The sequence below is a fragment of the Thalia democratica genome, chromosome 5 (assembly GCF_965202585.1).
Source record: "Thalia democratica chromosome 5, ktThaDemo2.hap1.1, whole genome shotgun sequence".
Classification (NCBI taxonomy): domain Eukaryota; kingdom Metazoa; phylum Chordata; class Thaliacea; order Salpida; family Salpidae; genus Thalia; species Thalia democratica.
Window position 1 is genome coordinate 34,193,032 of NC_139169.1, and position 72,089 is coordinate 34,265,120.

The 72,089-nt window shown below is 24.8% G+C and overlaps 3 protein-coding genes across 3 annotated transcripts in view; 1 reads left to right on the forward strand and 2 right to left on the reverse strand.

Moving 5' to 3' along the window:
• LOC145835349 (dual specificity mitogen-activated protein kinase kinase 4-like) overlaps nucleotides 1–324 on the forward strand; it is a 9,361-nt gene extending 9,037 nt beyond the window's left edge. The window contains exon 7 of the mRNA XM_082942905.1: nucleotides 1–324. This exon is cut by the window's left edge and continues 642 nt beyond it. The gene's annotated coding sequence lies outside the window, so the exon portion shown is untranslated.
• Nucleotides 325–8,784: 8,460 nt separating this feature from the next.
• LOC145837145 (glyoxalase domain-containing protein 4-like) lies at nucleotides 8,785–16,561 on the reverse strand. Its single transcript, XM_082944914.1, has 8 exons — nucleotides 16,436–16,561; nucleotides 15,658–15,707; nucleotides 15,284–15,404; nucleotides 14,795–14,930; nucleotides 13,573–13,623; nucleotides 12,349–12,515; nucleotides 11,945–12,112; nucleotides 8,785–9,266 (listed from the first exon to the last, which is right to left on the reverse strand). The coding sequence occupies exons 1-8, from the start codon at nucleotides 16,517–16,519 to the stop codon at nucleotides 9,165–9,167; spliced, it is 879 nt and encodes a 292-aa protein (XP_082801040.1). The 5' UTR covers nucleotides 16,520–16,561; the 3' UTR covers nucleotides 8,785–9,164.
• A 628-nt stretch (nucleotides 16,562–17,189) lies between these two features.
• On the reverse strand, nucleotides 17,190–18,358 carry LOC145835880 (2-oxoglutarate and iron-dependent oxygenase domain-containing protein 3-like). The gene has a single exon (XM_082943630.1). It carries the CDS (start codon nucleotides 18,343–18,345, stop codon nucleotides 17,443–17,445), a length of 903 nt encoding a protein of 300 aa, XP_082799756.1. The 5' UTR covers nucleotides 18,346–18,358; the 3' UTR covers nucleotides 17,190–17,442.
• Nucleotides 18,359–72,089: the final 53,731 nt, after the last annotated feature.

The window sequence follows — 72,089 nt, forward strand, 5'->3', positions numbered from 1 at the left end:
TTTTTTCATATCATCAAAGTCGGTTTTTCATTCAACAATTTTCTAAGGTGCTGTTTTGACTAAGAGGTGTATATTTAATTTTCTGTGATGCTATTAAGTGTCTGTTTCGTGTTTTACACCGAACGCTTTTACTAGTTCCTGTCCGTTTGTGAGTGTTCATATCAGACCAAAGTAAAGTACGACTGATTTGTGTGCCGTTCATAGGTGTTCGCTATACTAAGTGTATTTTCCTGTTTGCTTTTTAAAGAATATTTTATTGTTTAGTGTATTCGCTGTATTGTTGTCGTTGTACTTTTTCTTACATGACCAAAGAAATCGTGTTGCTTTAAAGTGGTTTATTTATAATTGTGTTTTTAATTACAGCAATAGCATATTACTTTAAAACAGTTATTATATTTTGATTATAAATTAAAAATTAAAATACATGTATAATACAAATAAATAAACTGAAGTTTGCCGATTGTTTAAATTGAAATAACGGACTCACCAGAATAAAAAAAAACTTAACTTTGCATAACAAGTATGAATATCACCACTGTCGTATACATGGTTGTCATACGCTTGGGCTAGTTATAAGTTTAAAAAAGTTTTAAACGCTAAGTTAGAGACATAAAGAAAAAATTAGGCAGGATTTCGATTTGAGTCTAATTAAGCTTAGTTAATACTGTTTTGTTTTAAGTTTAAACTTTCGTACTTTTATAGTATTGACTTCAACTATTAGATTACATTTTAAAAGCGGAGATTATCAACTGCGGTCCGCGAGCATGTTTTTTTAATGGGATGCGGCCCGCAAAATGTAGTTCTTCAACCCGTGAGCATGTTGATGCATAATTTGAAAACTTATACTAGATATCTGGAGATCAAATAAAAAGGTCTTGAATAATTTCGAATCTGTGATTAAAACTGCGGCCCCCCCATTATGTTTCAAATTCGAACCCGCAAGCGCCTTCAGCCGTCCGAGCCCTGTTTCAGACCTAAGTAGCTTTTTTTAACACAAAAATTAAATGAAGCTGTGCAAATTAAATACTTTGTTTGCTACCTGGTTTCGGTGAAAATACGATTTTTTGAAGTAAAATGTAATAGTAAACTGCACATAACAATGTTGCTTATCAATAATAATATTTAAAAATTTCAATTTGATTGAGCAATTTTTTTAGTTAAGACTAATAACTATAATACAAAGAGTATAGTTGAAACATTTTAATTTAAAAGATTATTTTTACAACGTCAATTTTGTTACTTTTTTCTGAAGACGGTCCGAAACTCAAACTTGAATAAATTGATTAAACTTGTTAAAAGAGATTTAAGTCATCCCGAGTTACACTTTAAGTACTTTTTTATATTTAAACATGACCATTTTAAAACTAACTAGCGTAGCTGGGTAAAACAAAATTGTTGCTGTTAAAGCTTCTGTTTAATAAACGGTGTCAGAAACTGAACTAAGTTTTTAATAAAGTTGAATGAGATATATATTTCAAGTTATCATGTTTACCTGATCTTTTTTGACTGAAAACTAATATGCTTGTTTAATTAGTCATCGTTTACTATAATTGTAAAAAATAGAGATATATTACCATAAGTTTTTGATAATACAAACTGTTTTTATAGATAATGTCTGCTGAAAATTATTCGATTAGTATAAGTGAAAATAAAAAAAAAATCCAACTTCACAATTGTTAAATTATTTATCAAACAATTCAAGTTAAGTTTTTTTAAATACTATTGTTTTGTTGTTGTTGTTATAAGGCGTAATAACTAAATAAGACTGTAGTGTTAAATGATTTGTAATTTTGACGCTATTAACCTAAAAACCTAATATTTATAATTTTTTGGTCCATAAATCACAAAAATCTAATTTAAATAAATTATTAAGCTAGTTTTCACTCGATGATACTTAAAAAAGTAATAAACGTTAATTATGTCATGTACAATACTTCAAAAGTTATCCGTGGTGTGCAATTCGACAACCGAAAGATTTTTTGTTTACCAGTTCATAGGACCAAAACACTTCAAGCGTCTTTTTTTTTATTTTGTTCAATAAAGTATTCATTGCTTTAAATTAAAAAGTGAAACTTTAGTTCAAAACTAAATTAATGTTAACAAATAATGTTTAAATACACTTAGTTGCTTATAGAAAAAAAGTTTACGTGAAGGAAACTTTAATTAATTTTAATAATATTCCAACTGCAAGTAGGCCTATATTAGTGCAGATTCTGCAAGTTTTTTATTATTACATTTTCATAATAATGTTAAATATTGTTATTCAATTTTCAAGATGTGATTCTTACAGCTCACTATATTTTGACAATGCTATTTAAACTACTACCGCTTAAATTAAGTGACATTCCAACATTTTATTTAACTAAACATCGTTTTTGCTTATTTATCTTTTAATATTAAACAAAATTTGGCCCGCCGCAACCAAATTCACGCCGACCTTAGAACTAGTTATTTTATTTTAATCAGAAATGAATTTCATAAAAAAAAATAGGACTGTAGTAAGTAAAACATGTGTAAGTTTAAGAAAATTTGCACTAAAATGTACTAAAAAATTAAACAAAATTTTATAATATCTAAATTTAAAAAAAAGTTCATAAAACAAACTGTTTATGACGTAAACCTAAGGCAGTTAGAGTCAGCTACTTTTTGTTATAATAAGATGTTTTGTTCAAAAATAAATAATTTGAACCAAAAAAAATTCAAAACAGTAAGAGGTTAATGATTTTTTTTACAAAGCTCAAGATAGATACATGGAAAAACTAAACAAAGTAAGTATTTTACTCTAATTTTAATAGTTTTATTGTTTATTATCATATTTTTTTTACATTTAATTAAAAACTAATGAATAAAGTTAAACAAATGGAATTTTAGCTATTACAAAGCAAGTTTTAATCCAGCTTTGTAAATTTAACCAAATCAAACAGATCCAAATAAATTTCTTATACAGTCTCACCCATACTATAGATAATTGAAAGTAAAATAGAAAACTGTAGGGAAGTTATTTACGACAGTTACTTTCGTTGAGCAGAAAACTGGAGTGAAAATTTTTGATCACATGCTTGTAATTGGTTTAAATTATAAAATTCTTTGTATAATTCAATTAAAATACTTATGTTAAAGATCACAACTAAACATTAATAGTTTTAAAAAATGAGTTAATTTATTGAAATTTATTTTTTGTGCTTAAGTTTTTAAGTTTACAAAAGCTACAAAAAAATTATTAAGTTTTTAAAGGAAACAACAACTAGTGTGTAAAATTTTAACAAAGAAAGTTTTAAGGAAATATCGTAGATTTAATGATTTAAATCGCTTAATTTGAATATTTGTCTTAATCGTACAAGTTTTTAATTGGTCTGCTTCAAAATCGAAGTAAAAAATTAGAACCTGGTTTTGGTATTGTTTTTTGTTATTTATCATACTAACTACTAGTAAACGTTAACAAAAGAGTCTAATTATCACTTAATGTACGGGAAGATATTAGATAAAAGTTGTTAAATGTTCAACTTCTCACAAAGTTGCACTGCTAAAATGATATATTGTGCTTGAAGTGTTTATCAAAAGCTCCTGTATACCAAAATGTTGTGTAACAAAGAAGGATTTACAAAAAAAATATCAAAATGATCATAAACAAAGAAAAAGTTTGCTAAAGTGAAATTAGACTTAGTGAGTACTTTGTGAATTAAGAATTTTTTTAAAAGATAAACTAAAATTTTGTTGTTCTTGCCAAAAAGGGATTGCCAAACAATAAAACTCGTGAAGATTCTGTATAGGTGTAAAACTTATTAGAAGTTGAAGTTCATACAAAGTGTTGGACTTAGCTCTACAATTTTGAGCAAATTTTGTACTTATGAAGCTTTTGTAAGATTTAAAGAGGTTAAAAGCTTTAAAACTGAAAAGATAGTTAAGAGAAAACATCAATGTTTAATACCCTGAAATATTAGATCGAAGAAATTATTTTGAAGCTTATTAAGGGAAACCAATAGAAAATAAATAAAGTTTAAAGAAATATCTAACCATGGTAAGTCGTTGTATTATCTAACTATTACGGTTTTTGTGTATTTATTTGTAGATAAAAATGTAAGTCTAATCAATTTATTTCTATCCACTTTGTAAATTTATAAGATCTTAAGTTTATAAATGATTAGTTTTTTTTAATTAATCTAATTCAGTATAAATACAAAATGTTGGCAAAGACAATATAGTTTTCTAGTTTTGTGCCATATTCAAAAATTAAGTTTAGGAAGACAAAGTAAAGTTTATGTTAAAAAATGTTAAAAATAAAATTATAATGTATAAGATGAAACTTCAATTCTTAAAAACTCAAAAGTTTGTTGGTTATTTTAATATTTGCTTTTTTATTATTATCCCATACAAGCTATGTTTGCAATCGTTGAAAAATGTTTTGCTAAAAATCGTTATTTTGTTACTTTGTATTACAATCGTTAAATTTTCGTATATATATATAAACCAACACTTTTGATTAAACCTGTTATAAAGAAAAGTATTCAAGACTTTTGAGTCTAAAATTATCTGTTTTAAGTTAGAAATAATATATAATTTTCATATTATTGATAATATAGCATTTTTTTAAACTACATTTTTTTTCAGTCCGTATTTCGGAAATTTTTACCTTTTTTCACTTCTTACAGAGTAAAAATGTTTAAAAGAAAAGTAATGTGTTACAGAATATTTTAATCTCCTTTTTTCTAAAATATTCAAAACTAAGAAGTTGCGAGTACAAAAAATAACAAAATCTTCAGAAAAAGAAGAAAACGAAATAATAAAACTTACTAACATTGAAATTATACTTTGTTCAGTTTACACTTATTTAGCTCTAGAACTACTGCAAAATATAAATAATTAAAATCAAAAGTGTCAGAAAATTCAAAAAAAAAAGATTGTTATTCTTGCTGAATATAAAAGAATGATAATTAATAATAAATGAAGATTCTTAGTTGATCTGCCTAGGTTTGGAAATTTTGAATCAGAAAATATATTTTGACTATTTGGAATATACAGTTAAAGAAAAAGTTCAAGTTTTTAAAAGTTTGAAGACTTTACATTTGAATGGATATTAGTTAAGAAGAAAATGGAAACGTTATGTACTGTGAAAAAGTTGGAAAAACAGAACTATTTAAAGTATGGTAATGCTAAATAAATACATATACTATATATGCATATATGAAATTATAAAAAAGACCATGAACAAAGAAAAAGCTTGCTAAAATTAATTTATACTTTGATGAGTATTTTGTGAGTTCTGGATTTATTTCCATAATGGAATTCTGTACATTAAAAATAAAGATAAAGTACAATATAAACAAAAGTTTGTTGTTCGTGCCAATTATAAAAAGAGAACTACAAAAACGGATTATCAAATGAGAAAACTTGTGAAGACTTTTTATAAATGTAAAACTGTTCAATAACTTTAATTTATACGAAGTTTTAGATTTAGTTCTACAAAAGCAACTTTGAGAAAAATTTTGTACTCACAAAGCTTTTAAAAGGTTTTAAAAAGCTGAAAGTTTCAAAACTGAAAAAAAAATTAAAAGAAAACAGAAACTTTCAATATTCTGAAATAATAAGACCAACGAATTCTTATTAAATTTTTTTGAATCTTATTAAAAGAAACCATGAAAAAAAGAATAATAAAGTATCTAACCATAGTAAGTTGTTGTATTATCTAGCTATTACGTTTTTTAAAGAATAATTTAAGTTATAGAACTGAAGACATAAAAAAAAAGAAATATTAAAAACTCTGAAAAAAAGGGAAAGCGACATAATCTTTAAGCTTTCTTAAACAACTGATGAACAAAACTGATGTTCAAAAAAAATATTTAAAACAGATAGCTTCTGTATTTTCGATTTAAAACTTTTCTTGTTGAAAAACTTTAGATAAAAGAGGTAGACGTAGGAGCAACAAATTAATTTTTAGTTACAATGTTAATCTAAATACTTTAAATTTTTGAAGCTTTAGTTTTTTAACTTATTAAATCATGATACAGAAAAATTATTTTTTATTTGGTGAAGTATTCTAAAATTAAATTGAAGATGACAAAAGCTGTGTTTGAAAATTATCAAAATTATTATATATTTCCTTAAGAAGCCATATTTCCAACCAACCATTGTAATCATTATTTTGCTAAAAGTTGATTTTTTTACTTTCTCATGCTTAGCAAGACTAGTACCTTAAAATATCATAAAGCGAAAAATATCCGAGAGATTTAGGTCTAAAACAATGTTAAAATTTAAAGTTAGAAATACTATTTAACTATGTCATTTTTCATAAAACCGTCATTTCATAATAAACGAAGATAAAACTTTATAAAGTTAAAATGAGACTCTGTTGAATACTTTTAATTCTAAATTTATTACCTAAATTAACTATTTGAAATAAAAATGTTAGAAAGCTAAAGAGTCGCAAAATTTGATGTTCTTCCAAATGTTAGCAAAAATTCAGAAATAGGTTGTTTAAAGAATTTAAATTACAAAAAAAATATTCTGTGTTGATTGGATACAACTTAAAGATTTTTTAAAAGTGTTTGAAATATCTTAAAAGTATATTAAAACATTTTTTTAAATATAAATACTGTGAAAAAAAAGAAACTAATTTAAAGCCTGTTAATGTAAAATAAAAACAACGTTACGGAATAATAAAAACTTTAGAGAAAATGTTAAACAAAGCTAGCTGTTATGTTCCATATCGTAAAGTTCTTTGTTAAAATACTTTTAGATTATTAGTTTTAATAAATAAATTAATAAATACTTAAATTTATACAAACTCCATTCATTTTTATTATTTTGGAATAATAAAGTTCACAAATTTGTTTTCCAATTGCAGTATTTCAAGAAAAAAATAATTAATACATAAGTTGTACTCATATAAATATGATAAATGAAAAACGATACCAAAGTTATTTACAAAGGAGTGATGAAACAGCAAATTTAGAGAATTCTAAAAAAAGTTAGTTGTTTTATTTAAACTTTTTTGTTTGTTTATTATATCTTATCAACAAGCAATACTTTGATGGCCACGTTCATATTTTCGCTAAAAGTAATTTTATGAATGCTTTGTTACCACAACTTGAAAGTTTTTCCTACATATTAAACCAAGCTGTAGATTTTATGCATCAAAGGCTGCAAAACGTTTTTTTAATTTCGAGGTTTCAATTACTTATCGATGTAAAAGCTTACTCGTGCTAAAATTAAGAAAACTTCTCAATTTTTGTACACTAGTTATTTAACTTCTGCTAATTGTAAAAACGTTCTAATTTTATATTTCAATTATTTCATACAAAAATATGTATTTAAAGCTTACCGAATTGTTTCCAGTGGTATCTTAATCAATAAAGAGTATATATATATATATATAATTTATTGAAATGAAGATTTTAAAAATACTTGAACATATGTTTCATAAAGACAAAAAAGATTGTCTTTAAATATATATATATACTTTTCAATATTAATACTAATCGTTGATGGACTGCCTATAAGCAAACTTTTTACTTATAATCCTAATAACTTTACTATGAAATATTTTTTTTACTACGTTACAAAATTTACAAAAAACGTTTAACTTCGAGGTTCTCTGTTCTTTTGAACGTTTTATATTTCAAAGTTCGAAAAACTTCATTTTAAAACTTTATATTCTAGCCAAAATTCGTGCATCCTAAAAATTTCGTGATCCCAAAAATGTTTTTCTTAAAATAAATTTGTTGCTTAAGTAACTATTACACAATTACTTTTTAAATATCGCTCCCAAATGTTATGATACTATATCTTAATAACTACATTGCCCATAACATTAGAATTATCAAAACTACATATAAGCTCACTTAAAGCCATAGGGAGGGTCCATATTTTTTTTACAAAAATACATTTAATTAAATTTTCACAGTGTATACTGTGACAAAAGGTTTATATAACAAAAAAATCAAATTAACTTTGGAGATATAACTAGTTGTGTAGAACAATCTGATACAACCGTATGCAAAAATAAATTTATGGTCGATTTTTTTCGAATTTTGAAACATTCATTTAAAGTCTATATCATTTCAATTTTAAAGCAACCCACTTCAAATTTTGGGAATTATTATTTTTTTTTAATATTACAAACTTATTTGTTAAAAGCAAATTTATCAAGTAAAATTGTGACCTAAATAATATTGATTATAAATATATAGTGAACTTTTAAGAAAAAAATATTTAATTGATAGTCTGAGAAAGTTTTAAAAGGTTGCTCAAGAAATCAAGAAGATTAATATTAAGAAAAAAAATTATTTCATTTTCAAAAAACTTTTATCTCTTTAGTTGCTTATCTATCTCAACTTTTTTATATGTAAAAAAACAACTAGCAGATTAGTAGTTTATGTAAAAAAAATAAGACTTAGTTTTAAAAAGTGGTTATTTAACTACCTTCCCCTATGGCCTTAAGTACTACTAGATCTTTAAGAGCACTCTTTAACAAATATACCCTACCCAAAGTTTTATGGCAGCCCTAAAAATTTTAATCCTTTTTTAAAACAAAGCGATGTTTAAATTCTCCAAAAACTTACCAGTTCTAAATCTTATAAAATTGAAAACTCATACAAAGAACAAAAGAACTTTTTTTTTTCTCAATCTTTTTAGCTTACCTATTAGCCGATTATGTGTTTATTTTTGGAGTGAAGTAGGTTTTTAATATTAATTTTTTTTTTCTTTAATAAGTATGAACTTCATAAATATGTCAAGTGTTAAAAAACCGGTAATTATAAGTTTGGAAAATTTTAGTTTTTTCTCGGATGAACCAAAAAAATTAAAATATTATGTTCATTTTGATTGTCTTTTCAAGAAAACTGGCAATTGTAAAGCTACTAAAAAAACTGAAAACTAGAAATTTATTAGTTAACAAATTTATTATTAAAAATTAGAATTATACTAGTCATTGAATTGAATAACGAGAAATAATGAAATACAAGAAGGATGATTAAAATTTTTAACTAACTTTTATTGCTTTAATAATTAAGTTTTGATTTTACAGAAGTACGTAAAAAGTTTTAAGAAAGTTACAAAATAAATGTTAAACGAGCTTATCATAATGTTTTAAGCAAAAAGTCCTGGAAACAAATTAACTTTAAAATCAGAACATTTATGACATCACCAAACTTATTGTGACGTCATAATCAGTTTTCTTCCGCCTTGCTGATGTTCTTTTTAGCGAACCACTCGGCGCTCTTGTCCTTCTTCATCGCCTCGTTCAAAAGCTCGTCTCCTCTCGGGTCCACCTGGCGGATGAAAATTATTTTAACGTGTTGTGAATTTTTCGGTGAAAAGTTTGTATCAAAATAGCTAAAGTCATACACTTTTTATATCAAGATTTCCCACACTTTTTATCAGATGGCCTCCTTCGAAGAAATTAAAAATTATATGGCCCCCTCTACGAGATTACTCAAAAACTACCATTGAAAACACCTAGGACTTTTTTTTGGTCTTCATCTGCAACTCAAGAATATTTAGTGTAAGTTGACTTCATGGCCCATCTGTGGCTCTTTTACTGCTCATGGCCCCCCCTTGTTACCCCTTTGCTGCTCGTGGCACCCTAAGTATCTGTCATGACCCTCAAGGGAGCTACTTGGTCCACTTTGGGAAACCCTGATTTATATATTTTAAACGATATATATATTAGCGATAAAAATTATACAAACATTATAATGTCAGGGTTGTGACTTTTTCGGTAATAAGGTTTTGATCAAAATATAGCCGGAGTCACATCGGGCTAGCCTGAGTTTGTGAGCAAACTGGTAATTAAAACAACACAAGCCTAAAAACAAAACTTTTATTATAAAGCTAGAACACATAAAAACACAAAAAATTACAATAATTTTTTTTTTTTTTTGAATATGAGATTTTAAGTCACATCAAGCTAGTCTAAGTTTATATGCAAGTTGAAAATAAAGATTATGGAAACAAATACAGATTATAGAAGCTAGAAAAACTATTAATAATTATTAAGTTTTTTAAACAGTTTATACATTTTTTAACCTACCAAACAAGGAAATTTACAACAATAATAGTAGGTATGAAAATTTAATTTATTAGACTAACTTGTGGTTACTTAGCAGTTACTTTAAAAAACATAACATTTAGCATAACTAAAATTGATAATTTTTCATATTTTTCGTAGATGAACTGATAAAATAGGGAGTAGTGATGTACCAGACTCACTATCCGGGTCCGTCCGGATATTGCCATTCAGTTTTTAAAAACTCATTCTGACTCAGGCTCGTTTATACTCACTCTAGCTAGTTTTATTGACTTAAACAGTGGCAACCCTGCTAGTTTAAAAATTTTTGGGAATTTTAGAAAACCTTGGACTGCCTCAGGCTAGTTTAGTTTTTTATAAAAACTAAGGCTAGTTTTCTTTTAGATTTTGAATGAGTTAGAGCTGATCCAGTTTTCAATATTTTGTAATTTTCTAGTGTATTTTGTTCAAGAACTTGATTTCAGATTTTTAATTGTAAATAACACCTAAATTTGTAAACCTTGTGGCTAGCTGTTCTACTTATTATTAGATAAAAGTTCTTTTTTTTTCAGTTTTTAAAAACCTCGTTCTGACTCAGGCTAGTTTATTCTAGTGCTGTACCGGACTCACTATCCGGGTCCGGCCGGATATTGCCATTTTTGTCTGTTATCCGGATCCGGCCGGATTCTAATTTGAAACAAAAGTCCGGATCCGGTTCTGGCCGGATTCTTATTTGAAAAAAAAGTCCGGATCCGGTTCCGGCCGGATTCTAATTTGAAAAAAAAGTCCGGATCCGGGTCCGGTACATCACTAATAGGGAGTTTAAACTACTTAAACGACACTTTGATAAGTGCAATAATCATTAATAAAAAAAAAATGTTTTGTTTGTAATATTAAACCGAGTTTAATACAATTCTAATTTTTGCTACTAAATTTTATTTTTGAGCTTAAGAAACTTTTAAATGTATCTAAAAACTAGAAAAAGTAGTTAAATTTAAATTATTTATTTAATTGCATTAACAAAATTAACAAAAACCAGAATAATGCTTTTATCAGGAAATTATTTATATTCTTATTCTTTTACAAACTTAAAAAACAAAGTACGAACCAAAACCATCAGAGTCAAACGTTGGAGTTTAAAACTTTAAGACATTTAAAAACAGACTCTACTAAAAAGCTAACTATATTATATATAATTTATATTTTTTACTTTTAAATAATTATGGTATAAAGTTATTAAAAATATATTTTTAACATTAATGTGTCGTAATATATATTTATTCACTGTAAAAACTGCTACTTACAATAGTGTCTGCTATATTGGTTAGTAAAAATAAAATATTTACAGCATTATAACTCTAATTGAAACAATACAGTTTTTTTAATAGTTTTAATTAAAGCAACACATATTATTTTTGGTTGAAAAACTATAAAAAACTGAGAAGTTATTTTGTAAATCTTAGAAACATTTAAACTAAAATAAGTCTACTTTAACATGGATATTTGTTTAAAAAATTTAAATATTTATAGAATTAAAAAATGAAAATTCTTAATATTTTTTTCAAAAATGGTCAAAAAGAACACTGGTTCTTTCCAAAATAAAAGTTTAAATGCTTTACAATATAACTTTCTCGTTTTAATTCTTAAAGCCACCCTAAGATTTCACCAAAAATTGAAAAAAAGCTTAAGTCTAGCATTACTTGTAAAGGAATTTTGTAACAGACTCAAAATTTATACTTTTAGTGGAAATCATAGTTGCCACAAGATAATTTTTTGTGTACCTAACAGTCGTAAACACACTTATAATTCAATACACTTAGACCTTCACGCCTATAGGCTTTGTCAAACTAAACGAAAGAAAAATTTTTCAACCGCTAGGTTTAACCATTTCCGGCTCACACCGGCTCTGCTTAAAACGAAGTTGTGACGTAACAATCAAACCTGCGAAAGTTCTCTGAAAGCCTCGTCGCCGACGAAGCAAATCTCGTGCTTGTCCGGATCAGCCACGATGACCACCTCGACCGTGGCCTTGCCAGGGGTGTCCAGTGAGACCAGCGGGGTGAGAATCTCGTTGCCCGACCCCTTCACTCCCTCCTCGATGCCCGGCAACTGTTGCCATGTGAATATTGCGGTTGTTAGGTGATTACATCAATTAATTAAACTTTAGACAACTAAATAACTCTTTTTCATAACTATTTTGAATAAATAAACTAATTTATCAGTTGAGTTGCTTTTAGATATTCAGCAGTTATGAAAGGTTATTAAATAATAAAAACTTAGTGATATACCATGGAAAAAGAAATTATACATCATAATCAAACTTGAACAAATCAAACAATAAGCACCTCTGATCTGGGGCAGGCGATGGCGATTCTGCCGAAAGCTTTGGCGTGTTCAACATTCGCACCGATGTGCTTCAGCCTCAACTTGGCCTGACTGTCCTCGTAGCACAAAACTGCTGAGTCAGCGCTTTTTGTCACCACCTTCATGCCTGCCGTCTTCTGCCAGAAGTCTGCGAAAGTTATTTTGTAAAGAAAATAATAGTCATAACACTCACAAGCAGTCTGACAGCTATAAATAAAAAGTTATAAAAAAAAAACGTTGTACGTTTTCACGTCACTATTGATTATTTTTACTCCCTTTAACTTTTACTCAAAACTCGAGAAGATTGCATGACAATCGAAATTTCACACGATAGCATGCTCAAATAAGACTAAACAACAAAATGGTGTTCGCAAGCAACTTAATAGCTATGCCATAAAACTGTTATGACTTTTGAAAACTGAAAAAAAAGGCATTTACTGGTAAGCTTTTTTCTTATTATTTTGAAACGATTAATAAATCATGTGGTTCTGGGTTAAAAAGTAAAATAAATAAATATGTTTGATTAATAAAATGATATGTTAGATTAATAAAACCTATTAAGTTTTTATTAATCTAAAATGTCCAATTATAATAGTTTCTGTAATATAACCGAACAATCAGATAACAAAATTTAGATTTTTTTTAGTTTTACAAATTTTAATTTCCTAAAAACGACAAAGTTATATTTATACTAAACTTATGTAATCAAGAAATATTGAAAAGTTTTAAATTTAATTTTAAAACTAAATAAATTTTGAACAACGGAAAAAAATATTAATACTTTTATTGAGTTAATCTGGAAATAAACAATGTGTAACATTTTAAAGTTCTAAAAAATCACCCTCAAAAGTTTGCAAATATTATTTTTATTACAACTACTGACTTTCCAAAATAGTTTTCAGAAGTCAAACAAAAAACTTTAAATAAATATTTAATCAATCTTGTTTAACTTGTATAAAGCATTAGTTTAAAAGTAAACAAAATTGTTGTATACTTTAGCAAGAAACAAAATTAAGTCACATACACAAAGAACAATTCTTTTAATAATTTATATAAGACAATACACTGTTAAATTAAGTTTTAGCCATAGGTTTTAAAAATCACAAAGCAAAACACCAATATATAATTGAACAGTATATTTCTGGTGTTGAAACTAATTATACTTAATGTAAGATATTCTTTAGTAAAAGAAACGTTTAACAAACCTACAGATTTTTCCAGATTTGAAGAGGATAGAGTGACCATGTTAGCAACAGCTGAAAAAAAAGAATTATATAATTTTTTTTTTTTTTCTTATCATATAACTTATATACTTTTTGAAAATTATAAACTTTAAAAATGGCAAGCTTTTTTTTATTTTCACTAATACTTTAACACGCTTAAATTGTGTTCAAATCAATTAATATTTAAATATTTACACTAAGTTTATTTTAGCTGTAAAACAAACCAGCACTGAAGCTTAATTTGATTAGTTTCAGTTATAATTTGTTTAGTACAGATCCTAGTTGCTCAAAGTCATATATATGTAGAGAATGACTGTGTGATACAATTAAAAAAACTTTAATACTACTTCAAACAGTTTTCTAAAAACTAATATATATATACATACTGCATTAAACAAAGTGCAACTCATAAATCTCACATTTTGGCTTTTTACCAAAAACACAGCATCCAACTTTATTGTCTTCTTCTGAATTTTTCAATGCACAAGATTAAATGTTTCGACAGTGCATCAAATTAATTGTAGTCAAAACGGAACGTAAGTGGAATTTAGAGAACCGTAAATCAGTTTTCACATCAAGACGTTGATATTGACGTAATTTTTTTTTGGTTGGTAAAAGGCAATTTGATGTTATTTTACGGAATCCACATTGTTTTCGTGTTTTGTTGATATCCACAGGGGTGTACATATATAATAAAAACTATAGTGATAAACAAGTCTTGCACATAACCTTTGCACTAAAATAAAAATTTGGATAAATAAATCTAAATTAACTTTTATCTGAAGGCATTTTACTACTTGGTAAAACAAAATTTGTGTTAAATAAATCAAAATGATATTTCATAAGAAGAAAAATTTTTTTTGTTAATCAAATGATTTACTGACTAAATATTGTACAAAGTTTAAATGATTAGTTACTATACATTCTGATTTATAATCTTGTGCTACTTATTTAAAGTCAATAAACAATTAATAACACATAAGTACAGAAACAAAATAAGAAAAAATGTACAGTTTAAAATTCAACACTGCTGGCTGACACTACTAACTTTAAATTTCTTAAAAAACAGCAAAAAACTAACTCAACAACATAACCTTTCAAAAAAAAAACCTTGAACTTATACACAATATTTAAACAAACGAATTCAACCATACTTTTTGAAATAATTTAATATACTTGTATGAATAACAATTGTACAAATCACCTTCATCAGAAGGGTTGAGTACAAACTTGTAGCCGTTTGGATCACAAACTTCGAAGCTGCCATCGTCATTGCTGTTATATTCGTATTGGGACTTCTTCAAATTTCCTATGGCTCTGCTTGAGTTGATGTGAAAGCCCTTTGAAAAAATGAAAACAAGTGTTTCAATAAAAAAATTAAGTTAAACAAAAAAAAATCAAATTTTTCATAAAATTAAAAAAAGTTTTTTGTTTACTTATTTGTATCACAATATTTTATAAGGAAAACTCACACCAATTATTTATATTTTGTAAATCCAAGTTATTAAAAGCATATATATTAAAAGAAAAAAAAAGAAGCATTAAGTAAGTTACATTGATTTGTTTTTTTGAAGGTTTTTACTTTAAAATTTTAATACAGCAGAAAAAACTACCAGTCAAAAATAAAAACATCAAATTATTTCCACACTTAACATAAACTAAAATCAATTATTTTCCTTCAAACAAAACAAACTTGGAAGTCGTTGCCCATAGCGTACTTGCCAACTTCGTAGTTGTAGGTGAGCTCGCAAACAAAACTTGAATCTTCAGCACCGTAGCCAATCATTGTTTTGCTCCAGTGGCCGTTGTATGGCCTGGTTACAAGTTAATTGTAAATAGCACCAACTTTGCACAAAATATATTATCAAACGTTAAAACAAACAATCTATATGAAGAAGACGTTTCAAACTTGAGTTAAATAAAGAGAAAATATTTTGTTTTATACTTTTATCCAAATTGTTAGAAAGGGAAGGTTAAATTTTTAAAACGTCAGAAAAAAGTTAACATATTTCTTCAGATTTACTATCAACAGACAAAGTTTAAAACAAAGTATTTTGTTTTTCTCACCCATTGCAAGTAGCTTTGCATCCTTCAGTAAACTCTTCATGACGCAAAACCTATTTAAAAAAATCACAGATTTTTAATCAAGGATCATAACTATTTGGAATGATTGCAAATTGTTTGAAATTGTTTATTAATTTAACTGTTACTAAACTATTCCAAAATTTATTTTTTAGTTTTAAAACTTTATTTATTAATAATATTTTTTTATACTTTAACACTATTTTGATGTTGAAATTGGGTAAAAAAACCTATTAAGTAGAATCAATGTAAAAACTAGCTGACAGCTTTCAAGAATTATTGAAAAAAATTAATAAAAATTCATATGCAGAATTAAGCACAGGTTTTTTTAAGAATTAGTTATTTAACTAACATTTTAAACACAATTGTATGTTAAAAATAAAGTTTATAAAAAAGTTCTTATTAACTTTAACACTTCTTTTAATGAATTAAGATTTAATTTAAAGTACATTTTTAATCTAGAACAAATATACTTAAGAAGAAGAGTATAATGGTCATATCTAGTTACTTAGCAGCTACATAGAAAAACCAATTATTGAATATATTAAGTATAAAAATACTTAAAAAATCCATTTTATTTTAATTTCAAACACGTAATTATTAGTCTGAGTAAATTCAATATCGCATTATCAAAGTAAATAGTGAGTTTTTATTTGAACACTTATTTAAGATCTATAATACACTCACTTGATAAATAGATGAGTTAAAAAAGCAATTAACTTTCTGTTCAATTTAGTATTTCCTGTAACAACAAATGACTTACTTTCATTCCAAGCACTTTTCTGTAAAAGTCCATCGTCTTTTGGCGATCACCAATTTTGAACACAAAATGCAGGGTCCTTCTCATTTTATATGCTACTTTTTACAAGCTAAAAACAATAAGTTAATTTGAAAATTAAAATTAAATATTTGTCCAACCAAAAACAAAACACCTATATTTATGTTACTCAGTGGAAGTAAAACAAAAATAATAAATATTACAAAGTTTTTAAAGTAAAAGTAGTACACCCTTCATACCAATGTGTTTTTTGTTGGTGTTCATTTTTGAGTAACTTAACTTCTAAACGACTAGATACAAAAAATCAAAGTAGAACAAAAAATGTTGTTTAATTTAATGTAACTTAAAATAATTCTACATCATAAACATTGAAATAAAATTTGAGTAATAAAAATTAGTTTTACATAACTAACAGAAAACAAAAGTATATTAATTTTGAAATATATTATGGCTTTGAAATGTATAGAAGTTGGTCGTAGAATGATTTTACAACAAATATTGCTTGGAAAAAACACACAAATAAAAACATATAAACCTAAACATTAATATCCTATACAAATTATACACTAAAAAACTAATATACAACTAATACAACTTATTACAATAACCAAAAGTAAATACTTTCAAAATATTTCATATAAAATAATTATTTATGTAACCTTCATCATTAATAATTAAATATACATATCAAAAAGTTTTGAATATTTTATTAACTTAATTTAAAATTTCACTTGTTTATGTACAAAAGCTCACCAAATATACAAAAAAAATCAACATAAAAACTTTAAGCTACTAATAAATTTATGTATGCGTTTTTCAAACGCCTAAAACCAGAGGATAACACTTAAACTAAATAAGCTAAAAGTTTATGCTTGAGGTGAATTTTAAATAACCTTAAAATTTGTTACAAAATAATCTTCAACCTGTCAAACCCTTTTTTTAATAATCAAAGATTAAAAGTCTACATAAAAACACCACACAACACTAAAGAATCACACCACAACTGAAGGATCTTTTATTGCTTTTGTGACGTCACAGGTGAATGCCACTGTCAGCGCCAGCCTCCTCCCGCTCACCACCTTCTCCACGTGATGCGGATTCTCACTGCCTGAAGTGAAGAAGCTCACCCTGCCCGCCCTCGGCTCAACAGTGGAAGCCACTTTCTCCTCATTGGTCTCGTCAAACACGAACCTGCCTCCTTCAAACTCCTCCTTGTAGTCTGACAAGTACAGCAGTGATGTGTAGTCGAAAGATCCGTACTGGATCTTGTCAATGTGCTGGTGCCAGTACTCGTCATGGCCGGTAACCGCTTTCTTGTCCGTCATCTTTGAAAAGAAGGTTGGAGAAGTGAGATGGAGAGATGAGGATTCAATGCCAAAAGTTTCACCAATCAGCCGCTTGATTCTCAGCTTGACATCGGAGTAGACCCTCATGTCACTTTCTGTGAATATTTCCCTCAGCTGCTCTTCTTTCAGGTACTTTTTTATGTCAACAAAACTGCTCTTCATCGACATGGCTCCCGAGTGGAGGTCCAGGATGGAGGCGCCTCCCGAGGATCCTCCGTGCTTCATGGCTTTCAGCAGGAGTTTTCTCAACACCTCAACTTCCTCCTCACTCGCTAGCCCGTCCACCACTCCCCTGCCACATTTGGTTGTCGGAGTGCACCCTGGAAAAACCGGGTGGTTCTGGTAGTCCTGGGAGCAGGTGACGTTGACCGTCCTTACTTTTGGTATGAAGTCTGCCTGCCTGGCCAGCACTTGGCTGTTGTCTTTGAAGGCAAAGAAGTAGAAATATGCAAGCAGGACGGGAACAAGTGACGCAATGGCTGTTTTCAAGTTGCTGCTTCTGGTCTTTTTTGCCAATTTCTTTGCAGGTTTTCTTTCTTTTTTGCCCATTTTGTAAGTTTAAATTTTCTGATATTAAAAGTATGTATGTTTAAGTAGAAAAATCATTATTTGATACTTTCATGAAGTTAGGCAGAGTTTATGTTATGCATAATGGCTTTTAAATATTTTTCTTAGTTTAAACAAAAATTTTACATAAGTTTTTAGTTGAGTTGTAAAATTAACAACACCCTAATAGACTAAGTATTTAAGGTTCTGATCAACTTTACAATATAACTAATTAAAATAAAATATAAGTTGTTTGGTATTGTTTATCATTTTCCTTTTAATATTTAAAACTGAGATTTAAAACAATTTAAGAACGAATAAAAATCTAAAATATAAAATGAAAGAATCTAAAAAAAAAATTTTTAATTATAAAGATATTAAGTTAAAATGTATTGGTTGATTGTTGTAATGTGACTGTCAAAATCACAAAATATTTTTCATATTTTTAGCAGGTTTGGCTAATAACTAAATATTAATAAAAAAGTGTTTACTTACAAAATTTTCAATTTATATTGTTGATCAAATGTAATTTTATACTTTAATTTATGCTTTATGTCATTTGAGTTTCTCAGAGTTTAACATTAAAGATCAATTAGTTAAATAAAAAATAGGAATATTGATACAAACTTCACTAAATAGTACTTTTTGATTAAAATTTAACTTTTTTTATTGTCTATTTTGTATTTTTAAACATAAAAAACTATTAGTAGCCTTTTTTTGCTATCAAAAAAATTACATAAGTGCAAGTCAGAGTTACCACTATTTGATGCAAAAAAGTTAGCCTGTGTAATAAAAAACTAGCTAAATTACATCAATCTAGCTGAAGTTTACTTAATAATTGAATTGAAAAAAGTAGTAAAAGCCATAAAAAAATGTAACAAACTTAAACTACTCATAAAAATTCACAATAAGATATTTACAAAAAAACTTAATAAATACAAAGTTGTAAAAACATACAAAGCAAGCCTGAGTTTTTCAAAAGACTAAAACTAGCTGAGTTATTCGAAAGAATCTGATGTGTAGCAATGCTGTTACAAAAAGTCTCTCCTTTTTATGAGAAATTTTTAATTTTAAATAGGTTTAATAATCTAAAACTTAAAAGCTTTCAAGCTATAAAAGGATTAATTCCAAAAAACTTAACTTCATTGACACAAAAAATTAAGGGCATAGGGGGGGGGGGGTATCTTTATGGTTTTTGATCTTATTTTATATAGTTTTTTCTAATCTACAAAATGCTTTTTACAGATTTAAAAAATTCAAAATAAACTTTTAGATATAGCCAGTCAAAGTCTGAGGCAACAATAGGTTCCTTATGGGAGGCGCAAACTAAAACGGCAAAAATAGACTATTTCACTAAAAATCTATCTCCTCCTACGTTTTTTGAGATAACTACCTCAAATTTTCAGGAAATGTTCCTTAATATATTTAGAAAATTCTGTTGGAAGGAATTTTTAAAAAATAAAAAAAAATTATATAAAAAATAAACAAAAAAAAACAGTTTTTTTTTAGTTTTTTTGTTATAAAATTTTTATTTTTATTTTTTTTTTAATTCCTTTCAACAGAATTTTATAAATATTGCAAGAAACATTTCCTGAAAATTTAAGGTAGTTATCTCAAAAAACGTAGGAGAAGATAGATTTTTAGCAATTTCTAGTTATTTGCTGTTTTAATTTGCGCCTCCCATAAGGAACCTATTGTTGCCTCCAACTTTGACTGGCTATATCTCAAAAATTATTTTGAATTCTTGAAATCTGTAAAAGGCATCTTGTAGCTTAGTAAAAACTATATAAAATAAGATTAAAAACCAGAAAAGGGTGTTTACCCCCCCCCTATGCCCTTAACATGGTTGCCGTTGGTTTTTGAGAATTTTTTTCAGGTTTGCTGAATTTCTTCAAGGTTTTTGAAAGTACACGTTTTCAATCTATTTTTAGTTTAAAGCTAAGTTTAAGGTTAAAAACTGTGTTAAGTAGTAAAACAACATTAAAAAGATATTGTAAAGCTACTTTTAATGTGCTTTTTAATAAAAAAATGTTGGATAATGACAAAAATGTTTGTTCTATATGATACATTTTTGGTGTCAAATGAAAATTTTAACATAACATGCAAAAACTTTTTGAAATTTCAGGATTTTTTAATGATTTTTATTCAAAAAGTTCTTAAATTCAAAGTTTTCTCAGGACTTTTTTAGCCTAAATTGTCAAGTTCCAGGATTCCAGGTTTTGTGGCAACCGTGAATAAGGAATTTAATAAGTTTAAGTTACTTTTAAAATTTTTGAGAAAGTTATCAAAAAGAACTTTGGGTCTAGACATTATGGATTAGAAACATAAAAAATTACTTTATCTCATGAGCTAAATATGCTTTAAGGTTTAATCAAGGTTGGCACATGATTTAAAAAATGATAACTTTTTAGGTACAGTGTAAATTCACTTATCCAGACGTGTTGGGTAAGATTTTTCAGTAAACATGTCTGGATAACTACTTTTGAGGATAAGTACAAACGATTTTTTTTTATTAAGTAATATAACTGCTGTATAGTATGCAATGCATAATAAATAATTAAATGTCTATAGTAAAACCAAAAAGTAATTATGAGCAAAAGATAGTAAAATAATAAGTAATAAAAGCTTAATTAAAAAGATAAGGTTTTCAAAAAAGGTAAAAAAACATCAGACTTATTAACCCTCTGCAACAATATATTTTTTTGAGGGTCAAGCTAGTAAATTCAACATTTATCACTCTACCGGCCTTAATTTTCAATTAAAAAAAAAAGATTAGTTTTTGTTTATGAGAAAAAATAAATTTAATTTATGTTTGAAACAGAAACAAATTAATCAAAGTGAAAAATATGTAAACATATCTCTAGTTTTGAACAAAACTTGAATGTAGCTTTAGTAGTTGTATACGTCAAAATAATAAACTAGATCACAGTATTTATAAATACACATAACATTTTCTTAAAGCATGAAAGCTCAAATATTTGTATCACACAAAAATATTTGTATTAAATGTTGAAATTTTTTTGAATTTTTCTGAAACTGTCTGGATAAGTAAGTGTCTAGATAAATGAAATCTGGATAAGTGAAAAAGCACTGTATTCTGTACTTAATCAAGGTATTTTAAAAGTACATTTTTTTTTGTTCAATTTAAAAAAAAAAATATGTTTACAGTAAATGAATATTGAAAAAATACTGTAATGCTACTTTAAATGTGTTTGATAAAAAAATGGTGAATATGATAAATTGTTTGTATCTAATCTAAATTTAATAATTTTGCACGCCAAAGCTGTTTAAAACTAGTGATGTACCGGACTCACAATTTCGGGTCCAGCCCGACTTGGATCTGGACTTTTTTTTTTCAAATTAGAAACCGGACAGAACCGGATCCGGACTTTTTTTTCAAATTAGAATCCAGCCGGAACCGGATCCAGATTTTTTTTCATATCAAGATCCGGCCGGATCCAGATATCAGACAAAAATGGCAATATCCGGCCGGATCCTGACCCGGAAAAAGAGTCCTGTTCATCACTAGTTTTCACATAAAAAGTAGAGCTTACACTTGTAGTTTCAAAATTTCATTTCTATAAAATCTAAAAAAACTATGAATAACTTTAACTTTAGTATAAGGAAAATTGATAGAAAGATAAAGTACATCACAGAAACAATATCTGGTAGCTAAGATTAAAATCTATTAAGTAAGATCAACTTGTAAAAATCAAGGAGGACCCCCCTATAGCCTTACTAATCTAAAATCAATTAAAATCAAGTTCTCAAACAAAATTAGCTAGAAAATCACAAAATATTAAAAACTAGATCAGCTTAAACTCATTCAAAATCTAAAAGAAAACTAGCCTGAGTTTTTCAAAAAATCCTAAAACTAGCCTAACAATTTGGTAGTAAAGTTTTTAATTTTACAACATAGGTAAAGAGTTGCATTGCTAAAATGTTTATTTCATAGTTTAAATGTAAACAAATGTAAATTAGCCTCGTGTTCAAAATGAGCCAATCACGGTAGGTGTTTAATTTTAACTGACAAAAATGACTTGTTTTAATTTACAAAGGGTTTGTTTTAGAAAAAAATACTTTTATGTAAGCTCTTTTTTACTAATTAGATCCAAATCAGCCGGAACCGGATCCAGACTTTTTTTTCAAATTAGGATCCAGCCGGATCCGGATATCAGACAAAAATGGCAATATCCAGCCGGATCCGGACCCGAATAGTGAGTCTGGTACATCACTATTTAAAACACAAGTTATTTTTTTGCCTAAATTGTCAAACCCCAGGTTTTTCCAGGTTTTGTGAAATCCTGTTTTTTATTAAAGCAAATTTTTAACCTTTTAACATTTTTATTTTTTTTTTGTTCCTTTAAGCTTTTGATCAGTGCTTTATTTTACTCATTTCTATATAAACATACACCTATTCATAGTCTGAGATTTTATTCTATAATATATAGTCACTTACACATCAGTAAAAATACTAAGTGAAAACACAACAATGTTTACTTTAATACACTTACAACAAGATTTGTATAGACAGTTTAACAATACATTTTGATTTTTCAAGTTTTTCTTGTACTAAAACTATTCTTTTTATGACATTACCACTTCTCCCTTCTATGTTATTTCAAACTTTTAGCATTTTTTGTGGTTGCTCTTGTAGAAAGTGCAACAAGAACAATTTTAATGTGAATGAACATAAACATCAGTGCAGTGCCCATGGCAGATAACAGTTTTCCAGCAGTAGTGAGTTAAAAAAATTCTATTGTTTTACAACTTAAGCAATTAATTGATTAATTAAAGAAAAAGAGGTTTATGTTAAAACTTTAATTTTTCTTGTTGTAAAAATTTAAATAGCTTAAAATATTAGTTACAGGGAAAGTAGTGTAGAGGTAACAAACAAAAAGTTTTTAAATTTACTGACCTTAATAAATAATAGTTATAAAGTATATTGTCTCTCATTAGCTACTTATTTAAAGTCATAGTTCTGAGGTATTGAAAAGGCTGAGAGTAACATAATTTTCAATTAAATTACTATTATAGATCACTTCTGCTTTATTTAAGGCCTAAGGGGGTGTCCACCTTAGTTTTTACCAGTTGATCTTGTTGTGTTGTTTTATCTTAGATATCAAATGTTTTTAGCCACTTAATAAAATTCAAAGTAAGATTTGAGATATTAGCAATCAAAGTTGGTGAGCTAAATAGGTTCTTAATGGAAGGTTCAAACTAGAATCACAAAAATAGATTTTTTCACTAAAAACATATCTTCTCTTTCATTTTTAAACCAATCTTATTCAAACTTTTATAGTAAGCCCATCATAATATCTAAATCAATTTAATGGAGAATTTAATTAATTATGAAAATTATTAATGAAACCATAGATTGGTTTTTCTTTTTTTATTTCAAAAATTTTTTAAATATTTTTTTAACTTCAACATCTAAATATTTTTATACTACATAAGAACTGTTCTTAAAATTTGAGATATGTAGCTTAAAAAATAAAGAATGAAATAGTTTTGTAGTGATTTTTCAAATTTAAAAGAAAACTGACTCTAAAAACTTGGTGGTCCATAGTTTGTATCGTAAACTTTTTATTAAAATTGCATTACCTAAAGTGTGATTTTTTTCTGTTCTATAAAAACTGACTGGTAATTACCTAGAATGACGATGCACCAGCATCAAGTTGAAATTATATTATAATCAATGTCTTTTCTAACAATAATTTTAGGTCAAGTATTAATGTTTTGTCTAAAATGTTCAATCTAAAAAGATACCTAAAAAAATTTAAACAAGCTATATAAATATATAGTAAGAGCTAAATTAAATTATTATAAACTAAAATATTTTATCAATTTTATTTTAAAATATTGAATCAATATAAATTATTGTGATAATATAACTAATTTATTGTCAAGTGAAAGCTATGAAATATTTAAGTTTGTTAGTTTGTGATAAATAAGTTGAATTCTGCTTATGTATTTATAAAATAATTATTTTTAGCCTAAAACTATGGTTTAAAAAGACATCAAATAAAATATAATTTCACCTTGATATTGGTGCAACATCATCCTAAGTACTTACCAACTTTTATGCTTTATGCTTTCATATAAGAACCAACCTTAATTTTTGTAAAAAATGTTGGACCTCCCTCTTTGGCTTTAAAAGATAAAGGTAATAAACAACATATTTTTTTAATGATTCAATCAAAATATCTTAAACTGTTGCTTTTGTAAAAAAAAGTTTTTGGGTGTATCAATTTTAAGTTTTTGTGGAAATACTGGTATATTTCCACTTAGTTTTTATTAAGAACTCTATTACCATTTATATAGCTGAACATAATTGCTGTTGGATTAATATGCATTGTAAATAGATCACATAGCAATGCATAGTTTGCCTAAAAAATAATATTTGTACAACCAAGCATTTTACACAAAATCACCTAAGTAAAAAATAAGCAAACATACATTATTAAATTATAAAAGTTATCAGCATTTAAAATAAGATATGGGTATTTGTTATTAAACTTAATTGTTTACTTTTGAGTTACAAAGTTTTTAAGTTTACTGAAAAATACTGTAAAAAATAAAAAAAAAAATTTTAAACAACGCTTTTTTTTTTTCTGTTTCTTTTTAATCTTAAAGCTAGCACAAGCTCAAAAAAAAATAATTGAACATATATTGTTTATTTAACATAAAACAAAAACCGAGCTTGAACTTAGCTTGAGAGCATTTTTAGGAATTTTATAAAAAGGTCCAAACTTATGACCCAATTATTTTCCTTATCTTAATAGCTAATTAAAATATTTTTTTTAATCTAGAGAACGATCCTTTGTCTTTAATTAAAAAAAAATCAATTAAATTAGGGTTTGAATTTTCTAGTAGGGCCCATTTAAAAATGTTGTGTTTCTTTTCTAGTTTTTAATTTATACAACCTTTTCTAAAAAGTTTTTTTTTTTCAAATTTTTTTTTAAACATACTTATTAAAATGAGTTTATTGATGTTGTAATTTTTTTTTTCAATTATTTTTTTAATTTTTTTTTATACCATAAGCCTGAATAAACTTTTCAGAAAAATTCCAATTTTGCACGTTTTCAGATATAAAATTTTTTATGCAAAAATAAAGTATTTTAATTAACTTTAATTTTTTATAGGTTTGTTTAGTTATGTTTTATGATGTTGTGATATTTTTTTTCCCAGTTTATTATTGCTTTAAAAATATAAGACCCATACAAGTTTTACCTAAACTCTTAGCACTTTAGCGAGAAATCCCTCAAATAGCGTTTGACTTTATTAGTTTGTTTGTATTTAGTGTAAGACTAGAAACTATAAGCCCGTTGCGTTGTACAACTTTAAATACAAGTCAACTCAGTTATTAATTATTAAAATTCTTAAAACCTTAGCCCTCAATTTTTCTAAGCGACACAAAAATTTTTTGTTTATTGTAATACATGTAATTTTAGTATGAAATATAAATTTAAAAAGAATTCTACAGTTCAAACTGTATTATCAGTAATTAGAAAAGTTTTGTTGTGCTCGTAGTTATAAACAAACTGAGAAGCATAAACATTACTTTTTAAATTTTGTTAAATCAATCTCGATGCTGTCAATATTTTTTATATCAACAAACTCTATGTTCAAAATGCATTTATATATTTATTAAAATACAAATTCCCAGTGTAGTACTCTCTATAGTGCTGTATGTTTACCAAGCTAAATTCTAGTGTACTTCGACTTACTGAAAAAAGTTTTTAAGAGCTTAACATGTATTTTGATAATTGCAAAATTAAAATTGAAACAAAAGTAGAACTATAGCGAACATAAAAATAAGACTATACTATCTATTTAAATCAAAATAAAGTTTTTTTTTTTACAAATAGACATCGTATCTTGTAGAACTGGTTTACGGTAAAACTAATAAATCAAAAATTTCTTAAAATTTAGATAGAGTAAAATGAACATGACAGTGCATTTGTGTTATTAAAAATCTAAGGACTAAAGAAATAAAAAATATATAAATTAAGTTCTTTGATATAATGATGTTAAAATTTAAAAAAAAAAGTAAAACAGAAAAAGCAAAACGCAATTAAAACCTAAAATTATTAATTTTTTTTATGCTTTACACCAGGGTTTCCCAAACTCAATTACTATATCGCCCCCTTTTCAGAAATTTGAAAAATAATCGCCCCCCAAGATTTAAAAAGTAGTTTTTCTCTTGAGTACAAACTTTTGAGCCTAAAAATTTGTGTTCGATATGTAATTTAGTCTGGTATTTCTTATGCACGCACTTTTGGGCTGTGTTTAAAGTAATTTAAAGGGCTTGGGATATTAAGTTACAGTTGTTTTCTTATAAGCCCAGTAAAGTGTCTTAAATTACTTAAATTTTAAAAAGCCTTGTTTAATCAGTAATCAATCCTGATTAAATATGAACTGTTTTGAAATTAATAAAACTTTTAGGGTTGTTGTGGACAACTTTTGTAGTCAGCAATTCATGTTTACTAAAAAATCTTTTCTTGTTTCAACTCGTTAAAAAAATGTAATTGCAGGCTGCATATTTTAAAAAAATAACAAAAAGAAAATTAAAAAGCTCGAGCATAATTGTAATAAAATGATTTACTATTATTGTGATCTAGGAAATACTAAAGTAACTGAAAACCAAATTGAAATTCTTTTTCAAAATCATAAGCATCAAAAAACTAAATTTTGTTTATTTTGCACAAGTAGTTTTCAAGTTACTTAGCGGATCGAAATTTGATTGGATCTGGACCGTACGCTACCCATCTGAAATTTTAACTGAAACCTGACATTATAACTATCTCTCATTTAACGAATTTCGGACATTTAGAAGGGAATACTAAGTAACTTATTTAAGCCGCACAAAATACTTAAATTATTTTATAAGTAGGCATGTTCTAAAATTAAATACAAGAGATTAAAAAACTATAAAAGAATGAACAGATTATTTTACACATAGTAAAATAAATATTAAACCACCATTGCTGATCTAGTTTTAGGAAGTTTGACCAACTGGCTCATTATCTCATGAAAAGTGGTTTTATCAATAGCTTCTGTTAATGCAGTAAAATTATTTATTTCAATGCTAAGATATATAATAAGCAAGTTAGTTGTAAAATTAAAAATTTAATTTTAAACATTTTAAACAATATTTTTTGTAGTAGTTAACCATTAAATAGTATTTGACTTGGAATAACCTTTAAGAAACTAAACCTTAATTTTAACATTTTTTTTCTTAATTTAAATTCCAAAAAAATCAAATGTTTTACAGTTAGTTCTGGGAACAGAAAGTAATCAATTAAAAAATTCTTTAAATTATGTTAAAACTTTGTTTTGTCACTGTAGCAGTCTTTTTGATGGCTTATTTAAAACTGTTTAATTTTATTTTTTCTCTAGTTATTAGCGTATAATAGTTTACCAGAAGAAAATAGTGAAAAACTAAAAGCTATTGTTGAATTATTAAATTAAACAACATATTCTAATAGCTAATATATTAAAAAATAAGATAAAACAAAAACAGTTGTATTAATAGTTTAAAATTATTTAATATATAGATTTTCTTACAATAATAAATCAATTAGAAAATAAATTTGAGTTTAACAATTTTTTAAATAAAAAATTTGAAGTCATTTCAAATACAGACATCAAATCTATACTCTTTTAAAACCAAAAAATAATTTTTGAAATAAAAACTTTAATGGTTATTTTTTTTTTATACAGATTAAACGAGTAATCACAAAAATATGTTAAATAAATTTCTTTCAAACAAATACTTTAACCACTATACTATAAAAACTTTTAGTGTAATGTAAATCGACAAATATAAATTACAAAATTAACCAGGTCAAAACAAAGCTATTAACATATTCAAAACATAAACCATTTTATAAATACAGTAGACTTCCTCTTCAGTTCGCATTTTGAACAAAATCAAAAAGTTTAACCTCAAAAATTGTTACCATTTTTTATACAAAATGATAAATTTAAATATGTTATATGCAATAACGTTATGAATAAATATGAAATCAATTAAAACATAAAACAAACATTCATAAAAAAAAAGATCTATATAAGCTATTAAATATTGTGTATTTTTTGTTTTATTAATACTTAGTTAGTAATAGATTTTATTTAAATTAAATTTAAGAAAATATAAATTTGAACTTTTTTTTTGGTTAAAAAGTGCGAACTCAAGAGGAAGTCTACCGTAATTAATATATATTAGGAATTATGCAAACCTGTTATAGAATAAATAACTTAGAATAATTTTTAATATAAAAAGACTACTTAAATACAATACAAACTAGGTTAAATAAGAAGTATTTTAAAAGATCAAATAAATAAATAAACCTTTCATAAAATAATGTCTGCTACTGAATTCTAATATAATGCGAAGGATGAGGTTCATGAATGCTTGCAAATTTTTCTAATCTGATTCTAAATCAGTCAAATAAAGCCTCAAGTCACCTCCTTTACAAATATCTAGATTAGATATTTTGCTCAAGATGTTGATAACTAAACTAAAAGCTTTCTCAACAACATAACTAGAAGGAAAAACTATACACAACAATCTAAATTCCTCTTAAATGATTGGATACTTTTGCCTTAGTTTTTGTTGAGTCCAAAAGCTTTCATATCGTTCTTTGGAAAAAATTACTTTAAGTTCAAGGCCAGTTTGTAAGTCTGAGAAGGTTTCCTGTGAGTCGTTTTATTCAAAAAGATCTGTCACGAAAAGGATCTATATTTTTATCTACATGATAGCTTTTTTGTGTCAAATCGAAATTTTACTACTTAATATGTTGAAATTGTTAAAAGTTCCAGATTTTAGATTTTTTTTTGCGTAAATTGTCAAATTCCAGGTTTTTAGGTAAATTGGCAACCCTGTATAGTTTTATTTCTTATTCTAACTTAATAACTTTTCAAAAAACAATTGGAAGTATCATGAGGTTTAGTTAATATAGAAAACATAGATTTTTACAAAGCATTTATGATCCTAAATAACATGTATTTCAGGTTAAAAAATAGGGAGAGGAATTCCGATCGTCTATGATCTATGTAATTGTTAAATAAGAAAATATATGTAATTAACATGAAAGTAGGAGCCATAAGTACTTGATTTTTTTCTCTATATTTCACATAAACACAATAAACTTTTTTGTTTAAGTTTTACCTCAGGGTCAAATATTTAATAGCAAGTTAAAATTAGTAAAATAGCAAGATATAAAGTAAAAATTTTATGACAACCCAAAATTTTAAAATCGCCCCCTTTTCGCCCCCTTACTAGTTATCGCCCACCCTTTCGCCCCCTTACTAATTATCGCCCCCCGAATTACTAAAATCGCCCCCAGGGGGGCGATATCGCCCACTTTGGGAAACCCTGCTTTACACCGTAAATATAAATTTCAAACTATGCATTTTTGGAGTAGAATAAATTAAAAAAGTTCAAATATATCTACAGAAGTAAGCAAAAAAATCATATTTTGTTTACCATACTTTTTCATAAAAAAATTGTAAATACATTTAAAAATTAAATACACGTAATAAAATAACAAGTTGAAAAATCAGTTATTAAAAACAATTGTTTTGTAATGCAGAAGAAAAATAATAACAACGTTTAATTACCAATTTAGTTAAGATATGTTAGCCTTAAAAACTTTTGATTGTACTTTATTATATCTTTAAAACATACCCTCATAGTTATCAATGATACAGTTTTCTACTGAATCGAAAAATAATGATGCTAGTTTACATCCATCTTACTTGTTTATGAAAAAGAATTTTGAAAAAGGTTCGAAAAGCTTAATTGAAAGTACCAGTGAAAGAAAATAAGAATTGTTTTTTACATGTTAAAAGTATATCTTTTTTTTTGTAATGATTTATGTATATATATATATATATATTTATTCATTTGATTATGTAAAAAGCAATAGGTTTGTACGACCGTTTCGATCATGAGATATATGGCCATAAATACTCATCAGTAAAGTTTCATTAACAATGTTTAACAATTTAGAAATTTAAATTTCTATATTTATTATGACGTAGTTATAACGATGGTTTTATATAGTTAAGTTTGATCTTGTTTAGTTTAAGAATTTATGCATTTTGAAAGGTTTGGAAAGGTTGTATTAGAAAAACGTAAACAGTATTCGAAAAATGTTTTAAATTATTTGTGTTCGCAGCTTAACTTTACTTTCATTTTATATTGAGTAAGGTATAATTTTGCTAATAAGGTATTTTTGGTAATGATGCACACATTTTGTATTTCGCTTTCTTAATTAGTGTTTTGTTCTTGTCTGATTTATCAATTTCAATTTTTGAAGTTGCAAAGTTTACAGCTGAATTTAATATCGAATTTAGTTTTTGTTCTGTTTAGTATTTCCCATCTAAGTTGTAGTCTGTATTGTTATCTTTTAAACTCCAAATGTAGTTTGCTAGTTCTGTTGTATGTCTTTTCTTAAAGTTGCTGAATAAAGATTTGTGATTCCTATATCTTTGTTTGAAAATATTTCCTGTAGGTCCTAACTCCTAAGTCCATTTAGTTTACTTATTGGATGTTACTGTTGATCTATATATTATGTTTGAAACTACACATTGATTTTTTAAAGGAAAAGGTTCTTTGCGGTAATTGCAAAGTTTATCTATTGTGCTGCTTTCATCATTTATATAGTTTTTGAATAACATTTTTTTGTTGTGTGCAATTATTTTGCTTCTAAAATTACATGTACAACTGTATGATATTTTAATTGTGTTGCGGTTGAATACTTTTTTAAATGGATGGTTTTCATTAAAGGATCTGGTAATCATATTCAAAATTAGTTTGCTTATTTTAGAACTTACATTTAGACTTAACGATGGGTTGAAAACTATTATATATATTTGTCTATTATTTCTTTTTGATAGAGTGGTCTTATCGTGTTTTAAGGTACGTTTGTAATTGACTGAAATTAATGAATTGTTTCTAAACTAATGAACCCCTTTCGTTAGTGGTGGACAACTTTTTTAATCAGCAGGTAATATTTATTAAAAAATCCTTTGGTGTGTCGATTTGTTATTAAAATGAACTAACGAGCTGCGTCATTTAAAAAACTAACATAAAACAGATTTTAAAAATTTGAGAAATTTATAATAAAATGATTTAGTATTATTGTGAGCTGAAAATTGAGTTACAAGCGTATTTTAAAATATTAAGTATCAAAAAACTAAATTTTATTTATTTTGCACAATTAATCTTCAAGTTTTTTAGCGAGCCAAAATTTGACTTGATCTGGACCGAACGTTGACCATCTGAAATGTTAACTGTAACCTTACATAATAATCTCTAATATAACGAATTTCTTGCATTTAGTAGTTAAATATTTAATTAGTAACTTATTTAATCCGCAAAATATACTTAAAATATTGTAATTATCAAATACTTATAATAATAACTAATTTGCTTATACACTACCTATACTTAAAATATTTGATTACCAAGTGAATCCATTATAAAAAAAATTGTTTTCTTTTAATTTATAGTACAAGCTCAAAAAAAAAAACAGGTTTCAAAACATTACTTGCAAAATATTTCTTAATTAATTACAACAACCATTTTATTTTATTGAAAAATTGACTTTAATATAGTTTTTATTTATTAGTCTAACTAAGTGACTTTTTAAAAAACAACCGGAAATATCATGAGGGGATAGTTTATAATAGATAACATAGATTTTTACAAACAATATATGATCCCAAATAGCATATATGTCAGGTTATGAAATGGTGAAAGGGATTTCATTCATCTATGACCTATGTAGTTGTTAAAAAAGAAAATAAATTAATACAAATATGTATTATACTTAAAAATAGCTTTCTTAAGCACTTATTTTTGTTTCTGTAATTGACGTAAACAAAATGGATTTTTTTGTTCAAGTTATACCTCAGGGTCAAATATTCAATAGCAAGCTACAATTAATAAATAGCAAACTGAAAAGTAACAATTTTATTACTGCCCAACATTTTAAACTTGCCCCCCCCCCCCCCCCCGACATACTAAAATACCGCCCACTTTGGGAAAACCTGGTATATATAGTAAAATTTACGAAAGAAAAAAAAATTACTTAAAGATTTGTTAACTGTAATATATAAAACATAAAAAGTTATAAATTTTTTAAGATGACTCTTTTATAATTTCTGTATTTTATTGCCTTTGTTTTTTAAAGTTATCTAAGCTTAAAAGTTTTTATAACAAAACTTAACATTGAAATTTTCTTTACAAAAGAAACATTTTTTTATTATGTTGATTTATACATTGACAACCATTGTAGATGAAAAATAGTCCTTCACAAATTTAAACTTAAAAAAAAAGACAAACATGAAAGTATTAAATGAGTTATTTTATGGCATTTGTTGCATTTATTTGATTAAATTTTTCTAGGTTTGATAGATTTTTTAAGTTTCTTGCAGGTTTATAAAACTACAATCTTCTGGTCTATTTTTGGTCTAAAAGAAGATATAGCACTTGCTTCCTTTAAAAATAATCGTTTATGATAAAATAAATAGCAAAATTAGAATAGTTACTTAATAAATTTTAAATCTAAAATATATCTGTATTAATTTACTTGCAATATTTTAATAAGGAAAATACATATATGATTTTTAAGTTATAACGTTAAAAAAATTAAACACAGTTATTATTTAATTGGTTTGATTACTTCAACTGTACCGTAACCAAAATTAATTTTAAAAGCTCTCTAGTTATTTAACTTTTTTTAATTTAAAACAAAAACTATATGACCAATGTATATAAATAACTATAATTAATACAATAGTTGTACCTATAACCATTCTATAAACTTTTAGACATTTCCCTAATATAATGGCATGATAGAATGCATAATTATACTTATCTTATACAAAAAAAAAACAATTCATTTAACTTAATATTCGTGTCATCAGATTTGATTAAATTGACATAATTTAAACACTGGTCTTTAAACAATTTAAAAGGTTTCTTCCGCTCAGGAATGCTCATTATAGGAAAAGTTTAGAATTTGCATATGAAATTAAAAGTGTAAATTAAAAAATAAAAATTTCTCAGAGGATAAATATGTATATTTAGTTTTGTTTATGTATATAAATAAGTAAATGAAGACTATATGTGTGTTCACTTTAAATAAACTCAAATGAAGATAACTAAATTCTAGTAAAACGATCAGATGCATTTTTATAACAAATTTATTACTACAGCATTTCAAAATATAAATCTTACCGAGAGAAGAAAACTTTTAAAAGTTAAATGTTGTAGTTGAAAAAATCACTAAAACACGTGTCGACAAATTGGACAAGTTTTCTTCGTAGCAAACCATCCTTCAATGCAGATTTGACAAAAAGTGTGCTGACCATCGCAGTCGAGACGCATCATATTTCCACCAACTTCATAGTCTCCCATGCATATCACACACTGATCACCAAGAAATGACTCATCAGCTTGAAATTTTTCAAATTGCTGAATTCTTTGAGCAGTTAATCCTTGTTGTTTATCAACATAACGTCTTCTCAAAATCTCATTACGTCTATCAACATATTCTCTAAAGTTCTCAAAATTTACGTTCTACTCAACTTGAAACTGTTCTAATTCTTCAATTAACAGTTTAAAGTCTTGCTTGTTCACTTCTAACTCAGTAGAATCTAATGCAGCTTTCAAACGATCTCCATGGAGTTTGATTTTGTTATCATAGCAAGATTTTATTTTACGAAATTCTCTTCCTTCCCTCATGTTTATGTCGTAGCTATTACTATGTTCCTGCCATTTTCGGTAATAGTAATTAAGCTCTTTTTTCAAAGTCATGCTGTAATCCTGATAAAAAACACTTTTGTTTAAACTTCCAAGTTTTAAATATTTAACATTTTTTAAATGTTTTATTACTAAGTTGTAATCAGCATATTTTAAATTAAAACTAAAATATTTAAAGCCATAAGCTTAAGATATCTACGAAGTTCAGATACATAGTATCTTTGAAAATTATTTATAACATTATCAAGTAGCATATTCTTCATATTAAAGTATTTTCCAAATGACAGTTAAATTTTTTTTTAATTTTAAAAGTTATGTTTTAGTAATAAAAAATTGCATTTAGTTTTCACTAAACTTTGTTTTTTTAATTTTTTTTTAGTGTTTAGTATTTACTAACCTTGTAGTCCTTGAGTATGTTCTGATTAGCCATATTAAGTGCAATTCCAGTATTTTTCGTAAAACTTGTGTAATAAAAGTTAAGTCTGTTTAAAATCAATTTGTTTAAATGTTATTAAGTGTTTGTTAACACTTATCAAAGCTATGAGTAAGCTCTAGTTCTTCATTTCTTATTATCAAACAACAAAAAAAAAACTAAATATATACTAAATATAAAATTATTGAAAAAATAAGTGAAATTTGCAGACTATGGAAATACAAATAATTTATACAGGTTAAAGGTATAAATAGTTCGTTAGTTGCAGTAGTTTATTTATATGAAATTATAAAATAATTTGTTTACTTTTACAAATTTGACATGGCAAAAAAAAAACTTTTTCATTAGTTTTTGAATACGACTTAGTTTAACTCAAATTTCGATATAAAAATTTAAGTATAATTTCAATTTAACTATAATTGTGTTTAACAGTAATCAATTGAATCAAAAAATTTTGGATTCGGGCATATCTGAAAACAACTCAAAATTCGAGTCAGAGTCCAAATATTTTAATAATTTTTAATAAACTTTAATTGTTTTTGAATCTTTAATCATTAGAGATTAAATCATTAATAATAAGTCTATGTAACTCTTGGACCTTAAAGCTTAATATCCAAGAGTTTCATAGACTTATAATTTTCAAGGCTAGTTTGCCTGATAGCTTCAAGCTTTCTTTTCTTCAAAGGTTCGGGTGCAGTACAACTTCTACCTTTAACTAAAGATTTACTTTGAGACTTTTTGTATAATAGTATATAGCCAGACTATTGAAAACGTTATTAATACTGTAAAACAAAATTACATTTGAATAATAATACTATAGTATTATAAAATTAGAATGCACTAAATTATAATTCTAAATAGTAAATTAATTTATATGTTGTGTAAATTATACTTTGATAAAACTGTTAATATAGGTCGTAATAGTTTTGTTCTTTAACTATGTATTAATTTAAATGTAATATTTTACACATAAAAAAAAACTGTATTTTAAACTACTATGCAAAACATGATACTTCAGAATACAAACCAATATTTCTTCAAATGATTATTAAGCTTGTGCTATTAAAAAGCTCAAGCATTATTTATACTGACCTAGTGAATGCAATTTATTTTATGAAATTAACAATTAAATTACATTGTATTTTAGCATTTGTATGTATTTACATTCCTAACTAAATAAAAATAAAATAAATTGAAATATAAGCATAATGGTATAGAGTTAGAAATTTGCTAAAATATGGTTTAATATATATTTTTTTATTTTAACGATTAAATTTATTTATTTTTCTTGGCATAAATGTTTAACATTAAGTAAAACACTTTAAATATAAGGAATAAATTTCTAAAATCTACTAACAGAATCTCCAAAATGTAAAATTAAAAAAATAAGCTTTATAAAATTGTGAGAATATATAAAAAATATATCTATAAATATAATCACTCTTTAAGTCACTAAAATTGTCCTGAGTGACTTTAAACTGTCCTGAGTCACCCAAAGACTTTTCAAATTCTTAGAAAAAAATTAACATCCTTTTGACATAAATGAAAATCAAGTTTTTAACAAAGCTGGTTATAAAACAAAGTATTGAAACTAATTCAACAAAATACCATTCAATATATATAGTTGCTGTCCTAAAATTTTGAAAGTCTTTAAACTACACTGAGTTTTCCTGAACCTCCAAAAGATTTTTTAAACTTTTAGAATACCCTATGTTTTCCTTAGTGAATACCCTGAATTTTTGGCTACCCTTGATTGCTATAATTTATAAAAGATAGCAAAAAAATATTTAAAATATATGGTTTTTGTGAACTATACTTCTGCACGAAAAACAGTATAAAATTAGCCGAATCATTTATTTAAAGCTGTTGTCTTTAAAGATATATAAGAAATTAAGTTCTCAAAAAATTGCTAAAGACAGGGTTGCTAAATGATTTTGGCAAATTTTCTCCAGGTTTTCAAAAATTCCTCCAAATTTTTGAAAGTACACATTTTTTGGTCTACTTTTAGTTTTAAGTTTATTTTAAGGTTAAAAACTGTGTTTTATTGTATGCAAACATACTGTAAAGATCCTTCAAAACTGTTTATTTTATAAATAATTTGTGATGAAGCTAAAAAAAAACCTAAATGGTAGATTTATTTTTATGAAATTAACAATTTAATTACATTGTAATTTAGCATTTTTATGTATTTACATTCCTGACAGAATAAAAAAAAGAGATAATAAATATAAGCATTACAATAGATAAGCAAAAATTTGCAAAAATATGCTTCAATTTTTTTTTTCTTATTTTAACGATTAAACTTATTTATTGTTCTTGGCATAAATGTTTAACATTAAGTAAAACACTTTAAATATAAATAGTACAATTCTAAAATATACTAACAGAATTTCCAAAAACTAAAAACTAACAAAATAAGCTTTATGAAATTGTGAGAATATATAAAAAATATATTTATCATAAACAAACTGCCAACAACATTTACGTTATTCAGGGTTGTCACTCTTTAAGTCACATAATTTGCCCTTAGTGACCTTAAACTGTCCTGAGTCACTCTGAGATTTTTTGAATTCTTAGAAAAAAATTAACATCTTTTGAACATCATTAAAAATCAAGTTTTTAACAAAATTGGTTATAAAACTAAGTATTGAAATTAATTCAACTAAATCTCATTCAATATATATGGTTACTAGTCTAAAATTTTGAAAGTCTTTAAACTACCCTGAGTTTCCCTGAACCCCCAAAAGATTTTTTAAACTTTTAGAGTACCCTATGTTTTCCTTAGTGAATACCCTGAGTGTTTGGCAACCCTTGATAGCTATAACTGATAAAAGATACCAAACAAATTATTTAAAAATATATTGTTTTTTTAAACTATACTTCTGCACGAAAACCAGTATAAAATTAGCTAAATCATTTATTTAAAGCTGTTTCCTTTAGAAATATATAAGAAATAAAGGTCTAAACTTATTGCTTAAGACAGGTTTGTTAAATGTTTTTTGAAAATTTTCTCCATGTTTTCAAAAATTTCTCTAAGTTTTTGAAAGTTCACATTTTTGGGTCTATTTTTAGTTTAAAGTTAATTTTGAGGTAAAAAACTGTGTTTTATTGTAAGCAAACATTCAAAATATACTGTAAAGCTCCTTCAAAACTGTTTTTTTTTTAAAAAAAACTGTGATGATGCTAAAAAAAATCTATATGATAGATTTCATTTTATCAAATCATATTGTGCTATAACTGATAAAAGATAACAAACAAATTATTTATAAATATATGGTTTTTGTAAACTCTACTTCTAAATTACTATTTATTCCTAGAGATATTTCTAGCCATTGTTATTCATATTCTCTGTCTCAGTTTCAGGTAACAAACTTTGTTAATAGTATAAAAATATTAAAAAGCAATTTTATATTAATTTTTTTTTTTATGTTTTGATGAAAAAAAGTTTATAAATGTGATAAAATTTTGTGTCATATTAAAATTTAATTACTTAACATGCAAAAATGTTCTAAATTTCCGGTTTTCAAGGATTTTGTTTAAAACTAAGGGTTTTTTTGAAGTTTGTCAAATTCCAAGTTTTTTTAAAGGATTCCAGGTTAAGTGGCCACTGACCAACCTGTAAGTTATGAAGTTCTACAACATTAAACACTTAATGGTGCAAATGAATTTAAGAAATTGTTAAATTAAATAAGAAATTAAAGCTGACAATTTAGACTAAACTAAAACTAATGTTTATTGTAAAATTATTTTTTTAATATTTAATGGCATTTAAATGTTCTTTAAAATATTGCATAAAAAAACTAAAGTAAGAATAGCTAGATTTTAATAAATCTTATCAGAACTCATTTGAAAGCAAAATAAATAATCTAAATCAGCTAGTTTTAAAAATAATCTTGTAATAAATTATTTATAAAGATGGTTAGTTTAAATCAATTGTCTAAGATGAATAAGGAATATTGAATTACAAATTAGTGAATATTGGAATATCAAGTTTAAAAACTATAACAGATTAGTTTACCTTTAACCTCTTTTTAGGATATTTAAAAAAAAGTGAGATTTTAAAAATAAATTGTACATACCTATAAGAAAAAAGAGAAAAATAAATTAAACATTTTACATTAGATGATTAAAAACAGAATTGGTTATTTGAACTTGATTATTACCAAAAGTTTATGTTAAGGTCGGTTATATCATTTAAATTTACCAAAACAAAAAACACTAATAAGGTTATATGTATACTTGTATGTTAACATTGATACATACTAGTAATTATTCAGCCTATACAAAACAGTTTGTTGTTGCCTTGTTTTGGTACTTTAAATATTTTGCCCAAAATATATCTAGAATGAGTATTTATAATTAAATAAGATAAATGTAGACTTGCAAAAAAAGTTTTAGATTCAGAACTAAAGATTGTATTCAATTTATAAGTACAAGGAAAGCTAAAAAAGTCCTAAACCGTTTTTTTATTAAATCTACTAATTTTTTAAAAAATAACAAGTTTAAAGGTAACAATTGTTAATATTATTTACACTTGGGTTGTCATGCATTTAATATTAACCCTTTTAGTAATTTTTTGATTAGAACATTTTTAGATTCAAAATATAGCTTTTGCTTGCTTTAAAATTTATTATGTATGATTGATTAAAAGTAGCAAAATAGTAAATTCAAATTACTTACTCCATAACTATTAAATATAAAATATATATATATTTGTTTACTTGCAATATTTTGTTCAGGAATGTGATGAAATAAGTTTTTAAGTTAATATGATTAAAAAAAATATAACACAGTTTTAAATAAACTAAAAACATTGTTGTAGTTATTAACTTAATTAAACTACAACCAAAAATAATAAAAAACGCTTATAACAAATAAAAAACCTTGTAACTTATACACAACTACAACTAAAACACTTGTCATATATATATAACCAGTATACCTTTTTAAATATTCCCTTGTTTTGTTACTTTTAAAATTTTATTCTAACTTTTTTTGAAATGAACATTCATAAATAAGTTAGATGTATGTAGTTTTGCATCATTGATTTCACATTCAGTACTCAAAGTTGTCTTCTTTTTATAAATATCAGAGCAGCATTGAAAACAAAAGTTTATGCTCCTCTTAATAAAGTATAATAACTTAGCAAATAAATTAGTTTCATTAAATACGTTTTAAAGCTTAAACAAAATAACACTGTTTTTAATTTGGTTATTCTTTTTTATTTTAATCTTCTTTTTCTTCATTCATAAATATTTTTTATACATAATTTATTTTAATTTATGTAGTGATCCCTACAAGGAAATAAAGAACATTGTGTAATTGTATTAATAACTATAGTCGTTGTAGGTATAGTATAGTGGGCTGGCAATTAGCCATTGGCCATTTTAGTGACCTAAAAATTAAACCAAGAGTTTTATTTGGTTGTTTCGAGCTAAGCTTCTTATTTTAAAGTTTGCCTTAAGTATACTAAAAGTTATGTAAGCTTAAGTGTAACAGGTATCTGCTGTTTTCAATATAAAAAGATTTAAAGAAAACCTCAAAATTACTTAAAAATAAGGTGTACATCAACTGCTACAAAATACCGAACAAGCTTCAGTACAAATTTTTTTTAAGTTTTTCATCTTTTGGTTTAGTATTGATAATAAAAAGTTAAAATTTTTGAAAATTGAAAAAAATGCTAATCTTACAAAAATTTTGTTCGTATAATTAGGTTGTAAAGTTTTAAAAAAAAATAATTATCAATCAACTAATGCTGAATTGTCTTTTTTTATTTATGTTTTAGCATATTTGACCAGGATTCTACATACGAATTAACGAAAAAAAATCGACTAGTATATAAATATTTTTTAGGTTTGTACTAGCAATAGGTTAATGATTATTAGCTTTTTTTTTAGATATTAAATTTAAAAATAAAATAAAGTTTAATTTTTTTTTAGTTTTTACTAACTTATTGTATTTTCAATACAAATTAAACCAATTTTAAGAAAAATGATAGAAAAGTTTTTTTGTAAACTTCTGAAAAATTTTTGACGAAAACTACTAAGAATTTTGAGTATTTTTTATACTATAAAAGGCACCAAACTTGTTGAATTTAAACTTACATAACTATTTAAATACTTGAAGAAGAAATATAACAAATCCCAATGCTGAACAAATAAATCAAACTTTTTCGAACTATGTTTCGAACTTAGTATTACGTTTCTTTAAGCAAAATTACTTGACTATTATCAATGGCCGATTTAACCCCGTTTTTAGCCCACTGTTTGTGTAGTTTTTAATTGCTAAAGTTTCTTACATTATAGTTGAATTGAGTTTGTTAGTTTACCATTTGAGTGCAAACATATTAGTAAGAACAACCGCCGTTTATAGGGATATATTTTTATAATTATAGTTTGTTTAAAACCAAAAAAAGACGCTCAATTTATTTAGTCATAGGACCTGATATACGAACAACCTTTTAGTTATCGAGTCGCACACCACAGATACTTTTTAACATGTTGTCCACGAAAGGTATTTGGTAAGTTTTTTGAAATTTTAAAATTCTGGGATGTAGACATAGCTTTTGCTTGCCTTCAAAACAATCGTATATGGTTAATAAAAATCATTTCAATAGCAACTTTAAAAAATGAATAGTTTTGCCATAAGCTTCTTAATTTTATTAAACTGTTGAAATAGGAATTTTACTACTAATGCATGAACCACTTCTTGAGAATATGAGGTCAATTTATTAAAAAACTAAGAAGAAGACAGAATTTTAGTAATTTTCTTTTCAATTTAGAGGAAATCACCAATGAAAAATTGTTTTTCTATATTTATTTAAAACTTTTTATAAAAAAGACATTATCACAAAAATTAATTAGCAATTTATTATTCTGTGATAAATATCTTACGATATATAATTCTAGCTTTCATATATTTATATAAATCTAATAAAAAAATTAGATAAAATGTACAAAAAGCATAAGAGTGGTTCCGGATTCATAAAAAAACTTAGTACTCACCTTTTGATTTAAAAAGTTTTGAGTCCAAATGTTTTACGTCTTTAAAAGTTTTTTTTTTTAATTCAGCAAAGAAATCACATTAGCTCTGCTGATATAAAACAGGGATAACTGAAATAAACTTATTGAAGTTTTAAGATACTAATCGTATTGTTTAAGTTTTTCTACTCTTCCCAATTTTTTTTGTTTTTGACTTTTGTGATAAGTCAGAATGTAAGCGTTTTCAACAGTGTTTTAAAAGAAAACAAACTTATATAAACTACAACTCTGAGTTTCCAAAAATCTTTCAAAAAATATTTCCTTATAACAAAAATAATATTTACAGAAACTACCTTTTTAAGTTTTTTACTACAAACTATACCTATTTTAAACAAAACAAAATTAAAGACATTAACACTACTTAAGTAAATAAATTTGTTTTAAAAACAGAAACAATGCGGCCACTGGGGTTTTGAAAATGTTATATAAAGTACATGTTTATTTTTCATTATTAATAAAATATTTTTTTACTTAAATTTTATTTGTTTATAAATTTATTTAAAGTACAAAGGGGAGAGGGTTTGTAAAAAACATTTTTTCTGAATTTTTATAATACTCTAAAAATCGGTATCCTCCATCTTTTTTAAAGTAATTTACTTTAAATAATATTATACAGGCAAATTTAAATTATATCAGCAAAGAAACAAACAAACTATTACTAAGGCTATTATAGGAAAGAGAGGTCCATCAATTTTGTAAAGAAAGTTTAATACTAGGTGTTAAATGAAAACTTAAGTGTTAACTATAAGTCAGTTGGAATAAATACAATAATTGGAAACTTTAGCAGAGCAGAGTTCAAAAAAAAAATTTTTACTAATCACTATCAGTAGCTAAAGCTTTTTACAATAAAAATACTTTTATGGTTTATACCTTTTGCTTTCAAAATGGGACATATACTAATTAAACATCGTTTATAAATAATGGGAACTTCAACTAAACATATGGACTTAAAATACTATAACATTCACAGTATTATTACATTCTTAGATTAAGCTAACATCAACTTTATTTATGTGCTCTTAACTGTGTCAACATTACTATTGTTTATAACTTCAAATAATATGATATTTTAATTTTTTACTCAAAAAATTTGTGTTTTATTTTACTGTTTAGCTGTTAGCATCAATTTATACGGTTGAATGATTTACCTCATTAGAAAAAGCTATTTTTCGTGCTCAGCAGAGCGAAGTATTTGGTGGCTAAACACGAAGCCACCCATCTTTTTTTACTATTATAAGCTTTAACTTATACAAAAAATGAACACATTTTCACAGGATAGTATTTTTACAGAAACTTTCGTAAATGCTGTTAGTAAAGCAATGCACTTACAAACTTTACTTTATCAGAAGAACTTTATTTTATCATATAAAGTTTATCAGAACAACAATATACATAGGCAAAAAACTTAAAGTAGGAGCTTAGTAACACATAAACAATAAGTTATTAACAAATTAATAGTAAAACATATTTCCTTAAACTACTAACAATGTTTAACCACAAATCATAATAAAACGGCTCGTGGTTTAAATAGTTTTTCTTTATATTTCAATTTTATTATAATTATTTAAATTATAATATTATTAAATAATCGAAAGTGTACTTAAAAGTCAGTCTGATTTGCATATTTACTTAATTAGCAAATTTTCTTAAGCTTTTATTTGATTTTCCTTTAATTTATACCCTTATTTCTTACCCACCTTAACAAAAGTATTAAATACTACTCAAATAAATTTTTTTTTTAATATTTAAAATAAAGCAACAGGATTTTTTTTTTCTTTTTTAATTAAGCAAAAATGCAATTTCAACTGACCTTTAAGTGTACTAGCAAAAAAAAAAAACTAAGTTAAAGGCTGCTGTTCTTTTAAGTTAAAAAAGCGGGCTAGTAATAAAACGAAGACTGACTCAATTATAGCTAGCCTGAGCCAGAATGAGTTTTATATAAAATTAAAATAGTTAATTGAAATGAGCCAAAACAAAAAAATCATCACCATGCTTAAATATTAAAAAATTGATAACAAAATTAATCAGCAAAACTCAAGTATTAAGAACAATTATTCAAAGATGTAAAAAATAGGCTTTAGACTTAAAATAAACATCAAAGCTAAAATGAGTCAGCCATACCTTATTAATTTTTTAAAATTTGAGATTTATTAAAAGTATTATAAAATGTCACAAAATTTTTTTAGAGAAGTTTATGAAAGAAATAACTCTTTATATTTCAACAAAATGCACAAGACTTTAAACAAAAAAAGTTTAAATGTAACTTACACAGTTAACCTGTATAAAATATTTTACTTGTACTGTAAGTTAAACAATTTAGTCAAACCTTTTTTGTAAAATAAGTTTCCAGATAAACTAACATTGGTGTAGTTTAGCACCATTGTTTTAGATTCAGCAATAGAAAATTCAATTTCAATAAGTGTTAGAGCCAGGGTTAAGATATTGCTTTTGTTATAACTTATTTGTGCAAATATTGCATTAAAAATATTTTGGTTTAGGATAGTGGTTAGGATTGAAGGAATAGTAAACTAATATATGTTTATTAACATTCATACTTTTAAATATAGAATACAAAACAAGTTGTTAATTTTTAAATAAGGAAAAAACACAATAGCGCGTGAATTAAAACTAAACTTGAGAGGTTTATAATAAAATTATTTAAGAATATTTTCATTGTTTCAACCAAACTGTTACCAAAAACTAATGAGAAGCATCATTTTAATTAAAGCTTTAATATGAATCATTATTTATAATGAATTGAAGCATTATAAACATTATTAAAAACAATAAACATCCTATAGCTGCATTGTAGTTAGAAGTAATTTTTTTTAATTATTGTGTACCTAATTATTATTCCTTTTACACTGATTACCTTTTGACTAAATAAGCTAGATTTTTAACTTAATTTTTATTGCTTAGTAAACAATTAAACAGTTAAGCATGAAAAATATATGATATAAAATTTGAGTCTTGTTTTTTTTTTAAATAAATTATTGAAGTGTAAAAAATAAATATTTTTATTTTAAATATTAAAAAAAAAATACTATTGTAAATACAGCAAGGTTTAAAAAAACTTGTTAGAAAATACATGTATTGATGCTTATTTTAAATCAATTGTATAAAATATATTAAACACTTTAAATTAGAAATCAAGAAATATTTGCATATTAATTTTAAAAACTATTTTAGACTTAATTAAATTTAATATCTTTTTGGAATATTCTAAATCCAGTGAGATTTAAAAAATAAAATATACATACATATAACTAAAAAGAAAAAGTTTAAAAGATTACATTTTAAATGATTTAAAACATGTGTGGTCTTTAAATCAAAAGTTGATGTTAAGATAGGTTGCATTATCTAAATTTGTCAAAATAGTAAACATTATTAAGGTTACATGTATACATATATTTGTGCATTCAAATGTAGTAGTAATTGATCAACCTGTACAAAATATTATTTTGTCAAAGTTTATTTAAAATGATTTTTTTAAAGTTAAAAATAGACTTGCATAACTTTTTTTTAAATTTAGAATTAATAATTGTTTTCAATCTATAGATATATGGGAAGCTAAAAAAATACTTGACATTTTTATTAGAAAAAATCAACTGAAATATCTACTACTGACAAGTTAACCGGTTGTAGTTATTAGAAATAATTACACTTGGGTTGTCATGTATTTAATATTACCCCTTTTATTGATAAAATATTGGTCAGAAAAAACATAGGTTGAAGAAATAGCCTTTCCTTGTTTTAAAAATTGAAAAAGATTTATTAAGTTAGTAAAATAGCAAAGTAAAATAGTTACTTTAAAACTTTTAAATTTAAACAAAATATATATTAGTTTACTTGCAATATTTTAATCAGTGAGTAGAAAGCAAATAAGTTTGTAAGATAAAATTATATGAAAAATATATCACAGTTATAAACAATTTGGAAAAAGCTTTTGTAGTGATGATTATGACTATATTTTTACCAAAAAATAATGATACGTGCCTTAAATATTAAACAAAAACATTGTAACTTATATACTTAAATACATATACATAACAATGTATAAAACACTATTAATATATAACCTGAACACTTTTTAAGATGTTTCCTTGTTATGTTACTTTTAAGTTTTTAGTCTAACCTTTTTTTGGAATGAGCTTTCATAAAATATAAAATTAATATCGTGTTGCATCATTGCTTTTATATTCAATATTTAAAGGTATCTAAAATTTAAAAAAATCAGAGCAGTATTTAACAAAAACCTTAAACCTATTTCTTCATATAATATAACAATTTGACATATAAAAATTAAGTTTCATTATTATTGTTTTCACGCTAGAAACAATTTAATAGTATTTTTAACTTGGTCTTCTTTTTTTGTTTATTCTTTATACATGAATATATTTTTAAATTTATAATAATTAATTTTTGATTCATGTTGTTATCCCTACCACGAAATAAAGATATTAATTGTTTTAACTAACTTAATCTTAATTAACTTTAAGTCGTTTTAGGTGAAGCATAGTGGCGGGTAAGAAGCTATTGAGCATTTTGTGACTTAAAAGTTAAATCAAGAAGTTTATCTTGTTGTTTCGAGCTAGCGTTCTTCTTTTAAAAACTATCTTAAGTATACTGAACATTAAGTTAGCTTAAAAGTAGCAAATATATGCTTTTTTCATATAAAGAATAATATAAAGAAAACCTCAACATTATTTTAAAATTTAGGCCTACAGAAACTATAACAAAACACCAAAAAAGTTTTACCACAGATAAATTTTTAGGTTTTTTCTTTTTCGTTATGTGTTAATTATAAAATGTTTTTTTTTTAACTAAAAACGACAAGTGTATTTATTGTAATTAAAATGATATTGATCTTACGAAAACTTTATTTGTGTAATTAAAACCTGAAATACTTTTTTTTCTTGTGTTTTAGAATATTTGACAAGGTTTTTATATAAAAATTTACAAAAAAATTCATCGATTATTATATAACTATTGTTTTAGGTTTGTACTAGCGGTATTCTAATGCTTATATTCTGTTTTTTGAAAAAAGTATCAATCTATAAAAACAAAATAAAATCAAAAAGTGTTAGCAAGTTTTCTAAAATAATTCTTAAATGTAATTTTCTGTAAGCATTTTTGACAAAAAACATTTAAAGATTTTTAATAGGTTTTAAACTATAAAATGAAAAAACTGGTCGGATTTAAACTTATATAACTTATTAAAAACTTGGAGCAGACAAATAGCAAAACTTATGTCGAAACAAAAAAAAATCAAGTTTTGTCCAACATGTTAATCAGTTAATGTAAATTTGATTATAATCAATGACCACTTTAGCCCCGTTTTTTACCAACTTGAGTTCGATTTTCGTAATTGCTAAGGTTTCTTACAAACAACATTTTAGGTATCCAAATGCATACCACAGAATACGGATACTTTTTAACGTTTTGTCAACGACAGCTTATTTGTTAGGTTATTGGTAATAGAATAGCTATGTTTCTAAAACTATTGGGATATATAATTTTAACGTACATAAGAGATTATTGAGTAATTTAAATACATAATCTAAATATAGATTTAAAAATTTGCAGCATCTTAATTGAAATGTATAAATTAAATTAGTTTTAAAGTAATTTTCTAAGAAAAAATAAAACAAATTTGTAATTGAGTTAAAATAGAATTAAAATCTTATATTTTGAAATTTGATTTTAATAAAAACTTTTCCAAAAAACTGATCAAAATGACCTTAACATATAATGAGTATTAATAGATAAATAAGTTGGATAAAGACTTGCATGATTATTCATTTTCAAAACTTATCAAATATTTTATATCACAAATATAGCAATTGTGGTTGTTAAATTATTTTAAATCAAAGTTGCCAAGCATTTAGTCTAAACCATTTGAGTGCATAAGTATAGTCTGTAAATTCTAAGTAAAGATGTAGCTTTTGCTTGCCTTAGGAACTATTGGGTATAATTGATTAAATATAATTAAAAGGCAAAATTAGACTAGATACTTCATAACTGTTGAATTTAAGCTTTATTTACATTTGTTTACTTGCAATATTTAAATCACAGAGTTTAAAGAAGTTTTTTTTCCAGTTATAATGTTGAAAGAAAAATTAAACACAATTGAAAAATTACTCAAAACTTTTTTAGTTGTGATTACTTTAAGTGTACTGTAACCAAAACTAATAATAAAAGCTCTTTAGTTATATAATTTTACTAACTTACTTAAATACATATAAAAAACTCTAACTTACACGCCAATTGGGACTATAACCTGTATAAGTTTTGTGATATTTACTTATACTGTTTGTTTTCAATTATTATATCCAGTCTTTTCATAGAAAGAGCTTTCAAAAATAACCGAGATGAATGTAGTTTTGCATCATTACTTTTATTTATAGTAGTTAAAGTTGTGGTTTTTACAAATATTAGAGCAGCATTAAAAGATACCTAAGACTTTTTTACATAATATAATTATTTTTTGATGTGAGATTAGTTTAATTTAATAGTTTCATGTTAGAAAAAAATTAATTTAAGTTGCCTTTTTGTTTTTTGTATTTTGCTTATCATAAAAAAAAATAGAAAGAACAAAAATATATGTCATAGTTTGTTTAATAACTTAACAAATATATATGGACATTAGAATTTATTGATATTTCTAAATAATTTGTTGAATTTTAATAAAATTTACTTTAAAGCCCCAGAAAAATTACAAACAAATAATGACTGTGTCCTGAACGAACTATTTTAATATACAATCTTTGTATTATAATTAAAAGTAATATTAAAAATAAGTTTTAAACTATCTTAGAATGTTTCATGTATTTTTGGTCAATAGTAACAAAATATAATTGAAACTAAAAACAAAATTATTTTTACCACAACCACAAACAATGTAATTATATGTTTATATAAATACATTTATACACTATACCAACTACTTATATAATCATAAAGTTTTTTTTTCTACTTGAACTACTATATTTTAAAACATAAAGCAAGTGGTTTTCTAAGTAATAAAATTTCAAAAAAATATACTATTACTATTTATGAGTTCAGAAGTTAAATAAATGAGTATAAGAGATTAAAAAAAAAAGATTTGACCTGAATTAAAAGCAAAGTCTACACGAAAAAAACTCTTATAGTGTTTCATATTATGTAACTGGTCTATTTATAGATGAATATAACTCTGAATAATGAAGTTTATACAAATGGTCTTCATTCATTTTATTCATCTTATAGAAAAAGTTGGACCTAATAATTAAAAGTACTAAGGAAAGAACTTTTTATATTGTTAAAAGTTATACCTAGTGGTTTATTTGTATATATACATAGTTATTTTCGAAAGTATTTAAGTAGCCTGGTTTGTGTTTACACTTTAAGTATAATTAAACATTTAAATACTTAATTTTAGTAATTTTTGGTTTAGGATATTATTAATTTTAATTTTAATAAATTATTTAATTTATCTAGTTACTATTTTTAATGAATTAATAAATGAATTTATTTAATTTTTTTATTTTTTTTGTCAAAATGTTCGTTTTCTTTGTACTTTTAGTTAAAATATTGCAAGTAAATAAAACTATGTTTAGTTTTAGTCTTACATAGTCAGTTACATCTACTCTAATCCACCTTACCCAAAACACCTTTTTATTTATAAAAAAAAACAGATTTGTATTTGAAAGGCAAAGATGCAAAAAGTAAACAAGTCTTCTAAAAAACTTCTTAATACTTTATGCATATAAAAAAAACTACATACAATTTGTTTGTATGGCATGATACAATGTAGGCTTATACTTATCTTATATAAGATATTATTCATGTAAGTTTATGCTTATGTTACTTTATGTTATCCTCAGATTTGAATTCAATATTAAAATAATAAATGCTGTTTTTTTTTTAATTTACAAAGATTTTTTTGTTTAGGAAAGCTTATATTATAAAAGGTTTGACATTAAGTAATTATTATGAAATTAGTTAATAAGTTATTGTTGCCAGCAAAAATTTTATACATCTTTTAAATTGAAGGTTTAACTTTACTGTTGATTTTGTTATTGTTCAGAAATATGTAATAAAGCTAAATGTATGTTTAACTTAAGTAAACCTAAAAGTCTTATAAGTCTCTTGGATAAATTTAATGTTTATTGTATAGTTAAATATATTATTTAAAATAAATTTATAAACATTTTTACTTTTAGTTCATTTATAACAGTGGTCACAACTATTTTACAAATAATTACTGAAAAAACTTGTTGCTGTCATTTTGAGATGCTGCAATATAATAAATTTAGTCTTTTTAATGTTTATTAGAACAGTTTAAACTTTTATCCCTTATAAATTAATTATATCTTTCGCTGTTAACTGTGCCTGTTTTAGAAAATATTTTAGAAAAAAACCAGTGGATAAAAGAAATTGATGAGTGTTCCCGTAATATAAAGAAAACTATTGAAAACAAACAATCACCTAGTTCTTACAAGGTACCTACTACAAATAGGTCCGTAGTCAAAATAGCTTTTTTAACCTTATTATTGCTGTAGGTCTTCACAAAAGTAAACGTCTTAGTGTTAAGAATGGGTATGCAGTTGATGCTAAATATTATTCTAGCGTTAGTAGTTTTCCAGCATTAAAAATAGGAAGATTAGCAAACAATGTTTGCATTAAAGGTTTGGAGTGTTGTAGGAAAGATGCTTGATAAGCGTGTAAGTTTTTGTACGTGTTCATTTATTGATAAGGTTTATTGTCCTGGTTTATTTTATGTTAGGAGGTCTTACTAGATCTTGCTCTGAGTTCAATACAAGAAAAAATTCATAAAGAGAAATGACGGGAATGAGTGTTGGAAGAAAGAACGCATCGTGTGTTGTTTTTCAAGGAAGAATCACTTTGTCAGGTGGATATAACCGTCGGGAATTGAGATCGGTTGAGGCTTACGATCATATTGATGATTCATGGTCTAATATGCCTCAAATGGTAAAATGGAGAGCGGGTCACAAATCGGTTGCTATCAGAAACAAGTTGTTCGCAATTGGAGGTTTCGAAAATGACACTGCTGAAGTTTTTGATTCAAGTTGTAATAAGTTTGTTTTGTTAAAACAACCGTCTGGAGATTTAGATAACCACATACTTTTCCATTGTGACGTCACTTCAGTTGGAATCAGTGTTGTAATTTTTAGCGCTGTAAAAGACTGTGTACTGCTTTATGACGTTGAAAACGAAGTGTGGTCAGAAAAAAAAATGCAAAGCAATTCAGAACATCAGCTGGTTTTCGTGTGCTAAATTACCGAAACTATAAAAGTTTGAACAAAGAAATGCAACAAAGGCCATAAAATAACTTATTTAATACCTAAATGGTTGTTTGTTGACATTTTAAGTTAATATTTGTGGTGTTTAACTTTTATCTTTTAATGGTTTTCGATGTATAAATCAGCATAATTAGGAAATGTTTCTTTTGTATAAAAATGTTAACTTTAAATTTAAAAAAAAGGTTTTTAAGCTTAGATATTTTGAAAAATTAAAAACAGTCCTGTTTTAAATCTTTAAACTATTTGTGTTTTCTTAATTTCAGTTAACAAATCCAACAGTAATTTTTCTCTCTTCAATTAGATTTATTGTCTATTACTTAATTTATGACAGCGAATGATTAAATGACATGCCTTTTGTTTGGTTTATGTTATTTTCTAATTGCTTTAAAGTAACCTTTTTATAAAACTTAATATTTTTATTGTTACTCATTACTATTCTAAAAAATATTAAATTAATATGTAAATTGATTAGTAAAGATATGTAACTTTCAACATTTTGTATTGTAATTATACATCAGAAAGTATGCTGTTTTTTTTTAGATTAAAAAAAAAACTTGAATATACAGAGTAGTAAAATAAAAAATAAATAAGTACTTTGTAATTCTACTTGTTTAGTAATAGAAACCTATAAGTTCGACATCAACAATTAAAACTACACAGAAAGTTAAATATTTTTTTAAATACCTTTTATTGCAACAAAAATTAGCTAAGATTGCTCATAAATTATGCTAAAATAAAAACAAGTTTAACAATTTGGTTATAAGTCATTATGCTAGTTATTTTTCAATATGCTAGTAATATTTTGTGTTGAAAAAAATTATCAAAAAATGTTTAAGTTTAAAATTATATAATTTTTTGAATTCTTACACTTAACTTTTTATTGTCATATACAATGATGGCTTAGTAGATTGTTTATTAAAATGTAAGGTATAATTTGTTAATGAAATATTTAAAAAAAAACTGTCATTAGTTTAATAATTTTGAAAATGTTGTTGAAAAAAACAAATAGGCCTAGTTTTACATAAACGGCAGAATATACTTCTTGTGTTATTGAATAAGCAAAACAAAACAAGTTTTTTACAGCATTATATTATAATAAAAAACTTATTCACGAAAAATATACGATAAAAAGGTATATAATCAGGTACCTTATCATTTTTTGATTGTAGAGGTTGGTTTCACTTACGTAAAGGATAAGATTACTTGTTTGATGTTTGAACTTTATACTCGTGAAAACAAAAATATAATAAAATATTCATGTATAATTTTGTCAAAACTTCTTAACAAATATTTTTACTCTTTTGTTTAGTTTATAAATAATAAATTAAAATAATAACAGTATTTTATAAATGAACGGTTAAAAATACAAGTATAAACAATTAATAATTTTTCTTTATTACATATACTAAACCTACATTATTTTTAAGAAGTTTTAAAAATTGAGAAAATTATAATAAAATGATCTAGTATTATTGTGATCAGGAAGTGCTATTGTGAACTGAAAACCAAATTACAAGCGTAATTCAAAATATTAAGTATCAAAAAACTAAATTTTATTTGTTTTGCACTTTTATTTTTAAAGTTACTTAGCGGACCAAAATTTGACTGGATCTGGATCGTACGTTACTTAACTGAAATCTTAACTGAAACCTGATATTATAATAATCTCTAATGTAACGAATTTCGGACATTTAGTAGTTAATGCCAAGTAATTTACTTAAGACGCACAATAAACTTTAAATATTGTGATTATCAAATACTTATAATAATAACTAATTTGCATATACACTATCTATATTTAAAACATTTGATTACCATGTGAGGACATGATAATCAAAAGTTTTTTTTTTTAATTTAGTAGTACAAGCTCAAAAACAAATTAATGATTTCAAAACATAACTTACAAAATATTTAATAATTATTTACAACAACTTTATTCTCTTGAAAAATTGATTTTAATATGTTTTTTTGTAGTCTAACTAAGTGACTTTTCAAAAAACAATCGGAAGTATCATGAGGTGATAGTTTGTAACAGATAACATAGATTTTTACTAACAATTTATGTCCCAAATAACATATATGTCAGGTTATGAAATAGTGAGAGGGATTTTATTCATCTATGATCTATGTAATTGTTAAAAGAGTAAAGAAATTAATAAAAATATGTAATATACTCGAAAAAAAGGTCTTAAGCACTTATTTCTTTTTTATATTTGAAGTAAAGAAAATGGATATTTTTGTTTAAGTTTTAACTCAGGGTCAAATATTCAATACGAAGCTACAATTAGTAAAATAGCAAGCTAAAAAGAAAAAACTATATGACTGCCCAAATCTTTAAAGCTGCCGCCCCCCCCCTCTCGCCACTTTAATAGTTATTGCCCCCAAACATATTAAAAAACCGCCAACTTTGGGAAATCCTGGAAAAGGCAGTAAATTTTACGAAAAAGAAAAAAAAAAACTTTTAGATTTGTTGACTGTAATACATAAAACATAATAAGTTATAAGTTTTTAAAGAAGACTGTTCTTTAATTTCTATATTTTTTTATTTTTCTTTTAAAGTTATCTAACCTTAAAAAATTTTTATATAAAAAACTGAATATTAATCTATTGTATACAAAAGAAACATTTTTAATTGTGCTAGTTTATACATTGACAACCATTATAGATGAAAAATTGATCTTACAAATTTTAACTTAACAAATCACTAAAATAAAGACAACCATTAAGTATTTAATAAATTATTTTATGACCTTTGTTGCATTTAATTATTCAATTTGTTTTAGTTTTTGTAATTTTTCAAAATTCTTGCAGGTTTATAAAACTACAATCTTTTGGTCGTATTCTTTATCCACCTGGATAATGGAAAATTGATTTTCCCTAGACAAATATAAAAAAAAGACAATTTCTTAACGTCATCATCAATAAAAACAGTAGCTAATGCTTTTTAATACTTTTTTGCAATACAAAAGATGCAATAAAGCTAACAAGCCTTTTGAAAAGCTGCTTAATTTCTTAAAAATTAACATAATTAAATACATTTTGTTTCTATGGCATAATCTATATTCTATTGTATGGTTATACTCATCTTATATTAAAAAAATATATATTTATATAATCAAATTTAAACAAAATTTTATTATTTTAATACTGATTCTTAACTTTAAAAAGTTTTTTTCATCATAGAAATGCTCACTCTAGGAAAAGACTAGACATAAAGGATATATAATTACAAATAGAAAAACATTTATATGTGTAAATAATTTGTAATAGTTAAAATAAAGATAGAAGAAATCTAGTAAAAAACAAACAATCAGATCTATATTTATAATAAATTTATTACTACTTTGTTTCAAAAATAAACCTTTATTCAAAATATTTCTTTTAAATACATTTTGTAGTTGAAAAATTCACTAAAACATGTGTCGACAAATTGGGCAAGTGTTCTTTGTAGCAAACCATCCTTCAATGCAGACTTGACAGAAAGTGTGCTGACCATCGCAATCGAGACGCATCATATTTCTATCAACCTCAATGTTTCCCATGCATATAACACACTGATCCCCATGAAATGACTTATCAGCTTGAAATTGTTCAAATTGCTGAATTCTTTGAGCAGTTAATCCTTGTGGTTTCTCATCATTAAGTCTTAAAATTTGATCATGAAGTCTATCAGCATATTCTCTAAAGTTCTCAAAATTTACGTTCAATTCAACTTGAAACTGTTCGAGTTCTTCAATTAACAGTTTAAATTCCTGCTTGTCCGCTTCTAACTCACTAGAAATTCTCGAAACCTCTAAACGATCTCGATGAAATTCGATATTGTTAACATATCGATGATTTTGTCTACGACATTCAAAAACATCCCTAATGTCTAGATTCCTGCTATTTATTTGATCCTGCCATTGTTGGTACTGGTAATCAAGATCTCTTTTCAACTCCATGCTGTAATCCTGATAAAAAGAAACACACTTGAACAAACTTCAAGTTTTAGACATTTTAACGATTTTTAAAATGTTTTTTAACTAAACTGTAAACAGTATAATATGAACTTTAAGTCAAATACTTAAATCAATAATTAAAGATATATAGAAAGTTCAGAAACGTAGTCTTGTTAAAAAATATTTTCAACATTATTAAGTAGCATATTTTACATATTTAAGTATTTTCCAAATGAAACTTAAAAAATTTCTTCGAACTTAAAAGTTTATATTTTAGTAATATATATCTTACAATTAGTAATTACTTATTTTGGATTTTTTAATTTCTTCTTATTGTTTATTCTAAACTAACCTTGTAGTCCTGGAGTATGTTCGGAGTAGACATATTAACTAGAGTTTAAGTATTTTAATTAAATTTGTTTTATAAAAGTAAGTCTGTTTAAAATCAATTTGTTTAAATTTTATTTAGTTTTTGTTAATATTTATTAAAGCTATAAATAAGGTATAGTTCTTAATTTCTTATCATCAGACAACAAAAGTAAAACTAAAAATACAATAAATATAAAACGTTTAAAAGAATAGTTTTAAGTTGCAGTCTATGAAAATACAAGTAGTTTTAAACAGGTAAAAGTTATAACCAATTCTTTAGTTGCAGTAGTTTATATATATGAAATTTTGAAATAGTTAAAAATTTTTATTTGTTTTTACAAATTTTATATTGCAAAAAAAAAACCTTTTAATTAGTTTTTGATACAACTTAATTGAACTCAATTTTCGATGTAAAAATTTAAGTCTTTTTTCAATTGTGTTTAACAGTGATCTATTGTGACTAAAAAATTTTGGATTCGGCCAAATCTGAATCCGTGTCCGGGTCCAAGTCTGAGTTCAAATATTTTAATAATTTTTTATAAGCTTTAATTGCTTTTGAATCCTTAATGTCCTGATAGCTTCAATCTTTTTTTTTTCTTCGAAGGCTCAGATGCAGTACAACTTCTATCTTTGCTTAAAGATTTATTTTTAGACTTTTTGTATAGTAGTATATTGCCAGACTATTAAAGACTTTATTAACACTGTAAAACAAAATTAACTATGGAATAATAATATGATAGTATTATAAAATTATAATGCACTAAATTATAATTCTAAATAGTAAATTAAATTATATGTTGTGTAAATTATACTTTGATAAAGCTGTTAAAATAAGTTTTAATAGTTTTGCTCTTAAATTATGTTTTATTTAAATAAAATATTTTATGAATAGAAAAAAAAAACATTATAAACTACTACGCCTTATATAATACTACAAAATACAAACCAATATATATTCAATAAATTATTAAGCTTAAGCTTTTTAAAAACTCAAGCTTTATTTATACTGACCTAGTGAGTTCAATTTGTTTTATGAAATTATCAACTTAATTACATTGTAATTTAGCATTTTATGTATTTACATTCCTGACAAAAAAAAGTTGAAATAATAAATATAAGCATCACAATAGATAGTTAAAAATTTGCAAAAATATGCTTCAATGTTTTTTTTTATTATTTTAACGATTAACTTTATTTATTTTTCTTGGCATAAATGTTTAACATTAAGTAAAACACTTAAAATAAAAATAATACATTTCTAAAATCTACTAACAGAATCTCTAAAATCAAAAAATTAACAAAATATTTTTTATAAAAATTTTAGAATATATAAAAAATATATTTATCATAAACAAACTACCAACAAAATTTACGTTATTCAGGGTTGTCACTCTTTAAATCACAAAAATTGTCCTGAGTGACTTTAAACTGTCCTGAGTCACCCAAAGACTTTTCAATTTCTTAGAAAATATTAAAATCCTTTTGACATAAATGAAAATCAAGTTTTTAACAAAGCTGGTTATAAAACAAAGTATTGAAACTAATTCAACAAAATACCATTCAATATATATATTAACTAGCCTAAAATTTTGAAAGTCTTTAAACTACACTGAGTTTCCAAGAACCTCCAAAGGATTTTCTGAACTTTTATAATAACATATGTTTTCCTTAGTACCCTAAGTGTTTGGCTACCCTTGATTGCTATAATTGATAAAAGATAGCAAACAAAATATTTAAAAATGTATGGTTTTTGTAAACTATACTTCTGCACGAAAAACAGTATGAAATTAGCCAAATCATTTATTTAAAGCTGTTGTCTTTAACGATATATAAGAAATTAAGTTCTCAAATTATTGCTAAAGACAGGGTTGCTAAATGTTTTTGGCAAATTTTCTCCAGGTTTTCAAAAATTCCTCCAAGTTTTTGAAAGTACACATTTTTTGGTCTACTTTTAGTTTTAAGTTTATTTTAAGGTTAAAACTGTGTTTTATTGTATGCAAAAAAACTGTAAAGATCCTTCAAAACTGTTAATTTTATAGATAAGTTGTGATGAAGCTAAAAAAAACCTAAATGATAGATTTCATTGTTTCAAATCATATTGTGCTATAACTGATAAGAGACAAGAAATAAATTATTTAAAAGTGTATGGTTTTTGTAAACTCTACTTCTAAATTACTATCTATTCCTACATATATTTCTAGCCATAGTTTTTCATATTCTCTGTTTCAGTTTAATGTAAAAGACTTTGTTTTATAGTATAATAATATATGAAAGATACTGTAAAGCTACCTTAAGTAGCTTTTCTTTTTAAAAACTATTTTTGATAAAAAAAAAAGTTTATAATTGTCATAGGTATTTTGTGTCATATTGAAATTTAATTACCTAACATGCAAAAGTTTTCTAAATTCCAGGAGTTTAGAGATTTTTGTTTAAAACTCAAGGTTTTTTTGGACTTTGTCAAATTCTAGGTTTTAGAGGTTATTTAGAATAAAGTGTCAAATTCGAGTTTTTTCGAGGTTGTTTTTTAAGGGTTCCAGGTTTTAAAGCCACAGGCCAGACTGTAAGTTATGAAGTGCTAAAACATTATACACTTAATTCAGTAAACAAGTTTAAGAAATTATTAACTCAAACAAAAGATTAAAACTGACAATTTAATCTAAACTAAATCTAATGTTTATTGTAAAATTACTTTTTAAATATTTTATGTCATTTAAATGTTCTTTAAACTATAGCATAAAAATACTAATGTAAGAACAGCTAAATTTAAAAAAATTTATCAGAACTTATTTGCAATGAACATCTTGTCAGAACCCATTTGAAAGCAAAACAACTAGTCAAAAACAGCTAGTTAAAAAAAATCTTGTAATAACTTATTTATAAAGATGGTTAGTTAAAATTAATTGTGTAAGATGGATAAGGAATATAGAATTAAAAATTAGTGAATATTGGAATATTAATTTTCAAAACTATGACAAATTTGTTTACTTTTATATGTATACTTATATGTTAACATTAAGCATACTAGTAAGTGTACAGTAGTGAGGACAAACATTTTTTTTATTGTGATTAGTATTTTTTGTCATATTTAAGTTTAATAACTTTACATGCAAAAATTTTCTAAATTCCAGGTATTTAGAGGATTTTTGTTTAAAACTCAAGGGTTTTTTTGACGTTTGTAAAATTTCAGATTTTTGAGGTTTTTTAGAATATAGTGTCAAAAAAGAGTTTTTTCAAGTTTTTTTTGTAAGAATTCCAAATTTAGTGGCCACTGGCGGGCCTGTAAGTTATTAGGTTCTAAAACATTATACAATTAATGTAGTAAATTAATTTATGAAATTATAAACTAAAAAAAAGATTAAAACTGACAATTTAGACTAAACTAAAACCTGTTAATTGTAAAATAACTTTTTTAATAACTTATGTCATTTTAATGTTGTATAACATATTGCACAAAATTACTAGTCTCAGAACCCATTTGAAAACAAAATAACTACTTAAAAACAGCTAGGTTTAAAAATAATCTTGTAATAAGTTATTTATAAAGATGGTTATTCAAAATCAATTGTGAAAGATGGATAAGGAATATTGGAATATTAAATTTAAAAATTATAACAGATATTTTTACTTTTAACCACTTTGTAGGATATTTTAAAATAAATGAGAATTAAAAAAAATATATATATACATACCTATAAGTAACGAGAGAAAAAAAAGAAACGTTTTACTTTTAATGATTTAAAACAAAATTGGTTATTAAAACTCCACTACTACCGAAAGTTTATGCTAAGATCGAATGTATCATTTAAATTTATATAGACAACAAACACTAATAAGGTTATATGTATACTTATATGCTAACATTGAAACATACTAGTAGTTGTTAAACCTGTACAAAACATTTTGTTGTTGCCTTGTTGTGGTAATTTAAATATTTTGTCTAAATTCATTTAGAATGAGTTTTATAAGTAAATAAGATATTGTAGACTTGAATAAATGTTTCTAGATTCAGAACTCAAAATTGTATTCTTTTAATAAATATAAGGGAAGCTAAAAAATGACTAAACCATTTTTTTTTATAAATCTACCAAATTTCAAAAAATAACTAGTTAGAGGTAGTAATTGTTAAAATTATATACACTTGAGTTGTCCTGCATTTATTATTAACTCTTTAAATACAAAAACATTGTTCAGAAAAATTCTAAATTTAACATATAGCTTTTGCTTGCTTTTAATTATAATGTATGGTTGATTAAAAGTAGTTTAATAGAAAATTTAGAATACTTACTTTATAACTGTTAAATCTAAAGTATATCTATTTTTGTTTACTTGCAATATTTGGTTCAGGAATATAAATAATTAAGATTTTAAGATAATATGATTAAGAAAAATATAACACAGTTATAAATAAACTAAAAACACAATTGTAGTTATTAACTTAACTAAACACTATAACCAAAAAATAATGAAAATGCTTAAATTTAAAATAAAAACTTTGTAACTTATAAACAACTATAACTAAAACACTAGTAATATATGTATATACATATAGCCTGTATATTTTTCTAGATACTTACTTGTTCTGTTACTTTTAACTTTTTAGTCGAACTTTTTTGGAATAAGCATTCATAAATAAACTAGATAAATGTAGTTTTGCTTCATTGCTTTTACATTCAGTACTCGAAATTGTCTTCTTTTTATTAATATTAAAGCACTATTTAAAACAAAAGCTTAAGTTTTCTCTTCATATAGTATAAAAACTTGGCATATAAATTAGTTTCATTAATAAACTTAAATGCTTAAACAAAATAAAGTTATTTTTGTTTTGATTTTTCTCTTAAATTTTAATCTTTTGTTTTAAATTTTTTCATAAATATTTATATTTATATATATATGTATTATAATTATTTATATTTCTACATAAATTTATTTTATATATAGTTTTTTTAAATTTATGTAGTTATCCTACAAGGAATTAAAGAACATTATTAATTATCACAGTTGTAGTAGTAGTAGCATAGTGGGCTGGCAAGTAGATATTGACCATTTTAGTGACCTAAAAATAAAAACCAAGAGATTTATTTAATTGTTTCGAGGTAACCTTCTTTTTTTTAAAAACTGCATTAAGTACAGTAAAAGTGATGTAAGCTCAAGTGTAACAAGAGTTGCTGTTTTCAATATAAAGTATCAGTTAAAGAAAACCTCAATTTTTTTGAAAAATAAGGTTTTACAGCCACTGCTTTAAAATATTAAAAAAGTTTTAATATAATTTTTTTTTGTTTTTTTTTTGGTTTTGTTTTAATACCAAAAAGTTTAAATATTTAAAAAATACAGGAATTTTTTTTTTCTAATTAAAAAAAAACTGCTATTTTACGAAAATTTTGTTGTTTTAATTAAGTTGTAGGGTTTTTCTAATAGAAAATATCTCAATAGCTTTTTGCTGAAACATCTTTTTTATTCTTATACTTTAACATATTTGACCAGCATTCTACATAAAAATTAATAAAAAAAATACATACTAGTGTATAATTTTTTTTTAGGTTTGAACTAGTGATATTTTAATGATTTTTTGCTTTTTTTTTTTTTAAATTATAAAAACAAATGATAATTCAAAAAATTTAGTTTTTTATAACTTATTGTATTTCCAATACAAATTAAACCAATTAAAAAAAATATTTTTATTCTTTAAACTTCTGAAAATATTTTTTGACGGAAATTATTTGAAATTTTTAGTATTTTTATACCATAAAAGGCGAAAACTTATTGGATTTAAACTTACATAACTATTTAAATACTTCAAGCAGAAAAATAACAAAACCCAAAGTTGAAAAAATAAATCAAGTTCTGTCGAACTATGTATAAAACTTAGTATAACGTTTGTTTAAGCAAATTTTTTTGACTATTGTCAATGCCCGATTCAACCGCGTTCTCAGCCCACCGTATGTAGTGTTTATAATTTCTAAGGTTTCTTAAATGCTAGACTTTTATTTATTCTTCTACCATTTGAGTGTAAAAACATTAGTAAGAACAACCATTATCTTTAAGGTGTATTTTTATAATTATAACTTACTAAAAGCCAAAAAATACGGTCAATTAATTTAGTCCTAGGATCTGGTACACGAACAACCTTTTAGTTATCGAGTCGCACACCACGGATAATTTTTAACGTGTTGTCCACGACAAGTTATTTGAAAGGTTATTGGTAAAAGTAATCTTTTTAAAAACTTTTAGGTAAGATAACTTAAGGGTACATAATTTGGTAGTAAGTAATTTGAGTATATTAATTAAACATAGTCTTACTTACCTCTAACATCTTAATTAAAAAGTTTTAAGCTAGTTGATTTTAAGTACTACTTTTCAGTGTCAATAAAACAAATTTGAAATTAATTAAAAATCAAACTGAAAGTTTTGTATTTTTGTTAGGATATTTCTTATAGAAAATTTTTCTAAAAATTGTTAACAAAGATCTTAATAAAAAAAAGCAAATTTTAAATAGATAAGATAGATGTAGACTATTTATTAGTCTGTAAAATTTTAGGATGAAAACATAGCTTTTGCTTGGTTTCAAAACAATGAGATATGGTTGATTAAAAGTATTTTAATAGCAATTTAGAATAGTTAGTTCATAACTGTTAAAACTAAACCATATCTCTACTTGTTTATTTGCAATTTATTAATCAGGGAGTATAAAGAAATAAGTTTTAATTTGTGAAATAAAATGAGAAATTAACAACAGTTTTTACCTAGGTTAAACAATATTTTTGTTGTTATTACCATAACTGTACTGTTAACAAAACTAATGTTTAAAGTTATTTACTTGTATATATATTTTTAATTTTAAACAAAAACACTATGACTAATATACTTAAATACTTATAAATAATTACAACTAAGACAGTAGTTGTGCCTATACATTGTATAAACCTTTTCACATTTTCTTTAATGTTTCTTTTAATTATTATATCCAGCCTTTTCTTAGAAAGAGATTGTATGATGAATATAGTGTTGCATCATTGCTTTTACTTTCAGGATTTTAAGTACTATAAAGTATTCGTTTTACAAATATTAGGGCTGTTTAAAAAATAACTTAATTTTTTTTTCACACAATATAATTATTTTTATATAAACTTAGTTTAGTTTAATAGTATAATAGTATCATGTTTAAAAAATGTAAGAAAAATTTTAAGTTGTTGTTTTGATTTATGTATCTTAATCTATCCCTATTAGAAAATACAGAAATATATGTGTGAGCTTTATTATTTAGAGTTTTGTTTGTCTAGAGCAGGGTTTACCAAACTTCTTTTTCAAATTGCCTACTTTGAAGAAACTGAAAAAGCCATGGCCTCCTTTAATAAGATTACTAAAAAACTTTTCATGTACAACTCGAGAATATCTAGTTTATCTCAAAATACTGCCATTTAAAACCACTTAAGTCCTTTTTTTTTGCTCTTCATCTGAAACTTACTTATCTAGTGTAAGCTTCATAACTACCTTACTTTACACCAAAAACATTTTTTTTGCTCTTTATCTACAACTCAAGAAATATCTAGTGTAAGTTTCAAATTTTGACCTCATGGCCCCCCTGTGGCTTTTTTACTGCTCTTAGCCCCCTCTCTGACTCCTTTGCTGCTCGTGCCTCCCTGAGTATCTGTCATGGCCCTCAAGGGAGACACCTGGCCTGATCTAGTAGATAAAACTGCAAAGTTTTTTGGTTTAGAACAAATTACTCAAAAATATAAGTTTATAAAAATAGTTTTATACAAGTTTACTGAATAAGTATTTTGAATCTGAAAGCGTTTTGATGTTAAGTGCATTAAACTTGGTAGATTTTTTTTTAAGGAAACATTAGAATTTTCATAAAACTTACTTGAAGCCCTATTAAAATTACAAACAAATACTGGCCGTGTAGTGGAAAGATTAAAGCATTTAGTATATAAATTTTGTCTTCAATTATAACTAAAAAAAAAAAAGTTACTTCATCTTGAAATATTTAACGTGTTTGTGGTCACAAAAATTACAATATAACAAAAAACTAATGAAAAATTTTATTTTTACTTTTCAATTAACATCATAAACAAAAATTAAGTTATTATTTATTAATATCAATAAGTATATACATTATATCAACTACTTGTATAATCAACAACTACTAAGTATTGTTTTTAGATTTAGTTTTTTCCACTACTACATTTAAAAATATAAAGCAAGTGTAGAGTTTCTAAATTATTAAGTTTAAAAAAATGAAAAACTGTTACTGGTAATTATTAATTCTGAAATTATTTTAATTTAAGTACAAAACTCCAACTATTTTTATTAAAAAAACGTTTTAAATTAAGTTAAAAGCTACGTTCATTGGAAACACTGCTTTAGTATTTCATATTATGTAACTGGTCTATTTATAGATTAAGTTAACTTTGAATACTGAATATAATGGCAAAAGTCTTATTTTATAAATTAAAGCACCTATAGAAAAAGTTGGACTAAATAATTGAAAGTACTAGTGAATAACTTTTTTAAACAGGTTAAAGATATGTCTAGTAATTTATTGTACATGTACATAATTATTTTAAAGTTATTTAAGTAACCTTGTTTGTGCTTACATTTTTAACAAATATATTTATTTAGTTACTTTATTCTGGTATTTTGTTTTGGTAGTTTGGTTTACAAATATTTTTATTTAAATAAGTTATTTGATTTACTCAAATACTATTTCAAACAAATTTTGTAAAGTGTTTCACTAGTTTTTAAATAATTTACTAATAAGTTTACTTTCTTTGTACATAAATAAAATATTGCAAATGAATAAGAATTACTTCTAGTTTTACGCTCATTAAGTCATTTATACCTACCCTTATCTACCTTACTCTAAGCTTTGCATTTTTATTTACAAACTCTGAAATGAAATTTTTATAGTAGATTAATTTTTACAATGACAGATGCGAGAAGTAAACAAACCTTTTAGAAAACAGTTTAATAATTTTACATAAAATAACCTATATACATTTTTTTTACATGGCATTATACAATGTATGCTTATACTTATCTTATAAAAAAATACGTTCATGTAACTTTTTGCTTTTGTCCTCTTTAAATTTAAATGAAATTTTATAATAATGAATGTTTTTTTTTTTAATTTGAAAGTTTTCTTCTGTTTAAGAAAGCTTATTCCAGTAAATGTTTGACATTTAGTATTTATTATGAAATAACTTATGAAGTTATAACTGCTTGCAATAATTTGATATATCTTATTGATCAAAGGTATAAATATAATGTTAATTTTATTTTTGTTTATAAATATGTTAGTTAAGGTATGCGTATATTTAACTAAAGTAAACCTAAAAGTTTTTAAAGTCTCTGGAATGTATTGAATGGGGATAGTTTAGTTTAAGTGGTCATTTTAAAACATTTTTAAACATTTTAACCATTAATTCATTTAATTAGTTGTTACAACTATTTCACAAACAATTACTAAAATACTTGTTGCTTCATATGTTTTTGAGATGCTACAGTTTAACCAATTTAATTTACAAAATTTTAATCCCCTACCATCCTTTTCATACACTTTTCATTTGTTTGTACATACACTAAAATTACTATTTGGAAAGCTCAGTACCATCCAAAAATTGTTTTATTATCAAGGCCCTATTAGTTCAAACAACTCACAACAAACCAATGTTCTAAAATTAAATATTCTCAAATAAATGGTTTTGCACTTAGTAGGTTTGTTACTGAAAATTCATTACACTCACTTTAATTGAGATAACTCTGGAATACTTTTAATGTTTTAAACATCAGGATAACTTAGTATAACTGAGTCTAGTTTAGAATTTTTTGTAAACTCAGGATGACTAAGGCCAGTGTGGTTATTTTTAAAAAACTCAGGGTATTCTTTAATCTTTAAAAAATTTTTATTTCTACTTAAATATTTTATGAGATTTAGTTGGTCCACATTGACTTTTAGACATTTTATAACTAATTTTGTTCAAAAAATATATTTTCAAAGTATTCAGGGTTGCCACTTTACCCGGAAACCTAGAAAAATTTGGAAAAAACTTAAATTTGCCAATTAAGGCAAATAAAAACCTGGAAAAATCTGGAATTCGAGAAATTTTGAAAAAACCTTGAATTTTGAATAAATTTTACATTTTAAGTAGACAATTTTTTATTTTGACACAAATATCTACCATTTAGATAAAACTTATTTGACATTATCAAAAATTTTTTATTAAAGAACACATTTGAAGTAGCTTTACAGTACAGTTTCAATGTTTTTATACTTTTTAATACATTTTTAACCTTAAACTAAAGTATAAACTAGATACAGACCGAAAACGATTAGTTTTAAAATCCTGGAAAAAATTTTAAAAATTTGAAAAAAAAATTGCCAAAAGTCAATGGCAACCATAAGTTTTTCAAAAGTTTTGGAAGTTTATTAAATAGTTTTTAAAAGATCTAAAAAAAAAAGACTTAGCACAGTTTAAAGAAAATAATTATGACATTTTCTTTTTCACTTAGTACAGTTTGTTGACTTGAACATTGTAAATCCTGTAAATATTTAAGAACAATTGTATTACAATTGTTATGTAAGAATCAGCGTAAATATAATGTTTTAGGTTTGCAACAAAACTACAAAAAATTTTTATTGTTTAATCATTTGTCAAATATTTTTTTCGTAAGGAGAAAAAAGGCATATGTATAAAGATATATTAGGTCAGTTCAATTGACAATTTAAAGTTAAAAAAAATTATTAAAAAAAGAGTTTATAGTTTAAATGACATCTTCCGTTCTAAAATATTATTGTCAATTGTAAAAATATTGGTTTTTTCTTTTTTAACTGCAATTAGGTGAAATGCTTAATACTGATAGTTTCCTGTAAAATTTAATTTTTAAGATATACTACATTTTGAAAAATATTTTATGGAATTACAAAAGGTTTAACTTACTTTAGATAATTTTTGATGCAATTCTCTTCATATTTTTATTTAATATATTAGACAATGCAAAAAAAAAATGGGTTCATTATTTTTACTTGTTATCAATTGGTATCTTTTATTTTGATTAAAATTACTAAAGATCATTTTTTTACTAGTTCAACTTTTTGGGTCATTTGTACTGAATTTGTTTTAATTCTTTTTGCCATCATTTATACCCTTAACTTAACCCTTCTCTTTGGTCGATAACTTTTTTTAATTCTTTTTTCTATATATTATTTTTTTTTACAATTACCCCTTGCCCTTGGTCGGTATAATTTTCTTTTAAATATATATATATATTATTTTTTATTGTTTAGTTTCTTTTTTACTTTTTTTGTTTATTTTTTAATCATTTTTTATATACATTAAACACTGGTGGGTGTTATTTTTCATCAAATATTTTAAAAGACTTCTGAAACTTTTCTATATTTTTTTTCATATGCAAAAATTCACTCGTGCAAAGTTGACAAAAGTTAAAATTGTTTGGAAACTGTTATATTTTTGCTAAAGTATATTGTTAGTCATTAATTTATATGTCTGAACTTTTGGGTTACTTTTTTCATTTAATATTAGTAGGTTAGTTACTGAAAATTCATTACACTCACTATAATTGAGATAACTCTGGAATACTTTTAATGTTTTAAACATCAGGATAACTTAGTATAACTCAGTCTAGTTTAGAATTTTTTTTAAACTCAGGATGACTAAGGCCAGTGTGGTTATTTTTAAAAAACTCAGGGTATTCTTTAATCTTTAAAAAAATTTTATTTTTACTTAAATATTTTATGAGATTTAGTTGGTCCACATTGACTTTTAGACATTTTATAACTAATGTTGTTCAAAAAATAGATTTTCAAAGTATTCAGGGTTGCCACTTTACCCTGAAACCTAGAAAAATTTTGAAAAAACTTAAATTTGTCAATTAAGGCAAATAAAAACCTGGAAAAATCTGGAATTCGAGAAATTTTGAAAAAACCTTGAATTTTAAATATATTTTACATTTTAAGTAGACAATTTTTTATTTTGACACAAATATCTAATATTTAGATAAAACTTGTTTGACATTATCAAAAATTTTTTATTAAAGAACACATTTGAAGTAGCTTTACAGTACAGTTTCAATTTTTTTATACTGTTTAATACATTTTTAACCTTAAACTAAAGTATAAACTAGATACAGACCGAAAAACAATTAGTTTAAAAAACCTAGAAAATTTTTTTTAAATTTGGAAAAAAAAAATGCCAAAAGTCAATGGCAACCATAAGTTTTTCAAAAGTTTTTGAAGTTTATTAAATAGTTTTTAAAAGATCTAAAAACAAAGACTTAGCACAGTTTAAAGAAAATAATTATGACATTTTCTTTTTCACTTAGTACAGTTTGTTGACTTAAATATTTAAGAACAATTGTATTACATATGAATTCAGGGTTGCCACTTTACCCCGAAACCTAGAAAAATTTTGAAAAAACTTAAATTTGTCAATTAAGGCAAATAAAAACCTGGAAAAATCTGGAATTCGAGAAATTTTGAAAAAACCTTGAATTTGGAATAAATTTTACATTTTAAGTAGACAATTTTTTATTTTGACTCAAATATCTACCATTTAGATAAAACTTGTTTGACATTATCAAAAATTTTTTATTGAAGAACACATTTGAAGTAGCTTTACAGTACAGTTTCAATTTTTTTATACTGTTTAATACATTTTTAACCTTAAACTAAAGTATAAACTAGATTTAGACCCAAAAACAATTAGTTTAAAAAACCTAGAAAATTTTTTTTAAATTTGGAAAAAAAAATGCCAAAAGTCAATGGAAACCATAAGTTTTTCAAAAGTTTTTGAAGTTTACTAAATAGTTTTTAAAAGATCTAAAAACAAAGACTTAGCACAGTTTAAAGAAAATAATTATGACATTTTCTTTTTCACTTAGTACAGTTTGTTGACTTAATAAATTGAATATATATTTTTTACACGATTGCTACTATTTCAGCATAAATAACTACGATCCATAGGCGGTTTGTAGACTATTTTTAGTCAGACAGCACTATTCTTATTTGTAGTTATTAATATCATATTTTAAAAAGTGATTCAACTCATTACTTTTATGTTAAGTCATCTGTATATTATAATGTAAGTAAAGTTATGTATTATAAAATTTTTAATTACTTTATTATTTTCTAAATTTATCTTAAATGTATTTTAGAAGACAGCCAGTGGTGCTAAAAAATAGCTGAGCTTTCTAATGTTTGTGGTTTTTATATAATACAGCGGCTAGTAAATTTTTTTTATTTATAAAACTTTATTTTTTGATAAATATTACCTAATTAACACTAAGCTTACAAAATATCTTTTAATTTTGAGGAAAAAAACTTGATTTTTTAAACTTTAAGCTTATTAAACAAAATAAAAACAATAAAAGTTAAGTAATTTGTTTTACTTTAAAAAATTTACAGTTAAACACTAACTAAAAGAATAAGTTTACCCAAGAGACAATTTACTCCAATTTAAGTATCGTTGATTTATTAAATTTTAAGTTTATTTTCTGAAATTTTAGCAACTTAACTAAACAAACTTTTAAACAAAGTTAGTAGTGAATAAGCTATTTTTTTATAAGGATTTCAAAGGAAGCCAGTCAAATAAAAGCCACTGTAAAGTAAATATGCTTACCGAAAAATCAAATTAATTTTAACTTTTAAAAACTTATTTAAGTTTGTAGAGATAGTGTTTATTACTTTGATTAACGTCTAAAGATGAAAGAATTTTGAAAATTTACATAAGTAAATGTAAATATGATGAATTGTAATTATTTTTTTTAGTTGTTTTCGCATACACGAATACTGTGTTTGATGTTTAATTGACATAACAGTAACTATTATTATTATTATTATTATTAATATTATTATATTGTTTATTGTGCAATGTTGGACTCAGGCATCAAAACCTGAGCCACTTAAACAGGACACACAAAAAGAGAAAAAGAAAATAAATTTATATTCAAAACTTTAAGATAAATTATACATATATATATATACAAACATAATTTAAATGGAAACACAAAGTTAAACACAATATGATAAACAAATGAACTAAATTGTAAATTCAGTTTAAAAAATTCAAATTTATATATTACTTAGTACACACAGTAAAGAAGTTTGTCTAAAATCATGGCTTATAAAACAATATTCATAACTACAAAATATATAAGTAAACTAATAGTTTGTAGGGGGGAGGCGTAGGGAAACGAATATTTTTCCTTTTGTTACAGTGGAAAATTAGTTAATTTTACTGGTATTTATCGTATTTAAGTCAAATCTTTTTAGATTTAAACGAAATTGTTCTACCCTCTCACAAGATACTATATCCTGAGGTAGTCTGTTCCACATAGCTTTTGCTCTGTGAAAAAATGCGCCTTGCCACTGACTGTTTTGAAAATCATGTTTACATTTTATTTTCAAATTATTTCCTCTTAGTTGATATTTATTTTGGGAAAAATTAAAAAACTGGTTAAAAAAACTTTTATATTTGCCATTGATAATTTTGTAAAGAATTAATAAATCAAATTCCCATCTTCTATATTCCAGTGATTTCAATCCAAATTTAATCATTCTATCATTATATGACGTGTAAGATATGTTGCAACGATTACAAATATGACGGGTAAAACTCCTTTGCACAGATTCAATTTTGTTAATATCCTTTTTTAAATGGGGTGACCAAATTTGGGTACTAAACTCAAGTTTAGGGCGAACGTATGTTTTAAATAGCTTTGTCAGAATTGAAGCAGAATTAGTTTTAAAACTTTTCAATATTTGATAACATGTAGTTTTTGCAATCTTATATAAATAGTTGATATGTTCATTCCATTTCAAATCTTTGGAAATATAAATTCCTAAATCTTTAAAAACTTTAATTTTTGGTAACTTGATGTTATTGATTAAGAGGTCAGTTGGAGAAGATTCTTTTTTGTTAATGGTTAGAATTTTACATTTGCTAGGATTTAAGTTTAGTTTTCTTGTTTTTAACCATATGTAAATATTATCTAAAGATAGTTGTAATGAAGTATTTGACTGACTAAAGATTTTGGCATCATCTGCAAATAAGCTTAACTCACTTTTAATAACTAAAATTGTTTTTTTTTTAAACATATCTACATGATTGAAGTAAAGTAAAGTTACTTAAAATTTTTAAAGTTAAATGTACACTGTTTTTGTCAACATTTAATACAATTAAACTTTTATTGTATACTCAAAAGGTCAATATATTAACTTTTATTATAAAATATTTGTTTATCGAATGATCAATGAATATAAATTTTCAGAGACTTAAGAGAATAACTTATAAAGAATATTAATATGATTTATAACTTTTCAGATAGTTAGTAAAAGTTTAAAAAATGAACTTGAATCTGAAACATCTAGATCAGCTAATGAATAAATTTTCTGACCCTGAAAAGATCTTGCAAAATTTTTGTAACGAGGAAAAAGAAAATACTTGTAAAGAAATTGAAAATGCTGTTAAAGATTTTAAGAAAACGAAAGAGGATTTGATAAAAGAAACGAAAGAAGTTTTCAAATACAACACTTCTAATTTCAAAACTCCTGATTCTGATTACAAATATAAACTTGAACTACTGAACAAAGGTGATCCAGATTATGATGTTTTGGAAAGTAGCCTTAGTTTGAACTCTAAAACAGATGCTGTAGTTAACAACGATTTAAAAGTACGAGACAACAAAAAGGCTTATAAAATTTACAGAGTAAAAGAGACTATAAAAACTTCACAAGAATTAAAAGGTTCTAGTTCTTCTAGTTTACTCTTACTTCATGGAACTAAAGGGCCATGTGTTGAAGGAATATTGAAAGAAGGATTCAGACCATCGAAATCGGGTAGTTTTGGGCCTGGAGTCTATTTAACTAACAGCTTTAATTATGCTTATAACTATGGTAGTTGTTTTGTAAATGATGAAGGAATTCCTAAAAAAGTATGTTATTTGTTTGTCAATAAAGTCAGACGGTTAAGTACAAACGCGAACTTTACAAAACTGAGAAGAAACACACAGGGGAGTGAATCAGGAACACAAAAGTTTTCCTTTGCAATTCCAAAACCTACTGCTTTAACTTATAGAAATGGTAAAAAAGTTAGTGTTCCTAGCTCTTTTAAACCTCCATCTTCAGAAAAAGTTTTGCAAGACTATGCTAATAATGAACTTGACCTAAAGGTATTTGAATGTACATGTTCTAAAATTCCAACAACTTTCATAGATTCTCCTCATGACACGTTTGACAGCCAGAATAACAAAATTCATAGTGGAACGTTTCATTATGACAAAAAGAATGATAAAATAGCTGTTGCTCATCATGACTTAGTTATTCCAGCATACCTGATAGAAGTTGAAGTTAATTATAATGTGCAAGAAGCTGTGGAAATGGTACAACAAATTATTTGTGGATTGGTTTAGTAAACCAACCTGTACTAAATTAAAACAAGAAAGCGTTTCGAAAATATCGATAGATAAAACTAGTTCAAAAATGACAAGTAAGTACACCTCTGTACAGTTTTATTTAGAATTGGAGGCGGAAATAGATACAAACTAAAAACAGCAAAATTACAGTTTATAAAATCTAAGTTCAATGAGAAAATAGTTTTACTTACTCAACTTAAATTTAATATAAACAGTCTCTTCCAAAATACTTATGATAGTTCTATAATGTATAAGACTGAAATATTAAAGTCAACAGATGAAGATTATCAGTGTATATCAACCTTAGTAAATGATAAAAGATCAGAAAAACATAAAAAAGTTTTTCATATTTTTAGAATAAATCCTGTTGATAAAAATGAAGAAAGAAAAATTCACAATGCTTGTCTTTATTTTCACGGAGTTAAATCTGACAAAGTTATAAACGTTCTT

Bases quoted from the DNA above. Each gene is read 5' to 3' on its own strand.
- LOC145837145 (XM_082944914.1), bottom strand. From the start codon at position 16,519: ATGAGAAGGACCCTGCATTTTGTGTTCAAAATTGGTGATCGCCAAAAG. The intron at 15,708-16,435 runs GTAAGTCATTTG...TTTTTTAAATAG, and splicing joins GAAAAGTGCTTGGAATGAAA to GTTTTGCGTCATGAAGAGTT. The intron at 15,405-15,657 runs GTGAGAAAAACA...ACTTGTAACCAG, and splicing joins TGCAAAGCTACTTGCAATGG to GCCATACAACGGCCACTGGA.
- LOC145835880 (XM_082943630.1), bottom strand. From the start codon at position 18,345: ATGGGCAAAAAAGAAAGAAAACCTGCAAAGAAATTGGCAAAAAAGACC.